The following is a 54,283-nucleotide window of genomic DNA, read 5'->3' as shown; positions in this document are numbered from 1 at the left end:
AATACAAACTTCCAGTTACAAGATAAATAATTACTAGGGATGTAATGTACAACAATTAACACTGCTGTATAATACACAGGAAAGTTAAGAGAGAAAACCCTAAGAGTTCTCATCAAAAGGGAAAAAGAATTTTTCTTTATTTCTCTTTTTATTGTGTCTATATGAGATGATGGATACTAACTAAACTTATTGTAATAATTTCACAATATATGTAAGCAAAACTATTACATGGTATGCCTTAAACTTATACAATGATGTGAGTACATTATACTTCAATAAAACTGGAAAAATCAAACCAAAAAGTAGCTGTTTTGAAAAAAACCTAATGAGCTACAGGAAAACTCAGCTCAATGATATAAGGAAAAAAATACATGACCAAAATGGGCTCATTACCAAAGATATAGAAACTGTAAAAAGAACCCAACAAATTCTGGAGCTGAAGAATTCAGTGAATGAGGACAGGTTTCAAGATGGTGGAAAATCCTGAGCTCATCTCCTCTCACAGACCCAACAAATACAACTACATATGGAATAATTCCCTCTGAAGGGAACTAAGAAACTGAATCAATAGAGCCTCTCAAACAAAGGACAGCAACCACCTAGAGAGGTGAAAGGGGCTCCTTAAGCCTCTGCATAGGAGAGAAAAAAAAACCCAAAACACATGGATTTGAAAAATAACAGGGAATATATCCAGGAAAACTATAAAACTGAAAGGAAAGGAAACCCCACTCTTAAAGGACTCAGGCACAGACTCCCTCAACCTAGAAACCAGCATTAAAACACCATATTGAAATGCCCATAGACCATAGGTGATGGAGACCTCCTGACTAATCTTGGAGCACCTGCTGAAGTGGGAGGAGGTGACCGGGACTCCCTTGGGGACTGAGACACTGGTAGCAGCCATTTTTGCTGTATTTTTCTGCTATGCTGATCCTGGAGCTAGCAGGCAACATTTTGAAATCCTTCCTTTAGACTAACCAGGTGGCCTGCCCCATTGGAAGCTGTGCACAACCACGCACCTTGGCTGGAACTATTGTTGACAAGACAATTTCACAACCAGCATATCCACAGCAGTCACAACCGGGTTTCCTAACCGGCCAGGTTGGGGTCCCACCCCCCCACACACCAGCACAGCCTCAACAGTCATGGACAGACCATGCAGCCAGCCAGGCAAGTCCCACAAGTCAGTGCACCCCCAGCAGTCACGGCCCCAGCACAACAGCAGGGCTTCATAAGAAATACTAAAAGGACCTCTTTAAGTGGAAATGAAAGGGCCACTGCTAGAATTAAGAAAATATGAGAGGAAAAAATCTCCCAACAAAGGCAAACATACAATAAAAGTAGTGGATCAATCACTTATAAAATTAGTGTGAAGGTTAAAAAACAAAAATAAACCAACATAACTGCAATAAAATCAACATAACTACAATAACTAGCTAAGGGATACACAAAATAAAAAGACTTAATATTTGCCAAAAACATAAAACATTGGGGGGATAAAATTGTAGAGCTTTTAGAATGCATTCAAACTTAAATGACCACCAATCTGAAATAGACTGCTATATACACAGGCTGTTATACATGAGTCTCCTGTTAACCACAAACAGAAAAACCTATGATAGATACACAAAAAATAAAGAGAATAGAAGCCAAACATTACACTAAAGAAACTTATCAAATCATAAGGGAAGAGAATAAGAGAAGAAGAAAAGAACAGAGAACTACAAAAACTATCAATGAAATGGTGTACGTACCTGTCATGACGTTAACACCTTAAATGTAAATGAACTAAATGCTTCAATAAAATAAATAAATAAATAAGGTGACTGAATGGATTAAAAAAAAAGACCCAATTGGGGCGCCTGGGTGGCTCAGTCAGTTAAGCATCCGACTTCGGCTCAGGTCATGATCTCACAGTTGGTTAGAAGACATCCAAGTTTGGCAAAGCTAATAAATTATTACCTGTACCCCATTATCTCAATGTGAAATGTTCTCCAAGATACTTTATAATGAAATTATCAAATATCAACAATAAAGAACAAATCCTAAAGGCATTCAGAGGGAAAAAAAAAAAAGGTGTGTAAGTTACAAAGGAACCACTATTAGTCTATCAGTGAATATCCTGTCAGAAACCCTACAGGCCAGCAGAGTGTAATGATATGCTCAAAATGTTAGAAGACAGTAATTGCCATCCAAGGATAGTCTATGGCAAATTTTGCCTCAGATATGAAGGAAAAATAAAGATATCCCCAAACAAAAGGTGAAGAGCTGATCGCCACTAGACTCGCTTTATAAGAAAAAATAAAATGAGTTCTTAAAGCTGAAATAAAAAGATGTTAATCAGCAACATGAAAACATATGAAAGTATGTAACACAACTGGCAAAAGTGAAAAATATATTGTCAAATTTAGAAAAGTTTAATTCTATAAAAGGGTAGTGTGTTAACCATTTAACTCTGATATAAAGATTAAAGGAAAAAAGAATATAAAAAATGACTATAGTTATTTTAATTTGTTAACAAACACACAACATAAAAAGAGGTAAATTGTGACATCAAAAATATAAAAGGGGAAACTAAATAAAAGGGAGGAGTAAAAGAGTAAGCTTTTGTAGGCTATTGAAGATAAGTTGCTATCATCATAAAATGGAGTTTTATCTATGAAATGATTTATGTAAGTCTTTTGGCAACCATAAGGCAAAAATCTAGAGTAGATTCACAGAAGATTTAAAAAAAGAGGAGGAACAGAGCATACCACATGTAAAATCACCAATTTACAAAGGTTGGCAGAAACAGAAGGAAAAAAAAAACAATACAAATACAAAACAGCAAGAAAGCAATCAACAAGAATATATTAGTAAATCTTTATGTATCAAAAATTATCCCATGTAAGTGGATTGAATTCACAATCAAAAGGCACAGAATGGCTGAATGACTTAAAAAAAAAAAGGGGGGGTGCCTGGGTGGCTCAGTCAGTTAAGCATCCAACTTCGGCTCAGGTCATGATCTCACGGTTCATGAGTTCAAGCCCCACATCAGGCTCTGGGCTGACAGCTCAGAGCCTGGAGCCTGCTTCAGATTCTGTGTCTCCCTCTGTCTGCCCCACCGCTCTTGCACTCTGTCTCTCGCATTGTCTCAAAAATAAATAAACATTTAAAAAAAATCAAAAAGAAAAAACAAGATCCACGTATATGCTGCCTACAAGACATTCACTTTGATTTTAAGGACACAGGCTGAAAGCGTAGGGATGGAAAAAGGCATTCCTTGCAAGTAGAAACCAAAATAAAATAAAATAATAAAATAAAATAAAATAAAATATGTGTAACCAAAGTTTGACAAAATACACTTAAATCAAATGGTAAGAGACAAAGATCATTACATAATGATAAAGAGGTCAACTCATCAAGAAGATATAATAATCAAAAATATATATACACCCCAGCATCAGAGTATGTAAATATATTAAGCAAATGTTAACAGACCTGAAGGGAGAAAGACACAATAATACAACAATTGTAGGAGACCTCGGTACCCCACTTTCAGCAGTATATAGAAAACCCAGAGAGAAAATCAACAAGGAAATATTGGACTTGAACCATACTTTAGACCAAATGAACCTAACAGACATTAATAAAACATTCTATCCAGCAGCAACACAATACACATTCTTCTCAAATATACATGGAACATTCTCTAGAACAGATCATATGATAGAATGCAAAATAATGGTCTTAACAAAGTTAAGAAGAAAGATATCATGCCAAGTATTTTTCTGATGATAATGGTATGAAACTAGAAATCAAAACACAAGGAAAGCTGTAAAATCTACAACTATGTGGAAACTAAACAACATACTTCTAAACAACCAATGGGTCAAAGAAGAGACCAAAAGATAAATCAAAAAATATTTTGAAACAAATGAAATGGAAACACAATATACCAAAATTTATGAGATGCTGCAGTTCCTAGAGAGAAGTTTATAGTAATAAATGAATATATTAAGAAATTAGAAAGATTTCAAATAAACAACTTTACAGCTGAAGGAACTAGAAAAAGAATACACTAGCAGACTGGATATAGAAAATACGTACCTTGGGGCGCCTGGGTGGCGCAGTCGGTTAAGCGTCCGACTTCAGCCAGGTCACGATCTCGCGGTCCGTGAGTTCGAGCCCCGCGTCAGGCTCTGGGCTGATGGCCCAGAGCCTGGAGCCTGCTTCCGATTCTGTGTCTCCCTCTCTCTCTGCCCCTCCCCAGTTCATGCTCTGTGTCTCTCTGTCCCAAAAATAAATAAACGTTGAAAAAAAAAATTAAAAAAAAAAAAGAAAAAACGTACCTCGACATAATAAAGGTTATATATGACAAATCCACAGCACATAACATATCAAATGAAAAATGAAAGCTTTTCCTCTAAGATCAAAAACAAGACAAGGATGCTCGCTCTCACCACTCTTATTCAACATAGTATTGGAAGTCCTAAGTAAAGCAATTAGGCAAGACAAAGAAATAAAAAGCGTCCAAATCAGAAAAAAAAAAAAAAAAAAAAAACCTGAGTAAAATTGTCATTGCAAATGATACAATTTTGTATGTAGAAAAACCTAAAGACTTAACCAAAAAACTATTGGAACTAATCAAGAATTTAATAAAGTTACAGGATATAAAATCTATATGCAGAAATCAGTTGCATTCCTATACATCAAAAAACATGAAACATATGAAAAGGAAATAGAGAAAACTATCCAATTTACAACATGGTCAAAAACAATAAAATATCTAGGAATAAGTTTAACCAAAGAAGTGAAAGATCAATAAAACAAAAGCTACAAGACTATGCTGAAGAAATCAAAGAAGACATAAATAAAAAGATATCCGTATCATGGATTGGAATAATTAAAATTGTCAAAATGTCAATACTACCCAAAGCCATCTATAGATTCAGTACAATCCCTATGAAAATTTCAATGACACTTTCACAAAAATAGAAAAAACAATCCTAAAATGTTATGGAACCACAAAAGACCCTGAATAGCCAAAACAATCATGAAAAAGCAAAATAAAGCTGGAGGCATCACACTTCCTAGTTTCAAACTATAATACAAAGCTGTAATAATTAAAACAGTAGAGTACTGACATAAAAATAGACACACACAGCAGTGGAACAGAATAGAGAGCCCAGGAATAAATCCCTGCGGATATGGTCAATTAATACAAAAAGGAGGCAAGAGCACCCAAAGAGGAAAGGATAGTGTCTTTGACAAATGGTGTTGGGAAAACTGAATACACACATGCAAAAAGATGAAATTAAACTCCTCTCTTATGCCACTCACAAACATTACTTCAAAAAGGATTAAAGACTTAAATATAAGACCTGATACTATAAAACTCCTAGAAGAAAACACAGAGAAGCCCCTCAACGTTGGTCCTGACGATGACTTTCTGGATATGACACCAAAAGCACAAACAACAATAGCAAAACCAACAAGTCAGACTGCCTCAAACTTAAAAGCTCTGCACAGCAAAAGAAACAATCAACAAAATGAAAATGCAACCTATAGATAGAATGGGAGAAAATATTTGCAAGCCAAATATCAAGTAAGGGGTTAATACCCAAAATATATAAAGAACACATGTAACTGAAAAACACAAAACAAACAATCCAACGAAAAGCAGGGCAGATGAACTAAGTAGATATTTTTTCTAGAGAAATCCAAATGACCATCAGGTACTTGAAAAGATGTTCAACATCACTAATCATCAGGGAAATGCAAATAAAAACGGCAACCACATAACACCTCACACCTGTTAGAACATCTATCATCAAGAGGACCAAAGGTACAACATGTTGCTGAGAATGTGGAGCAAAGGGAACACTTGCACTCTATTGGTGGGAACGTTAATTGGTTCAACCACTATGGAAAACAGTACAGAGGTTCTTTAAAAAATTAAAAATAGATCTCTCACGTGATCCGGCAATTCCACTTCTAAAGAAATGAGAACAGGATATCGACGAAATGTACGCAGTCCCGTGATTATTGAAACATTATTCACAATACCCAAGATATGGGAACAACCTAAGTGTCCATCAGTGGATGAGCGAATAAAGAAGATGTAATAAAAATGGGATAATTTTGTATATTAAATTAATTGATTTTCTAATGTTGGCCCATCCTGTCATTCCCAGATAAGTTATTCTTTTACTTTGAAGTCAAATTCAATTTGAAAATAGCTTATGTAGCATTTGTATCTACATTGATAGGTTGGTATTTTTATCTTTTGCTGTCTGTAGTAAGTAGTATCTAAGGTAGTCCTCAACTATCTCTTCCAGTAGGTTCACGCTCACATGCAAACCTGTCCCCTTGAGGGTGAGCTGGACTTAATTACTCGGATATAATGAATAGAGTCTATTACCTGAGATGGGATGCCATTTTCAAAGTTAGATAAAAAAGACTATGGCTCTTATTTTGAGTATGCTCTCTCACTCTTTCACAGATGACTTGCTCTTGAGCAAGGCAGTTATCGTGTCATGATACAGTTCTGTGAAGAGGCCCATGTGGCAAAGGACTGAGGCCCGCCAATGACCACATGAGTGGGTTTAGAAAGAAAACTCCCACAGCCTTCAGATAAAAATACAGCCTCAGCTGACAGTTTTGTCTGCAACCTCACAAGAGACCTTGACCCAAAGTCACCCAGCTAAGCCACACCCAGATTCTTGATCCACAGAAGCCATAAGGTAATAAATGTTTGTTGTTTTAAGCCACTACATTTTGGGGTATTCTGTTATGCAATAATATGTAACTAATACATCGTCCTTGTGACATTTCTATAATGTGGTTATTCTATTTCATAAAATGTGTTGAGTAGCTATCTTATTCTATCATCTGAATTATTCTCATAAAATGGAAATTATTCCTTGAAAGCTGTGAATAAATTCTAGCTTGGATGTGAAAAGATAGAACTTTGACTACTTGCAACTTTATCTTATTGGCCAACTTTATTGATTTATACTTCCCTAAAGGTTTCCATTTCATTCAGATATTCAGGGAGTTTGTAGTATTGTGTTATAATATTTAAACTCTTCTCTACCTGTTATTTTAATGGAAAAGAAATAAAGCAAAATAGTAATGATCTTTCAAGTGGTAGAATAATGCATTACATTTATCACCATCTTAATTTAATGGGTTTTCTAATTTTAAAATAAAAAATACTATTTAGAAATCAGAATAAAAAATAAAATGTAACAGAGACTATACAAGTATCTATGTGTGTATATGTGAATATATATTTGTTTATATACAGAGAAAAAGTTATTAATAACACAAGTATATTCAGTAGAAAAACAAGAGAAGATGTCAGAAACCTGTAAGGTAAGAAGTGAATGGAAAGAATTGGAAACAGAGCATATACTACTATTTTCCTGAGACGAAGGCGGGGACATTAGGGTCTTACATAAAAAGTAAACTAAAGAAAAGAAAGGTTGGGGCTCCTGGGTGGCTCTGTTGGTTAAGCATCTGACTTCAGCTCAGGTCATGATTTCACGGTTTGTGAGTTCAAGACCCACATCGGGCTCTGTGCTGACAGCTCAGAACCTGGAGCCTGCTTCGGATTCTGTGTCTCCTTCTCTCTCTGCCCCTCCCCCACTTGTGCTCTCTCTCTGTCTCTCAAAAATAAATAAATGTAAAAAAATAAATAAATAAAATAATTTTTAAAAAAGAAAGGTAATTTTATGTTTTGTTTTTAAAGTACAGGAACTTGAGGATGTTTATAAACTGCAAATAAGGAAATATTCGATTAAGAAAGATGTCAGCAACAAGAAGGAAAAGAAATCATTGATGCAGCAAGGACTCTAAAGCTTTCAACACTACTGAGTACAGGGAAGGAAGATAGACAATTAACACTTGATTATAAATTATTTATTGAGTATCTAACGCCTTTCTTGAGAGCTGTATCCAATAAAACCCAGTAATTCCTAGGTCTAACTTTACTATTTCATGGTAAATTAACTCCTTTATCCTTCTGCTGTGACAATGTGTACTTGCATAGCTTGATAGCTATCTGGTTTTCTTCTCTGTGTTCTTTTAAGGAAAGGAATTTAACAAAGTGCCTTATTTTTTCTTTCTGAGGCCCTAAGCAATTTGGTGATAAGCTACCTTTCAACATTCACCTGGTGCCCACCAACCCACCCCCTGAATGCAGTGAACCTTACTCCTACCCTTCCTTTGATGTCCCTGATTGCCAGCCCATGGATCACATAATGTTCTTGGTCTTCCCGGGCAGCCTTCCAAGCCCACCTCCTGGCTCCAGATCTACCTGGATGGGAAACAAATATTTATAGAAAATGTCAAAGCATCACTGAAAATTCTGCCCTCAGTGTTCCACAAGAAAACTTGAAGACTTGTGCTCATGAATTTGATTGTTTTGCAACACAAACTATACTTCCAAAGCTTTTCCTCATAATCAAGAAGACAAGAATTCCAAGACACATGAGAAAAGTCAGTAACTTCTGAATTGATGATCAGAGATGCTAAATATTCCAGGTCAGACAGGTTTAAGTAAATGGTGCAGTCATCAATAACCAGGACATATCCCAATGACCCTCCGATCCCTCTGTGGAGTTTTTAGGATACTGGGAGACATTTATTCCCAGGTACTATTTTCCCAGTAACGTCAGGGGAAAAAACATGAACCCAAACTTAGGGAAAGTCATCCCCAGAGCTCTCAGCCCACGTGGCCCTACTAAGGCTAAGGCTTTCGAGGTTTACCTCTTTCAGGACCTCCAGTAACAGCACTACACGCTTCCACCAATCCTGTATCCTGAGTTAGCTCAAGATGTCATTTTCAAAGTCTCAATAGTCAGGGAGGACCCTCTCAAATAATGTAATTATATGTTCCATTCAATGAAACCCTGAAGTAGAAGCAGCACCTAAAGGAAGCACAGCAGAAAGGAGCTGGAGTAAGATCATCTAAGAAATATAAAGATCAAATAAGATCATGAATGTGAATGTACTTTGCAGTTGCTAAAATTGATATTTTTACTATGTCTTCTTTAAGCATTCCCTAGCAGCTCCCAAACTACTCTGGTGTTCCCTTATGTTCATTTCCTTCGTGTCTATGAGATAATTTGTGCCACTTTGCCAGACATATGTTCATATTGCATTGCCATTGATCTTTCTATATTACTTACTGTCCTAAGTGCATCAAAGGTGTGCTCTTCCTCTTTGATTCCTCTCACATTACATATAACTGTGATGTGTAAACAATCTGTATTCACTAGGACTTTAGATATAAGCATTAGTTGATTTAATTCAGTCGGGTGGACAGAGAGGCAATCAAGCAGAAGCTTTTCTATGTCTCAGTAGTCTGTGTATGGTTTCAAATGTAATTGCATTGTCTAAGTCTGCTAATACAGACTCAAAAAATATTAATAAATAGACATGCTGTTATACTAGTGTCTCTTCCCGTTGTTGGGAAATAAACTGAATACTTTAACTCTGTAAATGCCTTAACCTTTACAGTTCTGTCAGGAACCATAAGACAATGGTTTTTCACAGACTATCTCTTCTGCCTTCACCATAGCTGCTCCTTCTCTGTAAGTGCTTTGCATCCTATGATCTTCATCTACACCCTGTCAACATTTGACAAATGTACTTTGAATGACCGATCGTCCTGTCCCATGCATGCTGTCTCCTGATATGAAGGCTCATTGGAACACAGAAATGTTCCTGCTACTAAAAGGTTCAATAAGCATACAGCAACTCATCTCTTGAGTACTAAATACACAAAGAAGTTCTCTTCATCCCAGCTACTGATTCTCTCTAACTGGCTTATTCAACATGAGGCTCTTGCATTCCATCCTTGGAGTCCTTGCCTTGCTGTCCATAGTTCCTCAAGGTAAGACGCAAGCCTTTCATTACAAAGACATGAAAATATAAATGAAGGAGAATACAAAATCTCCTAAGAGTTAGACAGGTGCAGATTGTACCACACAACGTGAGAGAGGAGTGCATTGGCCCTCACAGGAATGGAGGGTTGGATGGATGCGAAGGGCAGATTCATAAGGTCATTCCTTTCAGTGATTTCACTTATTTGTGAACTCTAACTTGAGGACTATCGTTTGATCCAAAGATGGTGAGAGGATGTTCACAGAACAGAGGAAATTGGGGGAATCAAAACAGTGGAAAGTGAGTAGTGACTAGAATGGCCAAGGGTGAAGGGGAGGCTGCCCTGTCATACTCTGTGGGTTGCAGAACTCTGATCACAGATGAAGGTAAAGGCCTCAGTGGAAATTGCTTTGTGTATGATGGGAATTAAGATCCCATCTTAACAATTATCCAAATTACCACTTACACAGGGGATATTTATTGAATAATCAATCTAACCTTCCCAAGTTAATTTTTAAATCCACTAATACTACATAATAAAAATATATTAATTATTGGATTTACAACTGGGATTTACATTATTATCTATTGATTTATCTATCTTTTTTAAGGCACACATTGCCTTAGAGCACATTTTAATAGCTAACAATTCAAGATTTCCCTCATTGTTCTTGTTTATTATGTATTTTTCATGAGATACAACACACTCTTTTGAAGTCTACAATTTCAGTGGTTTTCTACATATTCATAAAGTTGTACAACCATCACCACCAATTCTAGAACATTTCACCACCCCAAAAAGGAACTCCATGTTCACTAGCAGCCATTACCCATCCTCCCCTCTCCTCAGACCCTGGAAGCTGCTAATCTATTTTCTGTCTCTATTAGTTTACCTGGTTTAATGTAGTCATACAATATGTGACCCTTAGAGTCTTTTTCTTTCCCTTAGCACGTTTTTCAGAGTTCATCCAAGTTGTAGCATGCATCAATGCCTTATTTCTTTCAAGTGATGAATTGAAGTCTATTACATGGATCCACTACCTTTTATTCATCTATTCATCAGTTACTGGACATTTGGGTTGCGTCTGCTTTGGAGCTATGATGAATGATGCTGCTGTGCACACTTACATCCAAATTTTTGTGTGGATATATTTTCACAACTCTAGGGTATACAACTTGGGATAGAATTACTGTGCTATACAATAACTATGTTTAACTTTCAGAGAAGTTATCAAACAATTTTCCACAGCTGCATGCTTCCTTTTACAATCCCACCAGCTATGCATAAAAAGCCAATTTCTCCACATCTTCACCAACATTTGCTATTGTCCATCTTTTTTATTATCATTATCTTAGCTGCTGTAGCAATATCTCATTGTAGTTTTAATTTGCATTTAATTTGCAATTTAATGATGTTTATCATCCTTTTTTATGAAATTTATTGTCAAATTGGTTTCCATACAACACCCAGTGCTCATCCCAAAAGGTACCCTCCTCAATGTCCATCACCCACTTTCCCCTCCCTCCCACCCACCATCAACCCTCAGTTTATTCTGTTTTATCTTTTCATGTTTTATTGGCCATTTATATATCTTCTCTGTAAAAACTTCTATTCAAATCCTTTACTCATTTTTTAATTAGGTTGTCTTTTATTGTTGCGTTGCCAGTTCTTTATATATTCTGGACACTAAACGTTTATCACATATAGGTTTGCAACTCTTCTCTCCCATTCTGTGGGGTTTTTTTTTTTAATATTTTACTGGAAATGCTTGCTGTACCAGTGGGTATGTTTTCAGGTTCCATCTACAAACAACTGAAATTCAATTGGCTTAAGCAATAAAGAAAATATATTATTACACACAAGAAACCTGAAGGTCAGACAATTCTGAAATTGGCTAATGCAGCAGATCATCTATACCATCATGTGTTTGAAAAGTGTCAGATTTATCCTTAACTAGCTTTTCCCATGGCCTCAAGATAGCTGCCACTGTTCTAGAGATCATATCCGGACCCACCACATTACACTAGAGTAAAAGGAAAGCATTTCTTCTCATACCAACAAGGAACACTTTCTCTCAAGTTCCCCAGAAATGGGTTACATACCCACCCCCAAACTAATTGCTGGCAGAGAAATAGAGAACACTATCATTGGCTTACACTTAATACAGATTTATGCCTAGGATATCTAGAAAAATGGTAGACAACCAAACATTAGGACTCTGGCCACAAGAACATATATTAGGATTATGGCACCTAAGCACATATATCGATACACTATTGTTTAGTTTTGTCACCTTGCTTTAAAATTGATATAAATGAAAGTATGTATGTACATTTTGTATCTGGCTTCCTTTACTCCATATGACATGTACGAAATTCAACTATGTTGCTGTATATGACACATTCCTATATAGTGTTCAGAGTAATATGCCACAATTTATTCATTTTACCATTGATGAACATTTAGATTGTTTCCAGGATTTGACTGCTATAAATACTATCACTGCTATGAATTCTTGATAAATGATTCTTTTTTTTTTTTTATCCCATAGGCCCCATTTTATTTTAGTTTTTAAACAGAAGCCCCACAATGAGCACGGGACTATGCATACAATTAACATTAGTTACCTAAGAACTTTATTTTTTTAATATGAAATTTATTGTCAAATTGGTTTCCAGACAACACCCAGTGCTCATCCCTACAGGTGCCCTCCTCAATGCCCATCACCCACTTTCCCCTCCCTCCAACCCCCCATCAACCCTCAGTTTATTCTCAGGTTTTAAGAGTCTCTTATGGTTTGTCTCCTTCCCTCTCTGTAACTTTTCTTTTCCCCTTCCCCTCCCCCATGATCTTCTGTTAAGTTTCTCAGGATCCACATAAGAGTGTACAACCAATCCCTCAGAAATACAAGCAATTAGCAGGGAATAGTATGAAAAATTATATGCCAACAAACTGGACAACCTGGAAGAAATGGACAGATTCCTAAGCACCCACACACTTCCAAAACTCAAACAGGAAGAAATAGAAAATTTGAACAGACCCATAACTAGTGAAGAAATTGAATCAGTCATCAAAAATCTCCCAACAAATAAGAGTCCAGGGCCAGATGGCTTCCCAGGGGAGTTCTACCAGACGTTTAAAGCAGAGATAACACCTATCCTTCTCAAGCTGTTCCAAAAAATAGGAAGGGAAGGAAAACCTCCAGACTCATCCTATGAAGCCAGCATTACGCTGATCCCTAAATGATTCTTGTTGTATATGTGAACACCTATTTATCAGGTATATAACCAGGAATCAAAGTTTTGTCATAGAACACGTATATCTTCAACTTTAGCAAATAATGCCAAAGAGTTTCCCAAGTAGTTGAGCGAATTCACACTATGTTCAGCAGCAAAGAACAGCGCTGATTGCTCCACATCCCCAGTAAGTTTATATGATCAAGGTGTTAAGTTATAACCATTCAAGTATATGCATGGTAGTAACAGAGTGTACTTTACATTTAAATTTCTATATTAGTAATAAGATTGAAGACAGTTTCATTTGGTTTTTGGCCATTTTAATATCAATTCTCAAAGTACCTTTCAAGTATTTTGTTCATTATTCATTGAGCTATTTGATATTTTCTCAGTGATCTGTAGGGTTGCACTATAAATTCTGGATGCAAATGCTTTACTATGTGCTTTGTAAATATCTTCTGCTCTATGGCTTGCCTTTTTACCCCCTTTATGATGTTATTGTATAAAAAGGGATTTTCAATATTAATGTAAGTCCAATTCATCAGACTTCATTTTACCTTGGGCTTTTTGTGTTCTTTTTTCACCTAAAGGCCATAAAGATATTCTCTGAATATCCTCTTCAAAATGCTTTTCTTTATCTTCCAAAAGTTTTATTATTTGCCTGTCAAATTTAGGTTGTAAATCTCCATCTCGTATTGATTTTCATGAAATTGGGGTCAAATTTGTTCTTAAATTTGTTTTTACTATATACGTAGCTAATTGACCCAAAAACTTTTCTGGAGAAAACTTTTTTCTCAATGACTTACAGTACCCTTTTGTCATAAATCTAGTATATATTCTAGGCTACCTACTCTGTTCCATTTGTCTTTCTTGGTACAAATAATATACTATTCTAATTAATGACAATATATAATGTCTTCATATATGGTAGAGAAAGATATCTACATTTTTTTCAAGGAGTGTCTTGAATGTCCCCTTTGAATGTCCACATAAATTTAAGAATAAGGTATTCAAGTACACATACATATTCAGTGAGAATTTTCATGAAGATTGCAGTGAATCTAGAGGTCAATTTCGGGAAGGCGGACATCTTTGCAAAATTAAATCTTTCTGCAGCTTTGTAATATTTTGAAATCAGGAAGTGGAACGCCTCCAGCTTTGTTTTTGTCTCCCAAAGTTTCTTTGGCTATGAAAAGTCTTTTGTGGTTCCATATGAGCTTATAAAGGAATACTATAAAAAATTATATGCCAACAAATTAGACAACCTAGAAGAAATTGATAAATTCTTAACATACAATCTTTAATAAAGTAGCAGAAAGACAAATAAAAAAATCAACCTCATTTACAATTCCACAAAAAAGTATAAAATACCTAGGAATAAACTTAAACCAAGGAGGTGAAAGATCTGTACTCTGAAAACTATAAAACACTGATGAAACAAATTGAAGATGATATAAACAAATGGAAAGATAGACTATGCTCATGGATTGGGAGAATTAATATTGTTAAAATTTCCGTATTACCTAAAACAATCCACAGATTCGGTGCAATCCTTATCAAAATATCAACAGCATTTTTCACAGAACTAGAAAAACTAGTTCTAAAACTTCTACAGAACCACCAAAAATCCCAAATAGCCAAAACAATCTTGAGAAAGAAAACTATAAAGTTTGAGATATCACAGTGCCAGATTTCAAGATATATTATAAAGCTGCAGTAATCAAAACAGTATGGCACTGGTACAAAAATAGACACATAGATCAAGAGAACATAATAGAGAGCTCAGAAAGAAACCCACAGTTACATTGTCAATTAATTTATGACAAAAGAGGCATGGATACACAACAGAGAGAAAAGACAGTCTCTTAAATAAATGCTGCTGGGGAAACTGGACAACTACACACAAAAGAATGAAATTACCACTGTCTAACACCATCCACAAAAATAAACGCAAAATAGATTAAGGACCTAAATGTGAGACCTGAAATCATAAAAATCCTAGAAGAGAACACAGGCAGCAATTTCTTTGACACCAGCCATAGCAACATTTTTCTAGGTGTGTCTCCTAAAGCAAGGGAAGCAAAAGTAAAAACAAACTATTGGGATTATATCAAAATAAAAAGGGTTTGCACACTGAGGGAAATCATCAACAAAATAAAAAGGCAACCTACTGGGGGCACCTGAGTGGCTCAGTCAGTTGAGCATCTGACTTTAACTCAAGTCATGATCTTATGGTTCATGAGTTCAAGCCCCACATTAGGCTTGCTGCAGTCAGCACAGAGCCTACTTTGGATCCTCTCTCCCCTAATCGCTAACCCCCCCCCACTTGTGCTCTCTCAAAAATAAACATTTTTAAAAAGGCAACCTATTGAAAAGGAGAAGATATTTGCAAGTGATGTATCTGATAAGGGGGTAATATGCAAAATATATAAAGAACTTACACAACTCAATGCCACAAAACCCACAAATAATCTAGTTAAAAATTAGACCAGAATAGACATTTTTCCAAAGAAGACACACAAATGACCAGCAGACACATGAAAAAGATGCTCAAGAGCATGAATCATCAGGGAAATGAAAATCAAAACCACAATGAGATATCACCTTATACCTGTCAGAAAGCCTAAACTAAAAAGATAAGAAATAACAAGTGTTGGCAAGGATAGGGAGAAAAAGAAACCCTCATAACACTGTTGTTGGAAATGTAAATTGGTACAGCCACTTTGAAAAACAATATGTTTTAATTCTATTTAAAAATAGATTGCTTATATGATCTAGTAATTTCACTACTGGGTATTTACCCAAGGAAAATGAAAACCCTAATTTGAAAAGATACATGAACCTTATGTTTATTGCAACATTACTTATAATAGCCAAAATATGGAAGCAACCTAAGGGCCCATCAACAGATGAATAGACAAAGAAGATATGAGATATATATAAATACACACAAACACACACACACACACACACGAAATTTTCACAGTTATTAAAAAAAAAGACGAGATCTTGCTATTTGTAACAACATGGATGGACCTATAGATTATTATGCCAAGTGAAATAAGTCAGACTGAGAAAGACAAATACTGTATGATTTCCTTCATATGTAGAATCTAAAAAAATAAAACAAATGAGTAAACAAAAAGTAGAATCAGTTCTGTAAATACAGAGAACAAACTGATGGTTTCCAGAGAGAAGGGGAATGGTAGGGGGGAGGGGTGATGGACAAAATGGGTGAAGGGAAGTGGGAGATACAGGTTTCCAATTATGGAAAGAAGTCACGTTAATAAAAGTCACAGCATAGATAATATAGTCAAAGATATTGTAACAGCATTGTACGGTGACAAATGGTAGCTACACCTGTGGCAAGCATAGCACAATGTATAGAGATGTTGCATCACTGTTCATACACCTGGAACAAATGTAAACTATCCTTAAAATGATTTTTTTTTTAAAAAGAAAACAGAAATACTTCAAGTAAATAAGCTCACTCTATATCCAAGAACTAAAAAGAAAAACAAACTAAGGCCAAAGTCAGCTGAAGGAAGGAAATAAAAAAGACTAAAGTGGAAAGAAATAAAACAGACACCAGAAAAAAAATAGAAAATATCAGTGAAATGAGGAGTTGTTTTTCTGAAAATATAAAATGTGCAAATCTTTAGCTAGACTACCTAAGGAGGAAAAAAGGGGTTTCAAATAAATAAAATAAAAAATGAAAGAGCAAACATTGGAACTGATACCACAGAAATCATTGGATCATAATTGTATCATTGATCATTCACTATGAATGATTATATGCCAAAAAGTTGGATAACCTAGAAAAAATGGATAAATTTCTAGAAATATACAACCAACAAAAACTGAATCAGGAAGAAATAGAAAACCTGAATAGACCAATAATAAATAAAAAATTGAATGAGTGATCAAAAACCTTCCACACAAAGAACCCTAGGAACAAATGGTTTCATTGGTGAGTTATACCAAATATTTAAAGAAAACTTAACATCAATTCTTCTCAACTGTCCAAAAAATTGAAGAGGAGGGAATACTCCCAAGCTCATTTTATCTGGCCAGATTTACCTTGACACCAAAGCCAGGTAAAAACACTACAAAAAAGTAATAAAACCACAGTCTAACATTCCTGATGAATATAGATGCAAAAACTCTCTACAAAATATTAGCAAACTAAATTCAACAACACATTAAAAGTATGCTACACCATGATCAAGTGGGATTTATTCCTAAAATGCAAATATGGTTCAACACATCCAAATCAATACATATAATACACTAAATTAATACAATGAAAGACAAAAAGCATATGATATTCTCAATAGATGCAGAAAAATCATCCAACAAAGTACATCTATTAATGATAAAAACCCTCAACAAATTCTGTATAGAAGGACCATTATACGGACCACATATGACAAACCCACAGCTAATATCATACTCAACTATAAAAGGTTGAAAGCTTTTCCTCTAAGATCAGGAATAAGACAAGAGTTTCCACCTCACCATTCTTATTCAACATAGTTCTGAAAATCCTAACTAAAATAATTAGGCAAGACTAAGAAATGAAATGCATCCAAATTGAAATGGTTAAGTAAAAGTCATTATTTGCAGGTGATATAACCATATAGCAAATCCTTACTCAGCCAAAACCTTTTGGAATTAATCAACAAATTCAGTAAAGATTCAGGATATAAAATTAACATACAGGGGTGCCTGGGTGGCTCAGTTGTTTGAGCGTCCAACTCTTGATTTTGGCACAGATCATGATCCCAGGGTTGTGGGATTGAGCCTCACATTGAGCTCCATGCTCAGCATGGAGCCTGTTTGAGATTCTTTCTCTCTCTCCCTCTGTCCCTCTCCCTCACTCTCTCTCTCTAAAATTAAAAAAAAAATCAAAATACACAAAACAGTTGCTTTTCTATACACAACAACTAAATATCAGCAGAAGAAATAAAGAAAATTATCTCATTCACAGCATCTCTAAAAAATGTAGGTTTAGTTCAAAATGGTGGCAAAGGAAGATCCTGAATTTACTCCATCTCAAAGATACAACAAATATACAACTATATATGGAATAATTTCCTCTGAAAAAGACTAGGAAACTGGTTGAACAGAGCATCCACAACAAAGGACAAAAAGGACAGCATTGACATGGGTAGGAAAGGCAGGACATCATCTGGCCAAGTAAGCCCCACCCTGGGTGTGGTGATCCACAATTGGGAGATCTCAAAAATATGGAATCTTTTCCTGAGAAGTAGGGGATGTGTGCTCCACATCAGGGACTACAACCCTTAGATTTTTCACAAGCCCCCTAAATACTAGGCTTTGAAAAACCAATGTGAAATATGTCCAGGAAAACCATTGAACTCTAGGGAATATGAACCCATTCTTAAAGGGTTTATGGCAGACTTGCTCACCCTGGGAGCCAAGGCAAAAATAACGTGAAAAGACCCTAGACCATATGTGAAGAAAATCTGCTTATTAATTTTAAATTGCCTGACAGAACTTTCCCAGGGATGGAGACACTAGTGGATGCCATATTTGTGACCTCATTCTAACTTGCTAAGGTTGGCACTGGCACGTGACATTTTGAAACTCTCCTTCTAACTTTCGGGAGACAGTGTGCATAACCAGCTGAGAACCCTACCAATCCTTGTAATACAAATGTGCCTCATAGCTGGGTCAGGCAATGGTTCAGCCCACCTCCATGTCCCAACACAGCCAAGTGTCACAGTCAGGCTGACACCAGCCCTACCCAATCCCACAGTGCAACTATGGGTCGCAGCCCCACCCACCCTTCTACCACATACACACTCCACAACAGCAGACAGGTGTGTGCAGCCCACATAGGAGAAAACCTTTGAGCACGCCAACTCTAATAGTCAGAAGACATTGCATTCCTGGGCTCCAAGTGACATCTCCTAAAAAAGGCTGCTCTGTCAGGACTGGGAAAGGTACTTAATCTGACCAATAAATAGAAACAAACAGAGCCAGGGAAAATGAGGAGACAGAGAAATACATTCCAAATGATAGAACAAGATAAAACATCAAAAAAAAAAGCATTAATAAAACAGAAATAAGACATCTACCTGGTAAAGAATTCAAAGTAATGATAATAATGATGCGTGATGGACTCAGGAGAAGAATGGATAAACACAATGGATCCTCAACAAAGAGATAAAAAATATAACAAAGTTCCAAACAGAAGTCATAGAGATGAAGAATACAATAACTGAACTAAAAAATATAGTAGGGGTTCAACAACAGACTGGGTGAAGCTGAAAATCATATCAGAGAGCTAGAAGACAAGCAATAGAACTCATCCAGACAGAGCAGCAAAAAGAAAATAATAATAGTAATAATAATAATAATAATAACAATAATAATAAAGATAACTTAAGGAACCTTTGGGACATCAAATGTAATAACTTTTGCATTACAAAGAACCAGATAGGAAAAAGAAAGGGCCAGAAAACTTATTTGAAGAAAGAATGGCCGCAAACTTCCGTAATCTGAGGAACAAAACAAACATACAGATTCCCAGGAAGTTACACATATGATGAACCCAAAGAGACCCAAACCAAGACACATTATAATTAAAATGATAAAAGTTAAAGATAGAAAGAAAGAATCTTAAAAGTAGCAACAACTTATTACATACAGAGGAAACCTCATAAGGCTATAAGCAGACTTTTCAGCAGGAACTTTGTAAGCCAGAAGAGAGTGGCACAGCATATTAAAAGTGCTGGAGGAAAAAAGTTCCAGCCAAGAATTCTCCACATGGAAAGATTATAATTCAGAACTGGAAGAGAGATAAAGAATTTCAAATGCAAGCAAAAACTAAAGGAGTCCATCACCACTAAATCAGACTTATAAGAAATGTTGAAAGGTCTTCTTGAAGTGGAAAGAAAAAGGCCATGATGAGAAGAAAATTACGAATGGAAAAAAAATTCCCTGGTAAAAGCAAATATATACTAAAGTCAGTAAACCAACCATTTATAAAGCCACTATGAATATTAAAAGACAAAACTAGTAACCAATAATATCTACAATAATTACTTAAGGGACACCCAAAATAAAAGATGTCAAATATAACATCATATACACAAAATATAGAATGGGGATAAAAATGTAGTTCTTTTAGGGGCGCCTGGGTGGCGCAGTCGGTTAAGCGTCCGACTTCAGCCAGGTCACGATCTCGCGGTCCGGGAGTTCGAGCCCCGCGTCAGGCTCTGGGCTGATGGCTCAGAGCCTGGAGCCTGTTTCCGATTCTGTGTCTCCCTCTCTCTCTGCCCCTCCCCCGTTCATGCTCTGTCTCTCTCTGTCGCAAAAATAAATAAATGTTGAAAAAAAAAATTTAAAAAAAAAAATGTAGTTCTTTTAGAATATATTTGAACTTAAGTAACCATCCACTTCAAATAGACCTCTATATACATAAGATGCTTTGTATGAACCTCGTGGTAATCACAAACCAAAAACCTATAATAGGTCCAAAAAAATAAAGGAAATCAAGTATAACACTAAAAAAGTCATCAGTTCACAAAGAAAAAGAGCAGGAGAAAAAGAAAGGAACAGAGAACTACAAAACAACCAGAAAGCAATTAACAAAATGACAGTAAATACATTTAAGTATAATAATTACTTAAAATGTAAATGGATTAAATGCTCCAATCAAAAGACATAAGAGGTCTACACTGATTTAAAAAAAAAAAAAAAAAAAAAAAAAGATTCATCTCCATGCTGCCTAGAAGAGACTCCCTCCAGGCTGAAAGAAAGACACATACAGACTAACAGGAAACAATGAAAAAACTTTCTATAGCAGACTTCCCTGGTCCAGCCAGTGAACAGAATTTTCATTCCAACATTTGAGCATATTTAAAGCTAATTATTGGAAAATTGATTTTCCTTACTATAAATATTTGCCAGAATCTGCCATTACAGAAAGAATTTAAATAGTTTGTTAACCTTCAGCAAACCATCATCTTTAAGATGTATGCTTGGAATTTACTCCTCTTAGTTCTTTCATTTCTACCCCCTTTCCAAGACAGTAAGAATTTTTTTATTCACTGTATACTCCAGTTTCTAGAAACATGACAAGCATATAAGCTCTGTGCTCTCATTATTTGTGAAACAGGTGAATCAAGCATACTTCATTATCATATACTTGCTAAAATCCTAACCTTTTAATTCTTTTACATATAGTAGATAGAAATACATTAAAATATATTCTATAAATTCATTGCAACAGCTCATATTAATTTCAGCAATCAGTCCACTGTAAAAGTGCATATGTAAATTATATTTCTTGGGTTTCTGAAGAGTTCTTTAAAAACTATATTAGACTTGGGGCTCCTGGGTGACTCAGTTGGTTAAGTGTCCGACTTCAGCTCAGGTCATGATTGCACGGTTTGTGGGATGGAGCCCACATCAGGTTCCTGCACTAACAGCTCAAGAGCCTACTTGTGGGTTTCCCTATCCCTCTCTCTCTGCTCCTTCCCTGCTCATGCTCGCTCTCTATCTCTTTCTCTCTCAAAATAAATAAATAAACATTTTTTTTTACTAAAATAAAACTGTTTGGGAAACGTTCTTCTGGTTTCTGGTTTAGCATGTAAGGAGCTTAGAACCATAACTGCCATTTTCACAGAAAGAGAAAAGCGGAATGAACTGAAAGCCAACAACTCTTTCTTTCGTCTCTCAGAGAACTGAAGTCACAGAGCAAACCACAGCCCCCATAATTAGAGAGATAGAAAAGTGGATACAGAGAATTAAAACTTACCAGAACAGAAGCCCATGTGCATTATCCATGAGAACAAGTACCAGGGTAATTGACAAATTTCAGGAAACTCAATATAAATGTGAAAGTTAAAACCTAGAAATTAAGAAAAAAAGTCTTAGGGGTGCTTTCACACTACTATGAATTTTACTTCCTGGAGTGCTAACAGGTTTTTACAATGATTATTAGGAAGAAAATCCTTTCATAGGTCCAGCAGAAAGAGATGAGAGTAGTCATTTTGAAATATACCCAGATCAATCTGTTCTTAACAAAGCCTGCCCTCAAAAGAAACTATATCACCAGAACCTAACCAACTGAGGTTTTACCATGGCCAGAGTGACCAGGTGAAAGTGAAATACCCAACTCTAGCCTGATCTAGGTTTCCACATGGGGGAAAGAAAATGCCCAACTCCTGTCTCCTCTAGACTCTTGTCTCACCTAAGGGTGGGAGAGGGGAGTACTGAGAAACAATTTGTGAACGTCATTGCCCTTCAAGGGGCACAGTATCACTAAAAACTGATATCTAATCATAGGACTATAAAATGATTTCTCTGCCCCCACACCAAAATATTACAAAAGGGGAATACAACTGGAAGAACTGCGTGTCTCAGACCTTATTCAAGAAGTCATTTTGAGGTAAATCCAAAGGCATTTGGGAATATAAAAGCAAAGAAATCAGAAGAAATTTTCACTTCTAATAGCTACTGTTAAAGTGAAAAGTAAAAACAACTTAACCCCTAGCAAGAGAAACAGAAAATCTCACACTAAAGATTTATTTATCTCAATTCCTTTAGCCCATTACATCATGCTCAGCTTTCAATACAAATTTACAAGATATTCTAAAAGACCAAAACACAGTTTATAGAGACAGGACAAACATCCAAACCAGACACAGATATGTCAGAGATGTTGGAATTATCAAACTGGGGACTTAAAACAACTATGATTAATACACTAAGGTCCCTAATGCAAAAAATGGACAACAAGCAAAGGCCAATGGATAATGTAAGCAGAGAGACAGAAACTCTAAGAAGGAATCCAATACAATGTTAAAAATCAAAACACTGTGACAGAAATAAAGAATACCTTTGATAGGTGTATTAGTTTGCTAGAGCTATATAACAAACTATCACAGATTGGTGACTTAAACAAAATGTATTTTCTCATACTTCTGGAAGCTAAAAGTTCAAAAGCAAGGTGTCAGCACGTCTGGTATCTCCTGAAGCCATTTTCCTTAGCTTGTAGATGACCACCTGTTCATTGTGTCCTCATATAGACCTTCCTCTGTCAAGGCACATCCCTGAGGTTTCTTCCTCTTCTTATAAGGACACCAGTCATATTGGATTAGGGCTCCACCATAATAGTCTCATTAATTTCATTTATTTTAAAAATTTGTGTCCAAATATGGTTACGTTCTGAAGCTCTAGGGGTTGGGATATGAAAATATAGATTTTGGGAGAATACAATTTGGGTGATAACAATGGGCTCATCGACAAGTGGGACACATCCAAAGAAAGAGTTAGTGAGCTTAAAAAATGTCAATAGATTGGGGCACCTGGGTGGCTCAGTCATTTAAGCGTCTAACTTCCACTCAGGTCATGATCTCACAGTTCATGAGTTTGAGCCCCGCATCGGGCTCTGTGCTGACAGCTCAGAGTCTGGAGCCTGCTTTGGATTCTGTGTCTCCCTCTCTCTCTCTGCCCCATCCCCCCCTTCTCTCTCTCAAAAATAAATAAATGGTAAAAAAAAAAAAAATCTAAGGGTGGCTGGGTGGCTCAGTCAGTTAAGCATCTGACTTCGGTTCAGGTCATGATCTCGCAGTCCATGAGTTCGAGCCCCGCAACAGGCTCTGTGCTGACAGCTCAAAGCCTGGAGCCTACATCAGATTCTGTGTCTCCCTCTCTCTATCCCTCCCCCACTCACACTCTGTCTCAAAAATAAATAAACATTAAAAATAATAATAATAATAATAATAAAATGAAAATAAAAATAATTTTTTTTAAATATGTCAACAGAAATTTCCAAAACTGAAAGGCTTAAACAGAATGAAAGTGAACAGACTATCCAGTAACTGTGTAACATTACAAAAGTAAAATATGTCTAATGGGAATACCAGGAAAAGAAGAAAGAGAGAAAGATAAAGAAGATATCATTGACGCAATAATGACTGGTAATTTCCCAAAACTAATGATAGACACAATACATTCTAATAAACTCAGAGAATATCAAGGATAAATGGCCCCCAAAAATATAAACCTAGCAATATTATATTCAACCTGAAGAAAAATAAAAGACAAAATCTTGAAAAGAGCAATAGAAAGAAAAAATCCGGCCTATAGAGGGGCTAAGATAAGAATTACAACAGTCCTCCTCAGACACCATACAAGAAAAAGGAAGTGAAGTGAAACATGTGAAGTGTTGAAAGAAAAAATACTCCACCAATCTAGAATTATTCTTTCCAGAAAAATTATTCTTCAAAACTAAAAGAGAAATCATTTCCTTCTTTTCTTACAAGGACTTTAATTTTATTTCATTGCGAACAGTTTTTTGTTTTGCATTTCTTTACACAAAACCCAATCACATCTCTGAGAACAATGTATTAAGAAACATAGCTGGGAAATATTTTCAGTTTGTTTTTGTTTTATCTTCTATAAGGATGACACACTGGACCGGATGGACTTAAAGATATATTCAGAACATTTCATCCTAAAGCAGCAGAATATATATTCTTCTCCAGTGCTCATGGAACACTCTCTAGAATAGGTTCCATAGTAGGACACAAGTCAACCTTCAAAAAATACAAAAAGATGGAAATCATACTGTGCATATTTTCAGACCACAACACTATGAAACTCAAAATCAGCCATAAGAAAAAATTTGGAAAGATAACAAATACTTGGAGACTAAAGAACATCCTACTAATGAATGAATGGGCTAACAAGAAGTTAAAGAGGAAACTAAAAAGTACATGGAAGCCAATGAAAATTATAACACCACAGCCCCAAACCTCTGGGACGCAGCTAAGGTGGTCATAGAGGGAAGTATATACCAATCCAGGACTTCCTAAAGAAGGAAGAAAGGTCTCAGATACACAATCTAACCTTATACCTTAAAGAGCTGGAAAAAGAACTGCAAATAAAACCCAAGCCCAGCAGAAGACAGGAAACTATAAAGATTAGAGCAGAAATCAATGCTATGGAAACCAAAAACAAAAAACAAAAAAAAAAAAAACAGTAGAACAGATCAATGAAACCAGAAGCTGGTTCTTTGAAAGAATTAACAAAATTAATAAACTCCTAGCCAGTTGATCAAAAAGAAAGAGGAAACTACCCAAATACATAAAATCAAGAATGAAAGAGGAGAGATCACAACCAACCCAGCACAAATGCAAATAATAAGAGAATATTGTAAGCAATTATATGCCAATAAAATGGGCAATCTGGAAGAAATGGACAAATTCCTGGAAACATATAAACTACCAAAACTGAAATAGGAAGAAATAGAAAATTTGAACAGACCCATATCCAGTAAAAAAAATGGAAATAGTAATAAGAAATCTCCCCCAAAAACAAGAGTCTAGGGCCAGATGGCTTTCCAGGGGAATTCTACCGAACATTTAAAGAAGAGTTAACACCTAATCTTTTGACTCTGTTCCAAAAAATAGAAATGGAAAGAAAACTTCCAAACTCATTATGAAGCCAGTACTACCTTGATTCCAAAATGAGACATAGACCCCACTAAAAAGGAGAACTACAGACCAATTTTCCTGATGAACATGGATGCAAAAATCCTCAAGACACTAGCTAACCAGATCCAACAATACATTAAAAGAATTATTCACCACGACCAAGTGGAATTTATACCTGGGATGCAGGGCTGGCTCCATATCCGTGAAACAATCAATGTGATACATCACATCAATAAAAGAAAGGACAGGAACCATATGATCCTCTCAAAAGCTGAAGAGGAAGTATTTGACAAAATACAGCATCCTTTCTTGATAAAAACCCTCAAGAAAGTAGGGATAGAAGGATCATACCTCAAATCATAAAAGCCATATATGAAAGATCCATCGCTAATATCATCTTCAATGGGGAAAAACTGAGAACTTTCCTCCTAAGGTCAGGAACAAGACAGGGATGTCCACTCTCACCACTGTTATTCAACATAGTATTGGAAATCTTAGCTTCAGCAATCAGACAACACAAAGGAATAAAAGGCATCCAAATCGGCCAGAAGGAAGTCAAACTTTCACTCTTTGCAGATAACATGATACTCGACATGAAAAAAATTCCACCAAAATACTGCTAGAACTGATCCACGAATTCAGAAAGTCACAAGATATAAAACCAATGCACAAAAATGGTTGCATTCCCATACACCAATAATGAAGCAGCAGAAGGAGAAAGCAAGGAATCGACCCCATTTACAATTGCACCAAAAACCATAAAATATCTAGGAATAAACCTAACCAAAGAGATGAAAAATCTATATACTGAAACTATAGAAAGCGTATGAAAGAAATTGAAGAAGACACAAAGAAATGGAAAAACATTCCATGCTCCTGGATTGGAAGAATATCGTTAAAATGTCGATACTACCCAAAGCAATCTACATATTCAATGCAATCCCTGTCAAAACAACACCAGCATTCTTCACAGAGCTAGAAAAATCCTAAAATTGGGATGGAACCACAAAAGACCCCAAATAGTCAAAGCAATCCTGAAAAAGAAAACCAAAGCTGGAGACATCACAATCCCAGACGTCAATACATATTACAAAGCTCTAATCATCAAGAAAGCATGGTATTGGCACAAAAACAGACACTCAGATCAGTGGAACAGAATAGAGAACCCAGAAATGGACCCACAAACATGTGGCCAACTAATCTTTGACAAAGCAGAAAAGACTATCCAATGGAATAAAGACAGTCTCTTCAGCAATGGTGCTGGGAAAATTGGACAGCGACATGCAGAATAATAAACCTTTCTTACACTTTCTTACACCATACACAAAAATAAACTCAAAATGGATGAAATATTTAAACATAAGACAGGAAATCATCAAAATCCTAGAGAAGAGGGGCAGCTGGGTGGCTCAGTTGGTTAAGCACCAACTTCGGCTCAGGTCATGATCACACATTTTGTGAGTTCAAGCCCCCGTGACAGCTCAAAGCCTGGAACCTGCTTTGGATCCTGTGTCACCCTCTGTCTCTGCTCCTCCCCCACTCATTCTCTCTCTCTCTCTCTCTCTCTCTCTCTCTCTCTGTCTCTCTCTCTTTCTCTCTCTCTCTCTTTCAGAAATAAAATAAACATTAAAAAAAAATTTGTTTTAATCCTAGAGGCAAAAGCAGGCAAAAACCTCTTTAACCTCAGCCACAGCAACTTTTTACTCACCATGTCTCCAGAGGCAAGGGAAACAAAAGCAAAAATGAATTCTTGGGACGTTATCAAAATAAAAAGCTTCTTCACAGCAAAGGAAACAATCAGCAAAACTAAAAGGCAACCGACAGAATGGGAGAAGATATTTGCAAATGACACAGCAGATGGGTTAGTATCCAAAATCTATAAAGAACTTATCAAACTCAACACCAAAAAAATAATCTGGTGAGGAAATGGGCAAAAGACATGAATAGACACTTTTCCAAAGAAGACATCCAGATGGCAAACAAATACATGAAAAAATGCTCAACATTACCCATAATCAGGAAAATACAAATTAAAACCACAATGAGATACCACCTTACTCCAATCAGAATGGCTAAAACGAAAAACTCAAGCAACAACAGATGTTGGTGAGGATGCAGAGAAAGAGGATCTCTTTTGCACTGCTGGTGGGAGTCACTCTGGAAAACGGTATGGAGTTTCCTCAAAAAATTAAAAATAGAACTACCCTACGACCCAGCAATTGCACTACTAGGTATTTATCCAAGGGATACAGGTGTGATGTTTTGAAGGGGCACATGCACCACAATGTTTATAGCAGCACTATGGACAATAGCCAAAGTATGGAAAGAGCCCAATTGTTCATTGACAGATGAATGGGTAAAGAATATGTAGTATATACATACTATGGAGTATTACTTGGCAATTGGAAAGAATGAAATCTTGCCATTTGCTACTATATGGATGGAACTAGAGGGTATTATCCTAAGCAAAATTAGCCAGAGAAAGACAAATATCATATGACTTCACTCCTATGAGGAGTGTTTTTTTTTTTAATTTTTTTCCAACGTTTTTTATTTATTTTTGGGACAGAGAGAGACAGAGCATGAACGGGGGAGGGGCAGAGAGAGAGGGAGACACAGAATCGGAAACAGGCTCCAGGCTCCGAGCCATCAGCCCAGAGCCCCACACGGGGCTCGAACTCACGGACCGCGAGATCGTGACCTGGCTGAAGTCGGACGCTTAACCGACTGCGCCACCCAGGCGCCCCTATGAGGAGTGTTTTAAGATACAAAACATGAACGTAAGGGAAGGGAAGCAAAAATAACACAAAAACAGGGAGGGAAGGGCACGTGGGTGGCTCAGTCGGTACAGTGTCCAACTTCGGCTCAGGTCATGGTCTCACAGTTGGTGAGTTAGAGCCCCACGTCGGGTTCTGGGCTGACAGGTCAGAGCCTGGAGCCTGTTTTGGATTCTGTGTCTCCCTCTCTCTCTGCCCCTCTCCCACTCATTTTGTCTCTCTCTCTCTCAAAAATAAATAGAAACATTAAAAAAAAAACCAGGGAGGGAGACAAAACATAAGAGACTCTTAAATACAGAGAACAAACAGAAGGTTGTTGGAGGGGTTGTGAGAGGGAAGATGGACTAAATGGGCGAAGGGCATTAAGGAATCTACTCTTGAAATCATTGTTGCACTATATGCTAACTTGGATGTGAGTTTGAAAATTAAAAAAAAAAAACTAAAAAAAAATAATAAAATTTTTAAAAATTAAATTAAAAAAATAAAAGTAAAGAAATGATCTCTATAAAACTTAGATTTCTTGGAGGGCAAAAGATAGAAGGAAATGCCTATGTGACACAGAAAGAGAGAGAGAAGTGGGGGTAAGAACTGGAAACCAAAGTGAGAAATTATGATTTACAGGAATTTGTGTAATCTTAGAAACTTCCTCAGTAAAGGAGACATGGCTTTGAGCCTAAATATACTGGACAGTTAGAACCAAGATTCAACTTCCTTATTGTCAGTTGATGATTTCTTTTTATTTCACCAAGAAAGTAAAAGCACCAAGAGATAACTTCTGCATTTTCCCACCACCATATGTCTTCCCCTAATTTTACCTTCCTCTGCCTTCTCTTCATTTTCTGATTTAAAGTTAGCCCTCCGCGAGGTGTCATGGTTGCCTCCAGAGACTAGTAGGAGTTTGCACCTGTGGTGGAGAGAGTCCCAAGCCCACATCCAGGAGGCTGCGTCTTGGGAGGAGATGACTTCTCCAATTCCTCGGTGATGGCTGCATCCGGGAGTGGTATGGCTCAGAAAACCTGGGAATGGGCCAACAACGTGCAGGAAGCATGTTGTTCATGATATCGATGAAATCTAGAAATACAAGAAACAGCAGCAAGAAATTCTGACGGCGAAGCCCTGGACTAATGATCGCCATTGCTTTAAGTACTGCAAAATCTCAGCATTGGCCCTACTGAAAATGGTGATGCCTGCCAGATCAGGAAGCAACTGATCTGAAGTGATGGCCTAATGCTAGGAAAGGTGGATGGTGAAACCATGATCATTATAGACAGTTTTGCTTTGCACTGAAACCCGAGTAAATAAGCGCTCAGGCTGCTGCATATGAGTACATGGCTGCATATATAGAAAATGCCAAACAGGTTGGCCTCCTTGGAAATGCAATTGGCTGGCATCATAGCCAACCTGGCTGTGGCTGCTGGCTTTCTGGGATTGATGTTAGTAATCAAACGCTGAATCAGCAGTTCCAGGAACCATTCCTAGCAGTAGTATCTGCAGAGAAAGTGAATCTTGGAGTCTTTAGAACACACCCAAAGGGCTACAAACATGCAAACAATATTATGCCTTACAAGTGTCATATTTCAAATCCTCCTTGGATCGCAAATTGTTTGAGCTTTTGCAGAATAAATACTGTGTGGATATGATGAGTTCCTCTAGCTTTCTTCCGAATGCAAACTATACCACTGGTCAGGTCTTTAATTTGTCTGAAAAATTAGAAACAGTCAGAAGCAAGCCCAGCTGGGATGAGGGAGTTTCATGTTGGGTTGGGAAACACATGACAGAAAGAAGACAAACATGCCAAGGCTAAAGTGACAGGTGTAGTAAAACTACCATAGAAGCTACCCGTGGATTGATGTCTCAGGTTATTGAGGATAAACTGTTTCACCGAATTAACATCTCTTAAACAATCACTAAGTAGTACTTTTGACTGAAAGTCAGTGTGAGAAGAATACTCAAGGAACACTTTAAAGCCAGTTACCAAAATTCTGATTTTAACTGGAAGGTGCTCTGAAGTATTCCGATTATAACATCCTGTAATAAAACTCTTTAAAATGAAAAATAATGTAACTAGATTTCATCCCCACTCACTTGTTAAAGACTTCACTGCTGAAATGGAACATTGTTTCTTGCATCATGAATCCCCACCACTAAACAAACTACCCATTTTACACAGAAATATGCTGTCATGGTCCTCAGGAAAAACTCTCCTCTTTAGCTCACTGCCCCATTTATCTACCCTATAGAAGAAATCCTCATTTATTGTTATTCACTATCTCTGCTTTTCTCTTCTGCATTCTTTTTGTTGTTGTTGTTATTTTTTTCTGAGCAAGTTCTTTACTGATGTTGTTTTAATTTATTGTAAAACACTTCAGACATTAAAATATACAAATAAAAGTATAACTTTTTTTTCTCTTTTCAAAGCCAGGACCTCATTTTTTAAAGACATATGTTCCTCAAAAAACTATCACTGCAGAATGAAGTGCAATCCTGATGAACATGCAATTAAATACTGTGCTGACTGGACCATCTGCTGCAAACCAAAGAGAATTCAATTTAGGGAAAAAAAGTGGTGAAAAGTCTATCTCCACCTTCTTCAGATTCTGGGAAAAGAAACTAAAAATGTTTAAAACTCTTTTATATATAAGAATAATCAATATGATGGATAAAGAAAATTCATGATAATTATATGTTTAAATGACAAGGTTCAAGTAAATATGAATTTTATAAAGGCTTACACTCTATTTTCATGTGTGTGCTTTTACATTAATTTCTTTAATTTATATCCACAACCATATTGTTGTTTCACCTATAGTACTATATCCCAGCCCCACAATTTACTGTCTGACCTTGAGCAAGTTCTTTACTCTCTCTACATATCAGTTTCCTCATCTACAAAATGAGATAACAATGATACCTACATCATGGTGTTATGGGAATTATATTACTTAGTATGTGTAAAGGTCTTAAGCAGCACCTGACCCCGTGTATGTTCTATATGTGTTAACTATAATTTCATGGAGCCAGAGAATGTGACCTGTTCTATAGCTTTTGGAATTTATTAAAAAATTCTTTGTGATCTAAGTTAAAATTAATATTTGTGAAAATTCCATGTGTTTTTTAAGTAAGGTATATTTTCCATGTATGAGATATACAACCTTATAAAACAATATATTTATTCAGCACTATTCTACTGCAGTAATCTAGGACTGGGACACTGGTACTGAGGGCTAAGAAGAAAGAAGATATTCAGGATGGATTTCAAAAATAAGATTGACAGAATTTAGTGGCTATATGATATAATAAGAAGAAAGCATGAAAGATGATACTGTGATTTCAAAGCTGGCAAAAAAATGGTTAACAATACAATTCACTAAACTAGAGAGGCCAGAAGAGAAGGTAGGTTGGGAGTGCAGGGAGTGTCAATAAAGAGATGTTTTAGCATAATGGAGTCATGCAAGGGATATGGATATCAGTTCACTGGACATATTTTTAAGAGTCTAATTTTATTTCTTTTTTAATTTATTTTTGAGAGAGACAGAGCACGAGTGGGGGAGGGGCAGAGAGAGAGGGAGACACAGAATCCGAAGCAGGCTCCAAGCTGTCAGCACAGAGCCTGATGCGGGGCTCGATCCCATGAACCATGAGTCCATGACCCGACCCAAAATCGGATGCTTAATGGACTGAGCCACCCATGCACCCCAACTTTATTCTTTTAATAAATGAGCCTAATTCCTATTATGAACCTCATTCCCCTTCATCACAGAAACTTAAACTCAGTGTATTCAGAGTTGTTTCTCTAGAATTATTTGGAAGTTTGAGAGGACTTATAGTGGTGAGGCATCTGGGAGAGCATTGATTATGCTAACATTACTAAGATATCATTATCCCTACTTGGTCTTGAGTCACTAGCCAATGTATAACTGCTAAGGTGCTTCTTGTTCTTAATAAAATTCTTAAAATTCTTTTGGGGGGCTTGGGGGACAGCTGGCTGGCTCAGTCAGTTAAGCATCCGACTTTTGATTTCAGCTCGGGTCATGACCTCAAGGTTTGTGGAATCGAGCCCCTCATCGGGCTCTCTGTCTCTCTCTGTCTCTCTGCCCACCCTCACTCTCTCTCTCTCTCTTTCTCTCTCAAAAATAAATAAAAAAACATTTTTTTAAAAAACCTCTTTGGGAAAGGCTCATTCTTTAGTGCATAGGATAATTCTGCCACTCAAGCATCATTCTAGTTTACCAGAAATTCCAGTGGGAATATCTATCACTCTACCACATCCTATGGTGATCTCAGTCATACAAGGATTCTACTCTTACTCCCTTCCCATGCTGGGGGAACCCATGTGAGGGAAGACTACCTCACAATGCTGTGAGAGTCTCAGACCTATCTACCAAAGAAAACCAGTCAATCAGTGCTATGCTACGCTATGGCCTTGCCACCTCTCTGAGCTCCACTCACCTAAGCAAACACTAGTGTCTGTCCTCCATTACCTGCTCCCATTTCTCTCCCCACCCACTATATGAATTCCAGAATTGGAGACAGAAACAGTGATGCCCTTCTCCCCAATATCTAAAATACTCATTATTTCATTTTTATTCTATCCTTCCTCTACCTTACTCAAAACTTGGTTTAGGGAAGAAATAAGCTCTTAATTCATCTGCATTCTCCAAAATCTATCATAAAATCTGAATCCAAGAGTTCCTTCCAGTGCCCAAGAGAACAAAGTCTTTCGACATGCAGAAACCTGCTCTTCATTTCTCTCTTTTCAAGGGGAAAAGGTACACATTGTTCAGAATATGGTAATGGTGAATTGTTTTGGACTTTTTAAAACAGCGGGGAAGTAAGCAGATAAAATTTTCTTAATATTCTTAAAATCAAAATCTAAAAAATTAGTAAGAAATTTCCCAAACAAAATCCATGTATAGGGTAGCAGCTTCTAAAATGGCTTCCAATGATTCCAGCATCTTGGTATACATGCTCTTATGTAATCCTCTCCTATTGAGTTACTCACCTCTAATGGATGGTATTGAGTTGACTCTTGAACAACATGAGTTTGAACTGCATGGCTCCACTTACACATACCTTTTTTTTTAAGTTTATTTATTTTTGAGAGAGAGAAAGCAGGGGAGGGGCAGAGAGAGGGAGACGGAGGATCCAAAGCTGACTCAGCAGTGAGCCCAATGTGGGGCTCAAACTCACAAAACAAGAGATCATGACCTGAGCTGAAGTTGGAAGCTCAACTGACTGAGCCAGCCAGGTGCCCAAAACACAGATTTTTTTCAATAAATATATTAGAAAAATTTTGGAGATTTGGGACAATTTGAAAAACTCACAAATGAGACATGTAGCAGAGAAATATAAAAAAGAAAAGAAAAAGAAAAAGTCATGTCATGAATGCATAAAATACATGCCAATATAGTCTATTTTATCACTTACTAAACTATAAAATATGCACAAATATATTATATTTGCTTTCATTTAACTATTTTTCCTTCCTTTTTATATTTCTTCCTTCTAGTTGTATCAATTTTAAAATAAAAATAAAGATGAAACAGACAGACAGACAAACATAAAGAAATAAATCCAGCATAAAGATCATTGTAAAAAAAAAAAAAAGAAAAGGATGAGGTGCTCAGTCGGTTGAGTATCCAACTCTTGATTTCAGCTCAGGTTGGTCCCAAGGTTGTGGAATTGATCTCCACACCAGGCTCCATGCTCTCTCCCCCTCTCTTTCTGCCCTCCTTTGCTCTCTCTCTCTCTCAAAAACATAAAAAATTTAAAAAAAAATTAAAAAAAGGAATTCATCAACCCATCCTCACAGCTATACCAGCAAGTGTAAAATTTGCACTTTTTGCAAAATATCTTTTTTTTAAATGTTGTATTTCTTTTTGAGAGAGAGAGAGAGAGACAGAGTGCAAGCTGGGGAGGAGCAGAGAGAGAGGGAGACACAGAGTCTGAAGCAGGTTCCAGGTTATGCTGACCCATGTGGGGCTCAAACTCATGAACCGTGAGATCATGACTTGCGCCAAAGTCATACACTTAACTGACTGAGCCACCCAGGTGCCCTTGCAAAATATCTTTTTATGTCTTACTGAAAAATGTAGCTTTTATGTAGGTGCAGAATTGCTATAAGAAAGGCTTACCTGTAGACTCTCATGTGATCAGAGAAAAAAGCAAAATTAACTTAAAGCAAAAGGAAGGTTAAGAATTTAAGGCTGAAAAGTTTAATGCTAACAGAGGATAATTTGATAATAGAAAGAGGTATGGCTTTTAAAATGTCGAGATAACAGGAGAAGCAACTTCAGCTAACCAAAGGGTAGCAAACAAGTTCCCAGATGCCATTAAGAAAATGTATGTATTCTAGCATACAGGTTAAAAAAAATGGTCAAAAATATACCTATGATATTTTGTTAATGGGTACACAATATAAAAATATGTAAATAGGAGCACCAATAACATAAACTTTAAGGGTAAGAAAATAAATGTATGAACTTTTTTATGCAATCGAAGTTATTATTACAGCTAAAAATAGACTTACAACTATAACATGTACTATGACACCTTCATTATAATCACAAGGCAAAATCCATAATAAATACATAGATAATAAAGAGAAAAAATAATAGAATACTACTATAAAAAAATCAGCTAACAAAGAAAGACAGCAAAAGAGGAAAAGAATTTAAAAACTACCAAAAAAATCATAAAGCAATTGACAAAATGGTGATAGTAAGTTCTTACCTCTCAAAAATTACTTCAAATGTAAATGGTTTAAATTTTCCAATTAAAAGACAGAATGCTTCAATGGATAAAGTAGTAAGACCCAGCTCAGCTATATGGGCCCACAAGATACTCAAGCATTAAGGACACTCATCATCAGAAATTGAAGGGAAAGACATTCCATGAAAACAGAAAACAAAAGAGAGCAGAACTAGTTATATTTTTACTAGACAAAATAGACTTGAAGTCAAAAACTGTAATCAGAGACAAAGTCATCATATAATGAAAAAAGGGTAAATTCATCCAGAGGATATAACAATTATAAATATATATGTGCACAATATTGCAGCACATAAATAAACAGACCCGAGGGCAAAAATAAAGAGCAGTATAATAATAGTAGGGGAACCTAATACCCTATTTTCAAAAATGGATAGATCATCCAGACAGAAAATCAATAAGGAAATAATGGACTTGAACTGCACTTTAGCCCAAATGGACCTAACAGACATCTACAGAACATTCTATCCAACAGAAGCAGAATACATATGATTCTCAAAGAAAATTCTCCAGAATAAATAAGTCAGAAAAACAAAACTAGCCTTAAAATGTAAGAACATTAAAATCATAGAAAGCATGTTTCCCAAATGTGATGTTATGACACTAGAAATTAGTGACGGGAAAAAAGTCAAAAATTGGCTAATGTGGGGGAAATTAAACAACACTCTTCTGAAAACACTATGAACCAAAGAAATAAAAAGATAAATAAAAAAATATCCTGAAACCAATGAATGAACAAACCACACACCAAAACTAATGCAATACAACAAAAGAAGTTCTAAGGGGGAAGTTTATAATGATGAACAAGCACATTAAGAAAAAAGATACCTCAAATAAACAACCTAACCTAACACCTCGACTAGAAAAGAAAAACAAACTAAGCCCAAAGTTAGCAGATGGAAGACAATAATGAAGATTAGATTTGAAATAAATTAATTAGACACTAGTAAGACAACAGAAAAAATCAATGAAGCTAAGAATTTTATTTTTTTTTTATTTTTTTTTCCACGTTTTTATTTATTTTTTGGGACAGAGAGAGACAGAGCATGAACGGGGGAGGGGCAGAGAGAGAGAGGGAGACACAGAATCAGAAACAGGCTCCAGGCTCCGAGCCATCAGCCCAGAGCCTGACGCGGGGCTCGAACTCACGGACCGCGAGATCGTGACCTGGCTGAAGCCGGACGCTTAACTGACTGCGCCACCCAGGCGCCCCAAGAATTTTAAAAAAGTAAAATAAAATTGACAAACATTTGGCTAAACCAAAAAAAAATAAGAGATGACTCAAGTTAATAAAATTATAAAGGAAAGAGTAGACATTAAAACTCATAACCACAGAAATGCAAATTACCATAAAGACTACTATGAAGAATTGTATACCAATAAATTAGATAACTTAGGAGAAATAAATTCCTAGAAACACACAATGTATCAAGACTGAACCATGAAGTAATAGAATGGCTGATAACCAATAACAAGCAAGGAGATTAAATCAGAAATCTAAAATCTCCCCATAAACAAAAACCCAGGACAAGATGATTCCACTGGTAAATTCTACCAAACATTTAAAGAAGACTTAATAGGCACCTGGGTGGCTCAGTCAGTTAAGCGTTCGACTTCGGCTCAGGTCATGATCTGGCGGTTCATGAGTTTGAGCCCTGCTTCAGGTTCTGTGCTGACAGCTCGGAGCCTGGAGCCCGCTTCAGATTCTGCGTCTCCCTCTCTCTCCGCCCCTCTCCCACTATGCTCTGTCTTTCTCTTTCTCAAAAATAAATAAACATTAAAAAAAATTCAAAGAAGACTTAGTACCTGAAATAAAAATAAATCTTCTCAAATATTCCCCAAAAAATTGAAAAGGAAGTAACACTTTCAAACTTATTGTAAAGGCCAGCATTACCCTGCCACCAATACCAGTCAAAGAAACCACAAGAAAATTATAGGCAAATACCCCTGATGAACAAGGTGCAAAAATCATCAAGAAAATATTAGTTAACCAAATTCAAGAGCACATTACAAGGATCATACCCCATGATCAAGTGGAATTCATCCCCAGAATGCAAGGATGGTTGAACATAGGCAAATCAATAAATGTGATAAATCATATTAACACAATGAAGGATAAAAATTATGTGATCATTTCAATGGAAGTGTTTAACAAATTCAACGTTCTGTTATGATAGAAACTGTCAACAAATAAGGTATAGAAGGAATGTTCCTCAATATAATAAAGGCCATATAAGACAACCACACAGCTAACTTCATACTCAATGGTGAAAAGCTTTTCCTCTAAGATCAGGAAAAGGACAAGGGTGCCCGTTCTCACCACTTCTATTTAACATAATACTGGAAGTCCTAGCCATCACAATTAGGCAAGAAAAAGAAATTAAATGTATTCAAATCAGAAAAGAAGTAAAATTGTCTCTGTTTACAGATTATATGAGTTTATGTATAGAAAACACTGAAGACTCCACCAAAATAACTTCTAGAACTAATAAGTGAATTTGGTAAAGGATACAAAATTAAAATAGAAAAAATATTTACATTTCTATACACTCACAAAAAAACTACTTGAAAAAATGAATTAAGAAAATAATCCTCTTGGGGTTCCTAGGTGACTGAGTCAGTTAAACATCAAATCTTGATTTCAACTTAGGTCATGATCTCCCAGTTCATGAGTTTGAGCCCCGCATCTGGCTCTGCACTGTCAGTGCAGAGCCTGCTTGGGATTCTCTCTCTCTCCTGCCTCTCCCCTGCTCATGCTGTCTCTCTCTCAAAACAAATAAATAAACTTTAAAAAAGAAAGAAAGAAAACAATCCCCTTTTTAGTAGCATCAAAGGAATTAAATACTTTGGAACATATTTAAATAAGGAAGTAAAAAGATCTTTACACTGAAAATTATAGAATATTGATGAAAAAGTGAAGAAGACAAATAAATGGAAAGAAATCCTGTGTTCATGGACTGGAAGAATTAATATTGTCAAAATGTCCATAATACCCAAAGCAATCTACAGATTCAATGCAATCCCTAGTAAAATTCCATTGGCATTTTTCACAGAAATAGGAAAAATGATCTTAAAACTGCTATGGGAGCACAAAAGACCATGAATGACCAAAGCAATCTTAAGAAAGAACAAAGATGAAGGCATCACTCTCTTGACTTCAAACAGTATAAGGCTTTAGTAATCAAAACACTATGGAATTGGGGCACCTGGGTGGCTCAGTCGGTTAAGCGTCCAGCTTCAGCTCAGGTTACAATCTTGCGGTCCGTGAGTTCGAGCCCCGCGTCGGGCTCTGTGCTGACTGCTCGGAGCCTGGAGCCTGTTTCGGATTCTGCGTCTCCCTCTCTCTCTGCCCCTCCCCCGTTCATGCTCTGTCTCTCTCTGTCTGAAAAATAAATAAAAACGCTAAAAAAAAATTTTAAAAAAAGCACTATGGAACTGGCACAAAAACTGGCACATATCAGTGAACAGAATAAAGAGCTCAGAGCTAATCCCACGCATATATAATCAACTAATATTTGACAAGGGTGCCAAGAACACATAATGGGGAAACTATAGTCTATTTAATAAATGGGGTGTTGGGAAAACTGGATATCTACATGGAAAACAGTAAAACTGTATTCTTCTCTTACACCATATACAATAAATTCAAAATATATTAAAGATTTAAATGTAAGACCTGTAAGCATAAGACTCCTAGAAGAGAACATGGGGGGAAAGCTCCTTGACGTTGAGTTCTTGGCAATAATTTTTTGGATATGACACCAAAAGAACAGGCAACAAAAGGAAAAATAAACAAGTGGACTACATCAAACTAAAGAGCTTCTGTACAACAAAGGAAACTATCAACAAAATGAGAAGAATGAGAGAAAATGTTTGTGAGTCATATACCTGATAAGAGAGTAATATCCAAATTATATAAGGAGCCCATACAACTCAATAGAAAAATAACAAACTAATTAAAAAGAGGCAAAGGTCTTGAATACAGTTTTCCAAAGGAGACATTCAAATGGTCAATAGGTAGATAAAAAGGGCTTCAACATCACTAATCATCAGGGAAACGCAAAGCAAAACCCAATGAGATATTGCCTCACACCTGCTGGAATGGCTATTATGAAAAAGACAAGAGACAGGAAGTGTTGGCAATGATGTGGAGAAAAGGGAACCCTTGAGCACTATTGCTGGGAATGTAAATTGGTACTGCCATTACAGAAAATGGTATAGATTTAATCAAAAAAATAAATCAAAATTTAATCAAAGAATTAAAATTACATGTGATCCAGCAATCCCATTTCTGGGCACATATCCAAAGGAAACTTTATCAATATCTCAAAGAGTTATCTGCACACTCATGTTTAATGCAGCATGATTTACAATAGCCAGGATATGCAAACAACAGAATTCCACCAGTAGCGGGAGCAGAGAGCGGGTCCCAGAGAGCCCTGAACAGCCCCACCACCCCCACCCATCTAGGTACCATCACACCTGGGAGGAGCTGCCACAGCCGGCCCAGTCACCATCACTGCAAGCATGAGCAGCAAGGCAGAGTCTCAGCAGCTGCCTGACACCCCCAGCACTGCCCACACCAAGCTGGGCATCACCAGGCAGCGGCACAGGGAGCGGTAACCCCGATGGCCTCACATCCACAGTGCCTTCCAGCAGGGACAGGGTCATCCAACCAAGGTTTTGGGAAGAGTGAAATGGCTCCGTGTAGGAAGACAGATATGGGTTTATCAAGAGGAATGACACCAAGGTAGATGTATTTGCACGCCAGACTGCCATAAAGAATAACCCCAGGAAGCACCTTTGCAATGGAGGCAGGGGATGGAGAGACTGCAGAGTTTAATGTTGTTGAAGGAGAAAAGGGTGCAAAGGCAGCAACTGTGATAGGCCCTCATTTCATCCCAGTGCAAGGCAGTAAATATGCAGCAAACCATAAGCATTATGGACGTTATGCATGTCACAGAAGTCCTCCACGCTACTGCCCCCAGAATTACCCGAATGGTGAGAGTGGGGAAAAGAACCAGGGATCAGACAGCGCTCCCTAAGGCCAGGCGCAACCGTGCCAGCCCTAAGGCAGGTGACGATTCCCACTTTACTTACGTGCGGAGACCCTACAGGCGTCAACCAGTCTTCCAACCCTCCTGGGCAGGGAGAGGTGGTAGAGGGAGCTGTCGAGCAGGGTGCAGGGGAGCAAGGTAGACCAGTGAGACAGAATATGTACTGGGGGGGGGGGGCCCGGTTTATAGACTATGATTCTGTAGGGGTACTGCTGACCGAAGGCAACAATGCAGAAGATAAGGGAAATCGCGATGAGACCCAAAGCCAGCGGTCACTTCAATGTTGGTACCGCTGCAACTTCAATTACAGAGGCCAAAGCCCAGAAAACCCTAAACCACAAGATGACAAAGGGATAAAAGCAGCCAGTTCACCAGCTGAAAAATCATCTGCTCCCAAGAATGGGCAGGGCAGGGCTGAGTAAATGCGACCTTACCATCTTTACCACCATCCAGGTTAGTCTTCCAACAATAAGAAATGTATAAGGAATTCTAGCAATAAGAAATGAACAAAAGATTAGAGTTGAAGACCTTAAGTACTTGTTTTTTGCCCATTGACCAGATAAATAGAACTATCTATGCAGCATGGGGGTTTTATCACTTTTACCTAAAGATGTCTCTTTTTGGTAATGACAAATGTGTTTAAAGGAAAAAAAACTGGTTTTTCTCAATACACCTTTAAAGGTTTTTTAATTGTTTCATATCCTGTCAAGCCGAGATTTTTAAGAACCTCATTTTTAATTTGTATTAAAAGTCTCTAACTTCATTTTTTCAAAAAAAGTCAACAAATGGCAAGCACCTGTTAATAAAGGTCTTCAACAATTGTCAAAACTAAAAAATAATAATAATACAAATTTTTAAAAACCATGGAAACAACCTCAGTGACTGTCAATACTAAGTAGATAAAGAAGATGTGGTATGTTTATGCAATGGACTATTATTCAGCCATAAGAAAGCAGGAAACCTTGCCATTTGGGACAACATGGATACACCTAGAGAATATTGTGCTAAGTGAAAAAAGCCATATATAGACAAATACTGGCTGATCTCACTTAAGGAAATCTCAAAAAAGTGAAACTCAGAACCAGAAGGTAAAGTGGATATTGCCAGAATTTGGAAAGTGGGGGAAATGGGGAGATGTTAGTCAAAGGTAACAAACTTTCAGTTATAAGAATACATTCTAATGGGGCGCCTGGGTGGCGCAGTCGGTTAAGCGTCCGACTTCAGCCAGGTCACGATCTCGCGGTCTGTGAGTTCGAGCCCCGCGTCGGGCTCTGGGCTGATGGCTCAGAGCCTGGAGCCTGTTTCCGATTCTGTGTCTCCCTCTCTCTCTGCTCCTCCCCCGTTCATGCTCTGTCTCTCTCTGTCCCAAAAATAAATAAACGTTGAAAAAAAAAAGAATACGTTCTAAGGACCTAATGTGCAATATGGTGACTCTAGTTAATAAAATACTGTATACTTGAAATTTGCTAAGCAAGTAAATCTTATATATTCTCACCGGAAAAAAATTGTAACTATTTTTTAATTGTTTTAATTAAATATTTAATGTTTATTTTTGAGAGAGAAAGAGACACAGCGTGTGAGCAGGGGAGAGGCAGAGAAGGAGGGAGACACAGAATCCGAAGCAGGCTCCAGGCCCTGAGCTGTCAGCACAGAGCCCAGCAAGGGCTAGAACTCACCAACCTCGAGGTCATGACCTGAGCCTGAAGTCAGACATTAACTGCTTAACCGCTTAACCCACTGAGCCAACCAGGCGCCCAAATTGTAACTATTTGAGGGGATAGATATGTTAATTAGTTTGATTGCGGTAAGCATTTCACAATGTATATGTACTTCAAATCATCACATTTTACTGCTTAAACATTAGCAACTTTCATTTGTTAATTATACCTCACTAAAGCTGTTGAGGAAAAGTCTTGAAGAATGGTTGGGGTAACAGATATGTTCATCATCTTGAATGTGATGATGGTTTCACAAAAGTATATGTGTCAAAGCTTATCAAATTGTACACTTTAATATTTAAATTTTTATGTCATTTATATCTCAATAAAGATTTTTTTACGTTTATTCATTTACTTTGAGAGAGAGCAAGCACAAGCGAGGGAGGGGCAGAGAGAGGGGAGAGAGAGAAAAAGAGAGAGAGAGAGAGAGAGAGAGAGAGAGAGAGAGAGAATCCCAAGCAGGCTCTACACCATCAGCAGAGACCAGGGCTCATAACCCATGAACCATGAGATCATGACCTGAGCCAAAATCAAGACTCGGAGACTTAATCGACTGAGCCACCCAGGCACCCCAGTAAGGATTTTTTTTAATAGTGATAGTTATAAAAAATGACCTTGACAGAATATTATGCAGCTTTTAAAATATCATTTATGAAGAGTTTATAATGAGACAAAAAATACTTATGGTATATATCATGCTACAAAAACAGCATATCTGAGTATATTGTTTAGAACTATGCAAAACAAAATATCAAATAATAAACCAGGCATAAATAAAATTTCTTTAAGAAACACACAGCTTGTTTCTGAGAGATGAGGCTCACGTGTTAACTTTTCCTTCCTTGTCATTTTTAGTATTTTATAAATTCTCTAAAATTGGCATTTAATTTTTGTTGTAACATGAAAAACCCAAAAATTCAAGGTTATTTCCTTGAAAAAGAAAAACTATAGTTCTCAGGTCTCCATTAATACCTTTGGGAAATCCAGGTGGGGGAGCAGTGCCTTCGTCAACAGGAGAAGCGGCCACACCAGAAAGAGCTGGCTGTTTTTCCTCACACAAGCATGGCCAACTCCACTGCCTCGGGGAAGATCAGTATAGCATGTCTACCCAGAGCAGTGTATACCCCAGACCTCTCAGGTTTGTACAGGACGGTGTGTTCAACCTTCCCTTTCTGCACTCTGACAGCCAGTGTCAGACCCTGCCACCTTCAACCTCAACAGAAGCTCCCGGCCATGAAGCCTCTTGTCATTGTCCTTGTCTTGCTCTCCTGTGTGGACCCAGCTCTGGCAGGTAAAATGGGACTCTTCCTGGGGAACCATTTGTCTAGAAGAGCAATTCCACTAAGCAAACCTACAAATGTCCTCCTACTGTGGACCCTTTTATTTTCAAAGTGGAAGCATCAACCGGTTTGATGTTAGCAAGACCTGAGCTTGAATCTGGGCTCTCCAACTTGTTAACTGTGCAGCTTTAGACAAAAGTCAAAGCTTCTCTGAACCTTAGTTTCTTCATTCACAAAATGGAAACAAAACTAACCTCTGAGTCTTGCCAGGATTAAGTGTGCTGATGTATAGAACAGGCCTATACATAACAGGTACATGACTCCTGAGAGTTTTCATAATATTTTCATTAGTAATACCCCATCCTGTTTTGCCACTATTGTTTTGTCCCTAATTTAGGAACACGTCCAGGCAGAATAGTTCAAAACAGAAAATAGTGATAACACAATTTGTTAGCTTTCTAATTTACTGAAATTCATAATTTGTAGATTCCTTAGATACGTGGAGAAACAGATTTGGAACTACTTGTTCCAAGAGAATTAAGGAGCTTTACGTGCTAAAAGAAATATCTGATCAGGGACACATGAGAGAATGCTGACTGGCCTCAAACTGTAGCTTGACCACATTCATGACTGATTTTTAAAATCTCTCCTGAATATTCTCTTCACTCAGTGCTATTGAATCAGTTCAAGTCCATATGTTATAGGGTCCATTTAATTTCTCATCTGCCCTCAAGTAATCTCTAGGCAGGTGAACCAGATTTTCTGGTCACCCGACTCATTAGGCTGGATTTAAGAATCCATACAACCCAGGCCTCTTGAAGCTATTGATGGGACCAATTCCACTATGGTTTATGGAAATGGATTCATGGCTTCTAGACAACTGAGATAGTCTACGATATTCACTTTAGTGCCTTATACATTCCCAAAGCTGTCATTTCCGTAGGAATTTCTTGTCTTGTTACATAGCCCACTTCACTTCATCTCCCTGGGCTTTCATCTTGCCAGGTAAGTAACCCTGATCCCTTTTCTGCCCTATAGGACAATTACCTTCCAGGACATGATAACTTGCACAGGATATGGGCTGACTCAAAATTTCTACAGATGACCAAAATACTTGACATTCTTTTCCTTTTAACACCTTCTTACATACGGAAATAAAGACATATCCATATTTTGATAATTCTACAGAGTAACATGTCCATAAAATCATAAGCTCAGCTCAAAATGCCCTGGGTCCCAATAAGACATTCTAAATCTTCAGAATATATTTTATCCTCCACTGAACTCATCATAGCATTCTGCTTTGCAAATGATTCTGTCTTCCGCGCTCTCATAGATATTTTGTGTTTCTTCTCTCTTGGTCTAGATTGAAAATTCTTTGAGTTTAAGGTCTACATTGCATTCAAATCTTATAAAAACTAGCTTGGGAAAGAATACATAATTAAATAATGAGTGAATGACTACATGCATAGGTAACTTGATTGTTTAGAGTATATTAACTTACCAATTTGGGCAAACTTCCAAGCTACTAATTGTCTCAGCTCAGAGTACCATAACAAAATACCACTGACTGTGTGGTTTCAACAAAATGAATTTTCTCACAGTTCTGTAGGCTGGACAGTCCAGATCAACCGCAGGCTGATTCTGTTTCTGATGGGAGTTATCTTCCTGGATTTTGGACAACCAGCCTCTCTCTGTGTCTAAGAGCCCCACCCTTAGAGATGCAATTCACTTTACCTCCTAGAATCCCTCTCTCCAAATAGTCACATTGGGGGCGAGGGTTTCAACATACGAATGGAAGATGAAGGATAAAGTGAACACAATTCAATTCATAGCACTAGTTCATCCTTTTTCAACTACAGAATCAATCATTATGATTAAGACTTGATTAAGTCCCCTTGGAATCCAGTTTGATAGAAATGGAGGCACTAATTCTGTGACTTTTTGGACTAAATAATTATTTTTGCATTCATCTTCTTTCCAGGCTTGAATCCACTGTCATCAGAAATGCACCAGAAATGCTATGGGAATGGTATCTGTAGACTTGAGTGCTCTACAAGTGAAATGTTAGTTGCCTACTGTATGTTTCAGCTGGAGTGCTGTGTCAAAGGAAACCCTGAGCCCTGACACAAGAAGCCAGTGAATGCCAATTAACTTGAAAGTAATTGACATCCTCTCCACCAACTTTCACACAGCCAGGGAATTTAGATTAAACTGTGACACTGTGATGTGCCCACAGTTGTTGGCTTGCAGCATTTTTTACATAAGCCATCAGAATCTTATGATTTTGCATTTGAAAAGCTGAGCTGCAGCCTTACTCAAGACAGCTAAGCTTCTCATGAAAACAACTTAGGATATGTTTTCTCGCTTCAAAGTGATATCCATGCTCTTCTCAGTGCCTATTTGTCTCTTTACTCTTAGAAAGGACACCTTAATTATTCATAGAAGCTTCAAATTACAGAAACACCCAGTCCCTTCAGTTCCCCCATTTTCTTTCTCTTTGTACCGCCCATCTTAGAGAAACAGATCTGCCCTGGCCCCCTGATGACTTTGTAGGTTTCTCACAAAGACCACATAGGTGAGGCTTAACTGCAGGCTGGCCCAAGTCTTCACTGAGTCTGACCCTGTAGTTCTTCGTGAAACACAAGGGAAAAGGCTTTGTGGTAATGGGAAGCCACGAAGTAGGTTCTCAGCCACAACCATGATTTCAGAGAGTGAAAGCACAGGACTTCCCCCCTCAACCTCCTTAGGGTTTAGTTACAGGCTACCAGACCACTTGGCTATGGTTTGCAGTCAACTCCTCAGCAGCAGAGTGGCCCAACACCTCTGCTACCTCTCATCTGGCCCCTCTGGTTGGAGGTCATCCTGTGGCACTAGGAACTAACACCACGCTGATCTTACTTTGCCGTGCGTATAAGTAATAAATTGTCTGAATCCATTTGGACTCACTGTTTTCTTTACCAGTCAACCCTATGAAGGTGTCCAGGCAAACCTACAAATTCTATTATGGTGCTGATTATCCCACTGACTACAGTGATGCTGCTGCACGTCTGCCTAACCGCTTAACACCGTCAACCTATATACAAATCATGAGTGCGGAGTTCTGCACTTGCTGTTCAGGATAAGGGGCACAGCGGCCGAGGGGGTAGATTCTGGTTGTCTTCTTTAACTTCAGTGCTGAACACAGCATGGTCTCTCTAGTAATTCTGAGAAGATGGAGCTGTAGCTGCAAATAGTCGATTGGCGATCTAGTACATGGCCGAGGAAACAACGGCTAAGTCCTGGCTTGAAATCACAGTACTGCCCTTGCAGCCACTCTCTGCAACTGGACAGAGAAGAAAGGAGAAGAGTAGATGAGAAAGATGAGGGGTTGTGAGGAGCTCTACCCTCCCAGACGCTGTTCAGTCTTTGAGAAAATCCAGTGTTTGTGACCTTAGGGAGGAAGGTACTAAAAATATGGTAGTGTGTCCTCTTCTCAGAAGCCCGAACTCACCTGCAGAGTCAGTAGGGGAGATGGGCCAAATAGAATAGCATTAGAGATGGCCTGGAATGGCAGTCATGGTTGTTAAGTATCCAGAGTAAGGAATGCATCCAGACAGGGCCCAGGAAAACTATTAGACTCTGAAGGAGGCAGGGGAATCTTCATCCAAAGAATACTGGATCTTATCAAAGTGTGACTCCAGACCTCCTAACATCCCAGGTAGCCTTAGGCTTGCTTCTCATTTTACTCTTTCACCTCAGATGTACATCCTCTATACACACAGATAACTGAAATTTGAAAGCAATTCAGTCTGCTATCTGAGGAGCCTCTCTTTCCAAATGGATCAAAGGACATCATTCTCTCATTAGGGAGGTGATCGTCAAAGCAACAGAGAAAACATGAGTTCTCTCTGCTGGAACAATCAGAAACTCTCTGGAATCTGGTTAAGTCTTGAACAAACAGAAATTCCCACCACTAGGGGGAAAAAAAAGAAAGAAAGAAAAAGAAAGTTGGATAGGCCAACAGTACGCTGCCTTTACCTTACTGTTCCATAAACCCAAACCTCTACATTCATATGCCCTGTCAGGAAATGAACTCTGTTATTAACAATGGTAGCTGTAAACTGTTTTATTCTTTTGACATAAGGTGTTGAAAGGGCGGGCCTACGCCAGCCGACTCCATCTTGTTCTGTGTCCTTCACCTAGACCACGCCTCCTCCCCTTGAGTAACCTCCCGCTCACCCATTCAAACTTCCTGATCAAAACAGCCCGGAGACCTGCAAAACAGGACTCCGACCCTTCCCCAGCCAATCAGCTGAGGCCACAGCCATTACCTCACCAACTGCCCCTAGACCCCTATAAAACCTTTCTGCTTTTGAAACTAGCGCTCTCTCTCCCCGGTATCTCCCCACTGCATCGGTGCAGGTAGGGGATTGAGCTCGAGCTAGCTCGAATAAAGGCTCTTTTGCTTTTGCATGGGACTCGGCTCCCTGGTGGTCTTTGGGGATCACAAATTCTGGGCATAACAGTGTGAATATTACACAAGCAACTTCTGGCTTTTCTGGGATTCTGTAAATATGGAACCTGAAAAGAAATTGGCTAACTATGGTTAGTCTCTGTACATGGACACATCCAAAAGAAACTTAATTCTGGGGCGCCTGGGTGGCTCGGTCAGTTAAGCGTCTGACTTCTGACTTCGGCCCAGGTCATGATCTCGCGGTCCGTGAGTTCAAGCCCCGCGTTGGGCTCTGTGCTGACTGCTCAGAGCCTGGAGCCTGTTTCAGATTCTGTGTCTCCCTCTCTCTCTGCCCCTCCCCTGTTCATGCTCTGTCTCTCTCTGTCTCAAAAATAAATAAACGTTAAAAAAAATATTTTTTTAAAAACAAAAGAAACTTAATTCTAAGATCCAAAGCATTTTTTTTAAATAACGTATTTACCAAATCTCTCAGTAAAGCCACAAAATGTGGAAGGGTATTCTCACAATAGAGAGCAAACTTCCTTTAGAATTATTTTTGGATATCAGTCCCTGACATCCCACTCATCTGGTGGCAAAATTGCAGTCTAAAAATGATACATGGTGTCCATCAATAGATGAATGGATAAAGAAGATGTTATGCACATGCACACATGTGCACACACACACACACACACACACTGGAATATTAGTCATAAAAAAAGAATGCCATTTGAGACAACATGGATGGACCTAGAGGGTATAGTGCTAAGTGAAATAAGTCAGACAGAGGAAGATAAATACTATATGATTTCACTTATATGTGGAGTCTAAAAAATAAAACAAATGAACAAAACAGATTCTTAAATGCACAGAACACACTGGTTGCCAGAGGGGAGGCAGGTAGGAAGATGGGTGAAATAGAAGAAGGGGACTAAGAGGTACAAACTTCCAGTTATAAAATAAATAAATCACAGAGATGAAAAATACAACATAGGGAATATAATCAATAATATTGTAATAATGTTGCATGGTTGACATCTGGGGACTACACTTATCATGGGGAACACTGAGTGATGTATAAAATTGTAGAATGTGTTGTACACCCAAAATGAATATAACATTGTACGTCAATTATACTTCAATAATAAATAAGAAAAAATAAAGAATAAAAATGACATCTGAGATGTCTAGAAGTTGTGCTAGAGATTCTGAGAAGACTCAAGAGCAAGAAAAAGCTCTGTCTTTAAGGAAATTCGTTTTTACTTAGAGCTGACTTAAATAAGTGGATTTGATGTCTCTCAATTAGCCAAGGAGCTGATGAACTAGAACTGCCTTTAAAGATTCACAGATCATGGCAACAACCATAGAGATAGATTTTTAACCCAGCCTTCTCCTTTTGCTCCTTTTAGTGGAGTGAGACAAGATAGGGTAGAGAAAAAGAATCCATTACCTTCCCTAGTGCTCTGAGTGACTCTCTTCACCAATTGCTTCCTGTGACCATAAGCCGGGGAGATAGAGACATCCTCAATCTCTCTCCTTTTCTCGTATGTCACACAAAAGTGGGACGGCCTCCATAGCTTGAATGTGTCCTAAAATCAGCTAGAATATAAAAATAATCTTGCCTTATTAAACTAAAATCCCATAAAGAGCAGGATGTTGGTTTTCTGATGCTTTGTATTTCAGAACATTTTCATCATTCAGGATTTGCATTTCAAATCCTGTTAGCTTGTTTAAATATTGGAAACCTCCGTTCATTTGTATATTTGATCCAATGTGCAATCCATACCCTTCTGACTCAATAACTGTGAATTATTTGCTTTACTCCATCGAGTTCATTCTCTTTTTTATTTTCCCAAACAGCTATTTTGAATTCTTTGTAAGGTGAATTGCAGATCTCCTTATCATTGGACTCAGTTATTAGAGATTATTGTGATCTTTTGTGGTGCCATGTTTCCTTCATTCTTCATGTTCCTTGGAGCTTTGTGCTCCTGATCTCCCATCTCAAGTATCAGTGTCCTCTTCCCATCATTACTAGCTGCATTCAGATGAGAGGTACTTTTTGTTGGTCTTGCTTATATCTGGGGCTTTTTCTGACCTTGTATAGATACACCTGCTCCAAACTGCAGGTACCCTCTTATAGCAGAATTCTTAAGTTTTTGTCTTCATTCAATTTTCAACACATCAGGATGATTGCTAGAAAACTTATTTTCCCAAATGGACCACTACAGCCCACAATTGTGATTTCTCCCTTGACACACACAGGCTTTGGTTCCCCACCATGTTCACTCCCACCTACTGGGGCTCACTTTTGCCACCACCCTTAGAAACACATACAAGGAACCAGTCACAGTGTGGAAGAGAAAGGGGAAATATGAGTTTGGCACTCAGAGAATTAGGGGAGATTGCAGACCAGGTGGATTACCACTAGACTTCTTAATGGCCACTAAAATGGCCAAAATTCAGAACATTGACAACAGCACTGTTGGCAAGGATGTGGACTAACAGGAACTCTAATCATTGCTGGTGGGAATACAAATTGTGCAGCCATTTCAGAAGACTGTTCGAGAGCTTTTTAAAAAACTAAAAATACTCCGAATATGGTCCAGCTATCACACTCATTGGTATTTATCCAAAGAAATGGAAACCTATGTCCACACAAAAATCTGCACACTTGTGTTTAGAGCAGCATTATTGATAATTGCCATCCCTTGAAAGCAACCAAAATCCTTCAGTAGATGAATGAATGAATAAATAAACTATAGCACATCCACAATGGAATATTATTCAGCACTAAAAACAAGTGAGCCATTAAGCTGTGAAAAGATGTGAAAAAGATTTAAATTCATATTACTAAGTGAAAGAAGCCAATCTTAGGGCTACATGCTGTATGATTTCAACTATATGGTATTCTGGAAAAGGCAAAACTATGGAGACAGCAAAAGATCAGTTGTTTACAGGGGTTAAAGGGGAGGAAGCGATGAATAAGTATAGCACAGAGGATTTTGAAGGTATTGAAAATACTCTGTATGGTACCATAATGATGGATACATGTCAGTATACAATCGTCCAAACCTACAGTATATACAACATCAAGAATGAAGCTTAGGGGCACCTGGTTGGTTCAACCAGTAAAGCATGCAAATCTTGATCTCAGGGCCGTGAGTTCAAGCCCCACATTGTGCATAAAACGTACTTTTTTAAAAAAAAGAGCGAAGCTTAGTATAAGCTACAAACTTTGGGTAATAATGATGTATCCATGTAGATTAATCAGTTGTAACAAATGTACCACATTATTTTTTTAATGTTTATTTATTTTTGAGAGAGACAGAGATAGAATGCAAGTGGGTTAGGGGCAGAGAGAGAGAGACACAGAATCTAAAGCAGGCTCCAGGCTCTGAGCTGCCAGCACAGAGCCTAACGCGGGGCTCAAACTCACATGCTATTAGATCATGACCTGAGCCAAAATCAGACGCTCAACCGAGTGAGCCACCCAGGCACCCCAAATGTACTACATTATTTATAGCAGCACTATCAACAATAACCAAAGCATGGAAAGAGCCCAAATGTCCATCAACAGATGAATGGATAAAGAATATGTGATATATATATACAACGGAGTATTACCCAGCAATCGAAAAGAATGAAATCTTGCCATTTGCAACTACATGGGGTATTATGCTAAGTGAAATTAGTCAGTAAGAGAAAGACAAATATCATATGACTTCACTCCTATGAGGACTTTACGATACAGAACAGATGAACATAAGGGAAGGGAAACAAAAATAATATAAAAACAGAGAGGGGGACAAAACACAAGAGACTTTTAAATAGAGAACAGAGGGTTACTGGAGGGGTTGTGGGAGGGGGGATGGGCTAAATGGATAAGGGGCATTAAGGAATTTACTCCTGAAATCATTGTTGCACTATATGCTAACTAACTTGGATGTAAATTAAAAAATGAATAAATATTTTTTTAAAAAATGTACCACATTAGTGCAGGATGTTGATAATGGAGGAAGATAGGACTGAGGACCTGGTAAGGGGAGTGAGTAAATGGGAATCTCTGTACCTTCCACTCAATTTCTGGGACCTAAAACTATTCTAAACAATTAAAATCTATTAAAATACAAAAAAATAAATAAATAAAAGAAAGAATGATACTGATTTCTGATATTAGCTACTGATATATGGTACAACACGGATAAATCTCAAATGCATTATATTAAATTAAAAATCCAGATTTAACTGGCTACATACTGTTTGATTCCATTTTAATGACCTTCTGAAAATGGCAAAACTATAGGGAAAGAAAACAGGTCAGTGATTGCCAGGAACTAAGGGAAACAAGAGAGGTTTTCTATACAAGCATATGAAAGAATATTTGGGCAGGATACAATTACTCTGTATTTTGGTTGTGGTGTGGTTACACAACTGTATCTGTTTGTCAAAGCTTAAATATATATACTGAAAAAAAGGTTATGTTTACTTGATGAGCACTCCTTAAGGAAAATGAGTAAAAATGAGGAAAATAAAGTTTGTTTAAAAAAAAAAAGGAGTAAGTATATCTTTATTTGCAGATGACACAATTGTTTATGTAGAGAGTCTTAAATGTAAATCAGAAATTTTAGAATTAGTGAGGTTAGCAAAGTTATGATGCAAAGTCATCATAAAATCAATTGTATTTTTATATGCTAGCAGCAAAGGAAAAATGAAAATGAAATTTAAAAGGCAATTCCATTTATAGTAGCATCAAAACTATAAAGCATTGCAGCAATAAATAAAAGAAGACCTAAATGGAGGAAATACTATATTCATGAATTGTCGTCGATTCTTTCTAAAACGACCTATAGATTTGATACAATCCCAGAAGACATTTTTGTAGAAACCAAAAAACTAACTCTAAATCTGATATAGAAATGCACAGGACATAATATTTTAAAATGATATTGAAATAGAAAAACCAAATAGCAGAACTATCATTCTATGAATTTAGGACTTATTATAAAGCCATTATTAAGAAAGGCAGCATGGGGGTGACTGGGTGGCTCAGTCGGTTAAGTGTCTGACTTCGGCTCAGGTCATGATCTCGCAGTCCATGAGTTGGAGCCCCACACTGGGCTCTGTGCTGACAGTTCAGAACCTGGAGCCTGCTTCGGATTCTGCGTCTCCCTCTCTCTCTCTCCCCTCCCCTCTCCCCTCCTCTCCAACTCCCACTCACACTCTGTCTCTCTCTCTCTCAAAAATAAATAAACGTTTTAAAAGGCAGCATGATACTGTTTAAGGATTGACTAATGGAACAGAATAGAGAACCCAGAAATTTGATTTTGTACACAGCTGCCAAGGATATCCAATGGGAAAAAGAAAATCTCTTCAACACGTGCTGCTGAAACAGCTTAATATTCATATAAAAAAAAAAAGAAACCTTTTCTCAGACCACACTCAAAAATTAATTCCAGATGGATCATAAAAGTAAGCATAAAAGCTAAGCTCACAAGAGAACAGAGAATATTTTTGTAACTTGAGGTAGGCAAAGGTTTCTTAGGACCCAAAAGAGCAATAACCTGAAAAGGAAAAACATTGATAAATTTGACTTTAACAAAATTCAAAACTACCAAACATCAAAACACACCATTAAAAAAATAAGAAGAAAACTAAAGATTAAGAAGTCAATAATAACAGACCAAAAAAAGTAAAAAATGGACAAAAGTTTTGAATATACACCTAACAAAAGAAATATAGAAATCGCCAAGGACCACATTAAAAAGTGTTTTTTTGTCATCAGGAAAATGCAAACTACAATGACAGTGAGATCCCACTGCACATATACACTGCAATGGCTAAAAATTAAATAGGCTAATGCCACCAATATTAACAAGAATGTGGAGACACAGGGTATACATTACATTATTGGTAGAAGTATGAAATGTACAACCGCTTTGAAAAAAGTTCCTAAGTTTTATTATAAAATTAAATGTACATCTATACAACAGACTATTTGGTAAATTAAAAATGAAATATTGGTTCGTGCTACAACAGGAATGAACCTTGCAAATCTTATATGAAGTGAAAAAAAATCAGTCAAAAATCTTTTTATATGAAATGTTTAATTCAGGCAAATCAAAAGGAGATGAGTGGTTGGCCAGTGCTGAGTGAGGATGTAAAGAAATAGAGAATCTTATGGGTTAAATTGTGTCCCCCAAAATTCATATTTTGAAGTCCTAATTCCAAGTACCTCAGAATTTGACCTTATTTTAAAATGGCATTGTTGTACATGTCAAAATGGCCTTATGTGGTACATAAGGGTGGGTCCTAATCCAATAGGACTGATGTCCTTGCAAAAAGGGTAAATTTGCAAAGGATACAAAAATACAGATTTGAAGGGGTACATTCACCCCAGTGTTTATAGCAGCATTACTAACAATAGCCAAACTATGGAGAGAGCCCACATGTCCATCAACTGATGAACGGATAAAGAAGAGAATGGAATGTTACTCAGCCATCAAAAAGAATGACATTTTGCCATTTACAATGATGCTAAGCAAAATAAGTCAGAGAAAGACAAACACCATATGATTTCACTCATATGTGGAATTTAGGAAACAAAACAGATGAACACGTGGCAAGGGAAAAAAGAGAGAGGGAAGCAAACCATAAGAGAT

General features: G+C 37.3%; 2 protein-coding genes and 2 pseudogenes across 2 annotated transcripts; all 4 read left to right on the top strand.

Annotated features, from left to right (window-relative positions):
• The first annotated feature begins 9,825 nt into the window (after nucleotides 1-9,825).
• On the top strand, nucleotides 9,826-30,933 carry LOC121010369 (beta-defensin 131B-like). Its single transcript, XM_040444307.1, has 2 exons — nucleotides 9,826-9,883; nucleotides 30,782-30,933. The coding sequence occupies exons 1-2, from the start codon at nucleotides 9,826-9,828 to the stop codon at nucleotides 30,931-30,933; spliced, it is 210 nt and encodes a 69-aa protein (XP_040300241.1).
• On the top strand, nucleotides 29,187-30,263 carry LOC121009688 (COP9 signalosome complex subunit 5-like; annotated as a pseudogene).
• Nucleotides 30,934-39,661: 8,728 nt separating the features above from the next.
• LOC121044840 (Y-box-binding protein 1-like) lies at nucleotides 39,662-40,704 on the top strand (annotated as a pseudogene).
• Nucleotides 40,705-43,142: 2,438 nt separating this feature from the next.
• Nucleotides 43,143-45,316, top strand: DEFB134 (defensin beta 134). The gene is made up of 2 exons (XM_040496597.1): nucleotides 43,143-43,200; nucleotides 45,174-45,316. Exons 1-2 carry the CDS (start codon nucleotides 43,143-43,145, stop codon nucleotides 45,314-45,316), a joined length of 201 nt encoding a protein of 66 aa, XP_040352531.1.
• The last annotated feature ends 8,967 nt before the right edge of the window (nucleotides 45,317-54,283 follow it).

Source organism: Herpailurus yagouaroundi, unplaced genomic scaffold, assembly GCF_014898765.1.
Source record: "Herpailurus yagouaroundi ecotype Mexico unplaced genomic scaffold, PumYag 28, whole genome shotgun sequence".
Lineage (NCBI taxonomy): Eukaryota > Metazoa > Chordata > Mammalia > Carnivora > Felidae > Herpailurus > Herpailurus yagouaroundi.
This window is presented reverse-complemented; position numbering and strand designations above follow the sequence as displayed.

Excerpts from the sequence above, each read along its gene's own strand:
- DEFB134 (XM_040496597.1), top strand. The coding sequence starts at position 43,143 with ATGAAGCCTCTTGTCATTGTCCTTGTCTTGCTCTCCTGTGTGGACCCA. Across the intron at positions 43,201-45,173 it reads TGTGGACCCAGCTCTGGCAG|GCTTGAATCCACTGTCATCA; the intron begins GTAAAATGGGAC and ends TCTTCTTTCCAG.
- LOC121010369 (XM_040444307.1), top strand. The coding sequence starts at position 9,826 with ATGAGGCTCTTGCATTCCATCCTTGGAGTCCTTGCCTTGCTGTCCATA. Across the intron at positions 9,884-30,781 it reads GCTGTCCATAGTTCCTCAAG|CCAGGACCTCATTTTTTAAA; the intron begins GTAAGACGCAAG and ends CTCTTTTCAAAG.